Source organism: Rutidosis leptorrhynchoides, chromosome 1 (assembly GCF_046630445.1).
Source record: "Rutidosis leptorrhynchoides isolate AG116_Rl617_1_P2 chromosome 1, CSIRO_AGI_Rlap_v1, whole genome shotgun sequence".
NCBI lineage: Eukaryota > Viridiplantae > Streptophyta > Magnoliopsida > Asterales > Asteraceae > Rutidosis > Rutidosis leptorrhynchoides.
The window spans coordinates 541,147,042-541,219,130 of NC_092333.1; the positions used below are offsets into that span (position 1 = coordinate 541,147,042).

The 72,089-nt window shown below is 35.0% G+C and overlaps 1 protein-coding gene and 1 long non-coding RNA gene across 9 annotated transcripts; both read right to left on the reverse strand.

Annotated features, from left to right (window-relative positions):
* Nucleotides 1–26,237: 26,237 nt before the first annotated feature.
* On the reverse strand, nt 26,238–32,409 carry LOC139878288 (uncharacterized). Of its 4 annotated transcripts, none has more exons than XM_071865363.1 (7): nt 32,320–32,409; nt 31,826–32,030; nt 30,875–30,972; nt 30,594–30,702; nt 30,259–30,505; nt 27,720–29,424; nt 26,238–27,194 (listed from the first exon to the last, which is right to left on the reverse strand). In XM_071865363.1, exons 6-7 carry the CDS (start codon nt 28,344–28,346, stop codon nt 27,153–27,155), a joined length of 669 nt encoding a protein of 222 aa, XP_071721464.1. In that variant the 5' UTR covers nt 28,347–29,424; nt 30,259–30,505; nt 30,594–30,702; nt 30,875–30,972; nt 31,826–32,030; nt 32,320–32,409; the 3' UTR covers nt 26,238–27,152. The 4 variants fall into 4 exon arrangements, with proteins under 4 accessions (XP_071721464.1, XP_071721463.1, XP_071721461.1 ...); XM_071865362.1 differs by having other exon boundaries at nt 26,240–27,194; nt 27,678–29,424; nt 30,594–30,691; XM_071865360.1 differs by having other exon boundaries at nt 26,240–27,194; nt 27,678–29,424.
* Nucleotides 32,410–33,077: 668 nt separating this feature from the next.
* On the reverse strand, nt 33,078–37,124 carry LOC139878335 (uncharacterized). 5 transcript variants are annotated; one of them, XR_011769227.1, is made up of 5 exons: nt 36,780–37,124; nt 36,030–36,678; nt 35,723–35,911; nt 33,569–33,720; nt 33,078–33,451 (listed from the first exon to the last, which is right to left on the reverse strand). It is a non-coding gene; the product is annotated as an uncharacterized lncRNA (long non-coding RNA). The 5 variants fall into 5 exon arrangements; XR_011769233.1 differs by having other exon boundaries at nt 35,723–36,675; XR_011769221.1 differs by having other exon boundaries at nt 33,569–33,648; nt 35,723–36,678.
* Nucleotides 37,125–72,089: the final 34,965 nt, after the last annotated feature.

A 72,089-nucleotide genomic window follows, 5' to 3' on the forward strand; every position in this document is an offset into this window, starting at 1 on the left:
TGATAAACTTTGATTTAAAAGTTGTTATTCTGAGAAAATGATTTTTATTATGAACATGAAACTATATCCAAAAATTATAGTTAAACTCAAAGTGGAAGTATGTTTTCTAAAATGGTCATCTAGACGTCGTTCTTTCGACTGAAATGACTACCTTTACAAAAACGAATTGTAACTTATTTTTCCGACTATAAACCTATACTTTTTCTGTTTAGATTCATAAAATAGAGTTCAATATGAAACCATAGCAATTTGATTCACTCAAAACGGATTTAAAATGAAGAAGTTATGGGTAAAACAAGATTGGATAATTTTTCTCATTTTAGCTACGTGAAAATTGGTAACAAATCTATTCCAACCATAACTTAATCAACTTGTATTGTATATTATGTAATCTTGAGATACCATAGACACGTATACAATGTTTCGACCTATCATGTCGACACATCTATATATATTTCGGAACAACCATAGACACTCTATATGTGAATGTTGGAGTTAGCTATACAGGGTTGAGGTTGATTCCAAAATATATATAGTTTGAGTTGTGATCAATACTGAGATACGTATACACTGGGTCGTGGATTGATTCAAGATAATATTTATCGATTTATTTCTGTACATCTAACTGTGGACAACTAGTTGTAGGTTACTAACGAGGACAGCTGACTTAATAAACTTAAAACATCAAAATATATTAAAAGTGTTGTAAATATATTTTGAACATACTTTGATATATATGTATATATTGTTATAGGTTCGTGAATCAACCAGTGGCCAAGTCTTACTTCCCGACGAAGTAAAAATCTGTGAAAGTGAGTTATAGTCCCACTTTTAAAATCTACTATTTTTGGGATGAGAATACATGCAGGTTTTATAAATGATTTACAAAATAGACACAAGTACGTGAAACTACATTCTATGGTTGAATTATCGAAATCGAATATGCCCCTTTTTATTAAGTCTGGTAATCTAAGAATTAGGGAACAGACACCCTAATTGACGCGAATCCTAAAGATAGATCTATTGGGCCTAACAAACCCCATCTAAAGTACCGGATGCTTTAGTACTTCGAAATTTATATCATATCCGAAGGGTGTCCCGGAATGATAGGGATATTCTTATATATGCATCTTGTTAATGTCGGTTACCAGGTGTTCACCATATGAATGATTTTTATCTCTATGTATGGGATGTGTATTGAAATATGAAATCTTGTGGTCTATTATTATGATTTGATATATATAGGTTAAACCTATAACTCACCAACATTTTTGTTGACGTTTTAAGCATGTTTATTCTCAGGTGATTATTAAGAGCTTCCGCTGTCGCATACTTAAATAAGGACGAGATTTGGAGTCCATGCTTGTATGATATTGTGTAAAAACTGCATTCAAGAAACTTATTTTGTTGTAACATATTTGTATTGTAAACCATTATGTAATGGTCGTGTGTAAACAGGATATTTTAGATTATCATTATTTGATAATCTACGTAAAGCTTTTTAAACCTTTATTGATGAAATAAAGGTTATGGTTTGTTTTAAAATGAATGCAGTCTTTGAAAAACGTCTCATATAGAGGTTAAAACCTCGCAACGAAATCAATTAATATGGAACGTTTTTAATCAATAAGAACGGGACATTTCAGCTGGTATCCGAGCGTTGTTCTTAGAGAACCAGAATTTTGCATTAGTGTGTCTTATCGAGTTTGTTAGGATGCATTAGTGAGTCTGGACTTCGACCGTGTTTACTTGAAAAATGATTGCTTAACAAATTTTGTTGGAAACTATATATTTTTAACATGTGAATATTATGTGATATATTAATCTCTTAACGCGTTTGATATTATGTGATAGATGTCTACCTCTAGAACAAGTCCCATTGACTCACCTAATAATAATGAAGAGTCAAATGTAAATTGGAATGATTCGTGGACTGATTCACAAGTTCCCGAAGAGGAACCAGAAGAAGAGTCGGAACCAGAAGAAGAATCAGAACCGGAAGAAGAATCGGAACCGGATGAAGAAATAGAACCGGTGGGGGAAATAATAAAACGGTTAAGTAAAAGAAAATCCTCAACCAAGCAACCAAGGTTAATTATGGTCAATGGTGTTTCCGCTAAGGAAGCAAAATATTTGGGAGGATTACCAATTCTCCGATGAATCGGATTCTGACGAGAATTCCGATGATGTTATAGAAATTACCCCAACTGAATTTAAAAAGGCAAAAGAAAATAATAAGGGAAAGGGCATAAAAATAGAGAAATCTAATTCCAACCCCGATGAACTTTATATGTATCGTCAACCCCCGAAGTCCTTAAGTTGTAACAATGACCCGGGAACCTCTAAACCACCAGGTTTTTCTAAACCAATGTGGAAAACGACGGCTCGTATTAGGGGAACATCATATATCCCTAGAAACTTGGCAAAACGAACCAAAACCGAAGAAGAAGAAACAAGCGAGTCGGAATAAGATAGTTGTATTCGTGTGGTGTAATATATGTAATATAGTGTGCTTATCCTTTATGATATATGTAAAAATTGCTTGTATTAATAAGTATTTTTTTTTATGAATCTAACTCTTGTCTATTTTACAGTATAAAAACACAAAATGGATAGACAACCCAATATTTTAAGAGACCTACCCGGAGACATGATTGATGAAATCTTGTCTAGAGTCAGTCAGAATTCTTCGGCACAACTATTTAAGGCGAGATCAGTTTGTAAGACATTCGAAGAACGTTCCAAGAATGCCTTGGTTTATAAAAGGCTTTCGTTCGAAAGATGGGGGATATCACATTGGGAAATCCATAAGTTACGATGTGTTTACTTTGACGCATATATTGCGGGGAACCCAAATGCTATTTTACGCAATGGGTTAAGAAATTATTTTGACTCAATATATCCGAATATTGGACTTCGTGATTTAGAAAAAGCGGCTAACATGCAACATAAAGAAGCATGTTATGCTTACGGATTAGTAATGTTCGCTTCTCACCAAAGTGAGAACAAGAACATCGGCCTACAACTATTAAACAAAACGTTCCCACAAGTGACGGAGTCGGTAATTGGGGTAAGAAATGAGGTTTTTAGATTGTTACGGGACTGTTGGACATTACGTAACCCTCGTCCCTTTGACGACGTTACAACACGTTGTCTTATCAACGGCCATAACGGTTATGTTCCACAAGACCAAGGATGGAAAGTAGTCCTAGTAAAACCAGAATGCATGACTTGTTTCTGGACGTATGAATTACGTGTCTTTATTGCCTTTGCTGAACGACTTGTGTACTAGCTAGAATTATCTTCACAACTATCTTGTATCAAAGTTATTGTGTGCTATATTTCATGCTTTATGTAAAATAAGCGGTATTGTAAGTTTGTAAAATATTGTATAAAAGTTTGAACGCGAAATATTATTATAATCAGTTTTTCATATAGAATTGTAGTAGTTGAATTGTATAGTAGCTACTAAGTATGAACTTAACGGGTAGGTACTACCCGAATTTAAACTTATAAAACGCTAATATGAAGAAAAAGCTTTTATAAATGAGTTTATATTATGCTACGAAATACTATTAACTACTCTTAATATTCTGTATGATTAACTTGTTCCATTTGACTATTTTGAAGGAAATGGCACCGACTACTCGACACACCGTGAATATGAATGAAGAGGAATTCCGTACTTTTCTAGCTTCAAACATAGCCGCAGTACAGGCTGCGCTACATACCAACAATAACCTTGGATCTAGCAGTACAGGAAATCATGTAGGATGCACCTACAAAGAATTCACTGCCTCCAAACCTTCGGAATTTGATGGAACCGAAGGACCGATCGAATTGAAACGGTGGACCGAGAAGGTCGAATCGGTGTTTGCCATAAGTAAGTGTACTGAAGAGGACAAAGTAAAGTATGCTATGCATACCTTCACAGGTTCTGCGTTAACATGGTGGAATACCTATCTAGAGCAAGTGGGACAAGACGATGCGTACGCACTACCGTGGTCAGCATTCAAGCACTTGATGAACGAGAAGTACCGTCCCAGAACCGAGGTCAATAAGCTCAAGACAGAACTTAGAGGGTTACAAACCCAAGGATTTGATATTACCACATACGAAAGACGATTCACAGAATTGTGCCTATTGTGTCCGGGAGCATTCGAAGATGAGGAAGAGAAGATCGACGCATTTGTGAAAGGATTATCGGAAAGAATCCAAGAAGATATAAGTTCACACGAGCCCGCCTCCATACAACAGGCATGTAGAATGGCTCACAAACTAGTGAACCAGATTGAAGAAAGAATTAAAGAACAGACTGCTGAAGAGGCCAATGTGAAGCAAGTTAAAAGAAACTGGGAGGAAAATGGTGATAAGAATCACCAATACAACAACAACAGCAATTACAACAATAATCGCAACAATTATCCCAACAATCGTAACTACAACAAACGGCCCAACAACAACAATAACAACAACAACAACAACAACAACAACAACAACAACAGCAACTACAACAATCATCCCAACAACAATAATAACCGCAACAACAACAACAACAACAACAACAACAACAACAACAACAACAATCAGAAGCAGCTCTGCCAAAGGTGTGAAAAGTATCACTCGGGGTTCTGCACCAAATTTTGCAACAAGTGTAAAAGAAATGGTCATAGCGCGGTGAAGTGTGAGGTCTACGGACCAGGGGTTAATAGAACGAAAGGAACAAATGGTGTCGGAACGAGTAATGGCGGAGCAAGTAGTGTCGGAGCAAGTTATGCCAATGTAGTTTGTTATAAATGTGGAAAACCGGGCCACATTATTAGAAATTACCCGAACCAGGAGAACACGAATGGACAAGGCCGCGGAAGAGTTTTCAATATTAATGCGGCAGAGGCACAGGAAGACCCGGAGCTTGTTACGGGTACGTTTCTTATTGACAATAAATCTGCTTACGTTTTATTTGATTCGGGTGCAGATAGAAGCTATATGAGTAGAGATTTTTGTGCTAAATTAAGTTGTCCATTGACGCCTTTGGATAGTAAATTTTTACTCGAGTTAGCAAATGGTAAATTAATTTCAGCAGATAATATATGTCGGAATCGAGAAATTAAACTGGTTAGCGAAACATTTAAGATTGATTTGATACCAGTAGAGTTAGGGAGTTTTGATGTGATAATCGGTATGGACTGGTTGAAAGAAGTGAAAGCAGAGATCGTTTGTTACAAAAATGCAATTCGCATTATACGAGAAAAAGGAAAACCCTTAATGGTGTACGGAGAAAAGGGCAACACAAAGCTACATATTATTAGTAATTTGAAGGCACAAAAACTAATAAGAAAAGGTTGCTATGCTGTTCTAGCACACGTCGAGAAAGTACAAACTGAAGAAAAGAGCATCAATGATGTTCCCATTGCAAAAGAATTTCCCGATGTATTTCTGAAAGAATTACCGGGATTACCCCCACAGCGATCCGTTGAATTTCAAATAGATCTTGTATCAGGAGCTGCACCAATAGCTCGTGCTCCTTACAGACTCGCACCCAGCGAGATGAAAGAACTGCAAAGCCAATTACAAGAACTTTTAGAGCGTGGTTTCATTCGACCAAGCACATCATCGTGGGGAGCTCCTGTTTTGTTTGTCAAGAAGAAAGATGGTACATTCAGGTTGTGTATCGACTACCGAGAGTTGAACAAACTTACCATCAAGAACCGCTACCCACTACCAAGAATCAACGACTTATTTGATCAACTACAAGGCTCGTCTGTTTATTCAAAGATTGACTTACGTTCCGGGTATCATCAAATGCGGGTGAAAGAAGATGATATTCCAAAGACTGCTTTCAGAACACGTTACGGTCATTACGAGTTTATGGTCATGCCGTTTGGTTTAACTAATGCACCAGCTGTGTTCATGGACCTTATGAACCGAGTGTGTGGACCATACCTTGACAAGTTTGTCATTGTTTTCATTGATGACATACTTATTTACTCAAAGAATGACCAAGAACACGGTGAACATTTGAGAAAGGTGTTAGAAGTATTGAGGAAGGAAGAATTGTACGCTAAATTTTCAAAGTGTGCATTTTGGTTGGAAGAAGTTCAATTCCTCGGTCACATAGTGAACAAAAAAGGTATTAAGGTGGATCCGGCAAAGATAGAAACTGTTGAAAAGTGGAAAACCCCGAAAACTCCGAAACACATACGCCAGTTTTTTGGACTAGCTGGTTACTACAGAAGGTTCATCCAAGACTTTTCCAGAATAGCAAAACCCTTGACTGCATTAACGCATAAAGGGAAGAAATTTGAATGGAAGGATGAACAAGAGAAAGCGTTTCAGTTATTGAAGAAAAAGCTAACTACGGCACCTATATTGTCATTGCCTGAAGGGAATGATGATTTTGTGATTTATTGTGACGCATCAAAGCAAGGTCTCGGTTGTGTATTAATGCAACGAACGAAGGTGATTGCTTATGCGTCTAGACAATTGAAGATTCACGAGCAAAATTATACGACGCATGATTTGGAATTAGGCGCGGTTGTTTTTGCATTAAAGACTTGGAGGCACTACTTATATGGGGTCAAAAGTATTATATATACCGACCACAAAAGTCTTCAACACATATTTAATCAGAAATAACTGAATATGAGGCAGCGTAGGTGGATTGAATTATTGAATGATTACGACTTTGAGATTCGTTACCACCCGGGGAAGGCAAATGTGGTAGCCGATGCCTTGAGCAGGAAGGACAGAGAACCCATTCGAGTAAAATCTATGAATATAATGATTCATAATAACCTTATTACTCAAATAAAGGAGGCGCAACAAGGAGTTTTAAAAGAAGGAAATTTAAAGGATGAAATACCCAAAGGATCGGAGCAGCATCTTAATATTCGGGAAGACAGAACCCGGTATAGGGCTGAAAGGATTTGGGTACCAAAATTTGGAGATATGAGAGAAATGGTACTTAGAGAAGCTCATAAAACCAGATACTCAATACATCCTGGAACGGGGAAGATGTACAAGGATCTCAAGAAACATTTTTGGTGGCCGGGTATGAAAGCCGATGTTGCTAAATACGTAGGAGAATGTTTGACGTGTTCTAAGGTCAAAGATGAGCATCAGAAACCATCAGGTCTACTTCAACAACCCGAAATCCCAGAATGGAAATGGAAAAACATTACCATGGATTTCATCTCTACATTGCCAAGGACTGCAAGTGGTTTTGATACTATTTGGGTAATAGTTGATCATCTCACCAAATCAGCACACTTCCTGCCAATAAGAGAAGATGACAAGATGGAGAAGTTAGCACGACTGTATTTGAAGGAAGTCGTCTCCAGACATGGAATACCAATCTCTATTATCTCTGATAGGGATGGCAGATTTATTTCAAGATTCTGGCAGACATTACAGCAAGCATTAGGAACTCGTCTAGACATGAGTACTGCCTATCATCCACAAACTGATGGGCAGAGCGAAAGGACGATACAAATGCTTGAAGACATGCTACGAGCATGTGTTATTGATTTTGGAAACAGTTGGGATCGACATCTACCGTTAGCAGAATTTTCCTACAACAACAGCTACCATTCAAGCATTGAGATGGCACCGTTTGAAGCACTTTATGGTAGAAAGTGCAGGTCTCCGATTTGTTGGAGTGAAGTGGGGGATAGACAGATTACGGGTCCGGATATTATACAAGAAACTACCGAGAAGATCATCCAAATTCAACAACGGTTGAAAACCGCCCAAAGTCGACAAAAGAGCTACGCTGACATTAAAAGAAAAGATATAGAATTTGAAATTGGAGAGATGGTCATGCTTAAAGTTGCACCTTGGAAAGGCGTTGTTCGATTTGGTAAACGAGGGAAATTAAATCCAAGGTATATTGGACCATTCAAGATTATTGATCGTGTCGGACCAGTAGCTTACCGACTTGAGTTACCTCAACAACTCGCGGCTGTACATAACACTTTCCACGTCTCGAATTTGAAGAAATGTTTTGCTAAAGAAGATCTCACTATTCCGTTAGATGAAATCCAAATCAACGAAAAACTCCAATTCATCGAAGAACCCGTCGAAATAATGGATCTTGAGGTTAAAAGACTTAAGCAAAACAAGATACCAATTGTTAAGGTTCGATGGAATGCTCGTAGAGGACCCGAGTTCACCTGGGAGTGTGAAGATCAGATGAAGAAGAAATACCCGCATCTATTTCCAGAAGATTCGTCAACACCTTCAACAGCTTAAAATTTCGGGACGAAATTTATTTAACGGGTAGGTACTGTAGTGACCCGAACTTTTCCATGTTTATATATATTAATTGAAATTGATATTTACATGATTAAATGTTTCCAACATGTTAAGCAATCAAACTTGTTAAGACTTGATTAATTGAAATATGTTTCATATAGACAATTGACCACCCAAGTTGACCGGCGATTCACGAACGTTAAAACTTGTAAAAACGACATGACGATATATATATGGATATAAATATGTTTAACATGAGATTATGATAAGTAAGTATCTCCATAAGTATATTAACAATGAGTTATATACATATAAACAAGACTACTAACTTAAGGATTTCGAAACGAGACATATATGTAACGATTATCGTTGTAACGACATTTAAATGTATATATATCATATTAAGATATATTAATATATCATAATATCATGATAATATAATAATTTAACATCTCATTAGATATAATAAACAATGGGTTAACAACATTAATTGAGATCGTTAACTTAAAGGTTTCAAAACAACACTTACATGTAACGACTAACGATGACTTAACGACTCAGTTAAAATGTATATACATGTAGTGTATTTAGATGTATTAAAATACTTTTGGAAGACTTCAAGATATATATCAAGACACTCATACTTACCAAAAATGGTTACAGTTACTTTCCCATTCTTTTCTTTCATCAAGAATTCTAGTCGTATTCTTACCCGTATTATACACAGCTTCAAAACGTACTTACTATGGGTATATACCAATAGGAACTAGCATGGGATTCCACTCTTGATTATGTCATGTATGACTAATCAATTTTAACTTCTACCATGAGCTAGTCAACTAACTAGAACTCCTTTTAACCCCACTCACCACTCACCAATTACCACTCATCATTCACTCCATTTCACTTCCAATTCTCTTTCTATTTCTCTCTCAACACACACACACACACTATTATGAACGTATTTTTCCAGTAGTTAATCATCATCTTCATCAAAAATTACTTCAAGAATCAAGCTATAATCATCATAGGAAGAACACTTCAAGAACACTTCAAAAATCCCTTCAAGTTTACTAATTTACTTCCAAGCTTTCTAATCCATTCCAAGTAATCATCTAAGATCAAGAAACCTTTGTTATATACAGTAGGTTATCTTTCTTATTCAAGGTAATATTCATATTCAAACTTTGATTCAATTTCTATAACTATAAACTATCTTAATTCGAGTAAAAATCTTACTTGAACTTGTTTTTGTGTCATGATCCTACTTCAAGAACTTTCAAGCCATCCAAGATCCTTTGAAGCTAGATCATTTCTTGTCACTTCCAGTAGGTTTACCTACTAAACTTGAGGTAGTAATGATGTTCGTAACATCATTCGATTCATATATATAAAACTATCTTATTCGAAGGTTTAAACTCGTAATCACTAGAACATAGTTTAGTTAATTCTAAACTTGTTCGCAAACAAAAGTTAATCCTTCTAACTTGACTTTTAAAATCAACTAAACACATGTTCTATATCTATATGATATGCTAACTTAATGATTTAAAACCTGGAAACACGAAAAACACCGTAAAACCGGATTTACGCCGTCGTAGTAACACCGCGGGCTGTTTTGGGTTAGTTAATTAAAAACTATGATAAAATTTGATTTAAAAGTTGTTATTCTGAGAAAATAATTTTTATTATAAACATGAAACTATATCCAAAAATTATGGTTAAACTCAAAGTGGAAGTATGTTTTCTAAAATGGTCATCTATACGTCGTTCTTTTGACTGAAATGACTACCTTTACAAAAATGACTTGTAACTTATTTTTCCGACTATAAACCTATACTTTTTCTGTTTAGATTCATAAAATAGAGTTCAATATGAAACCATAGCAATTTGATTCACTCAAAACGGATTTAAAATGAAGAAGTTATGGGTAAAACAAGATTGGATAATTTTTCTCATTTTAGCTACGTGAAAATTGGTAACAAATCTATTCCAACCATAACTTAATCAACTTGTATTGTATATTATGTAATCTTGAGATACCATAGACACGTATACAATATTTCGACCTATCATGTCGACACATCTATATATATTTCGGAACAACCATAGACACTCTATATGTGAATGTTGGAGTTAGCTATACAGGGTTGAGGTTGATTCCAAAATATATATAGTTTGAGTTGTGATCAATACTGAGATACATATACACTGGGTCGTGGATTGATTCAAGATAATATTTATCAATTTATTTCTGTACATCTAACTGTGGACAACTAGTTGTAGGTTACTAACGAGGACAGCTGACTTAATAAACTTAAAACATCAAAATATATTAAAAGTGTTGTAAATATATTTTGAACATACTTTGATATATATGTATATATTGTTATAGGTTCGTGAATCAACCAGTGGCCAAGTCTTACTTCCCGACGAAGTAAAAATCTGTGAAAGTGAGTTATAGTCCCACTTTTAAAATCTACTATTTTTGAGATGAGAATACATGCAGGTTTTATAAATGATTTACAAAATAGACACAAGTACGTGAAACTACATTCTATGGTTGAATTATTGAAATCGAATATGCCCCTTTTTATTAAGTCTGGTAATCTAAGAATTAGGGAACAGACACCCTAATTGACGCGAATCCTAAAGATAGATCTATTGGGCCTAACAAACCCCATCCAAAGTACCGGATGCTTTAGTACTTCGAAATTTATATCATATCCGAAGGGTGTCCCGGAATGATGGGGATATTCTTATATATGCATCTTGTTAATGTCGGTTACCAGGTGTTCACCATATGAATGATTTTTATCTCTATGTATGGGATGTGTATTGAAATATGAAATCTTGTGGTCTATTATTATGATTTGATATATATAGGTTAAACCTATAACTCACCAACATTTTTGTTGACGTTTTAAGCATGTTTATTCTCAGGTGATTATTAAGAGCTTCCGCTGTCGCATACTTAAATAAGGACGAGATTTGGAGTCCATGCTTGTATGATATTGTGTAAAAACTGCATTCAAGAAACTTATTTTGTTGTAACATATTTGTATTGTAAACCATTATGTAATGGTCGTGTGTAAACAGGATATTTTAGATTATCATTATTTGATAATCTACGTAAAGCTTTTTAAACCTTTATTGATGAAATAAAGGTTATGGTTTGTTTTAAAATGAATGCAGTCTTTGAAAAACGTCTCATATAGAGGTCAAAACCTCGCAACGAAATCAATTAATATGGAACGTTTTTAATCAATAAGAACGGGACATTTCAAGCAGGACCCCGATTGATACTAGCACCAAACTCACAGCCTCTGGTCCCCCAGTTAAGGATCCCACTTTGTACCGTAGTCTAGCTGGTGCGCTCCAGTACCTTACTTTTACACGTCCAGATATCTCATACGCTGTACAGCAGATATGTTTATTTATGCATGATCCTCAGGAACCTCACATGGCAGCTCTTAGAAAGATAATTTGTTATGTTCAGGGCACTCTTGATCTTGGCCTATAGCTGTTCGCCTCCTCCACCACCTCATTGGTTGCATACTCTGATGCAGACTGGGCAGGTTGTCCATCGACTCGATGATCAACTTCTGGGTACTGTGTGTTTTTGGGCAATAATCTTTTATCGTGGTCATCTAAGAGACAACACACTCCTTCTCGCTCTAGTGCTAAAGCGGAGTACCGCGGTGTTGCAAATGCCGTTGCAGAGACATGTTGGATTCGTAATCTCCTTCGTGAACTTCACTGTCCGCTTTCATCAGCTACTCTTGTTTTTTGCGACAATGTCAGTGCAGTTTACATGTCGGGCAACCCGGTTCAACATCAGCGCACCAAACACATTGAGATAGACATCCATAATGTTTGGAAAGTGGTATATGAATTGTTGTATAAAATAATATGGAAAAATACCGATTAGAGATTGCTACACACTAACGGGCAGTGTACCCGATCGTGTAGTAGTATAGTAACTGGTTTAGTTCCGTGTATCGTTTCAAGGACAGTTGTATTAGTCAAACTAGAATTATAAACTATATTATGATTAACTAAGTAAATGAAGCTTAAAGGTACAAGTTTTATGTGTTGGTGGCTATTTAACGATTTAGCCAAATCAGATAAGGTTAAATGTAAAAACAATATTTTTGGTCTTTTAAGTTTATAAGATGAAAATAAGTGCAAAGAAAGCAAGTAAGATAGTTTTGATATCAATTTAAGGAAAAATGCTCATCTAGACTTTTTACCCTCGATGTTGAATGTTATTTAGGATTAAGACTGGATTGATTGGTTATGCACGAGAACTAATTGATCTGTTTACCAAGAGTAGTCTTGAGTAAACACTCAAACGGGATTACAAGACGCAAGTGATGTTCTTGTCATCTAAGACCTCCTATTTGTATTCAACTAATTCAACTAGTCTAAAGACTTGAAGAATGATCAAGTCAATGGTGTGTTGATCATAATCCACTCCTATGTCAACTTATGATTTAGCCTAGTTCATTCCCTTGATCCGGTTAAATGCTCAATTCACCCAACCCAAGTAATCAATTTAGGGTGGTAATAAGATCCCTATAAATGTCACTAGATAAGGCAAATTACTAACACCTATTAGTTATATGGAATCGAGTAATGAAAATATGTATAACATAATCTAGGGAATTGATCGTTCACCTATATAACTACACATATCAATTAGGCTATCCGAAAGTGTCTACAAGAGTCGTTCTTACATTCCTATGTAAGCTGACCATTTGAACTCAACTTATCCCTTTTGGTAAAAGATGGATAAACACATGTCACTAGGTGTAAATCAATACATTAATTTAACAAGATGATGTTTCTTAATCAAATGAACATATCAATTAGTTGAATCAAAAGGATTAAACTTTAACAAGAATGGTTCTTGTATTCAAACATTTAACTATCGTGCATAATAACAATCAATCAAAAGTAAACATTCAACATCTCGGTTATTTATCTAGACAAACATTATAGAGTTTAGCCAACAATCATAATTACAAACAAAATAACAATCAACTGATAAGTAGAATTCATTGTTGGAGAACAAGAAAACAACCTACTAGAGAATGAATCTTGGATGGAGAAGGTTTTGATCTTTGAAGACTTGATGTTGAGCCTCTTCCAAGAGCTTGGATTTCACCAAATTTGCTCCCAAAATCGTCTCTGTAACCTCTGGTTTCGTATGTGATAAAACAATTCCTCAATCAGTAGCTTTTAAAGTGGAGAAAGTAGGTCAGAAAGTCAAAAGTGGCTGAAACCTACTTCTGGACGGCGTCCTAAAGGCTGGACGACGTCCCGTTGTAAAGAGCTAGACGGCGTCCTAAAGTCTGGACAGCGTCCCGTTGTGAAGAGCTAGACGGCGTCCCAATTCCCCTGACGGCGTCCAAGAATAAAGCGCTGGACGGCGTCCCAAAGCCCCGGACGGCGTCCAAGTGTAAAGAAAGGTACTGTTTCGTTTTGTTTTCAGTCTTCTTTCATTTGGACGAAGCCTAACACATTTGAAGCTTTGTTTAACCATTTTAGAGCACTAAATAGACCTTAAGTCATATCGGGATCAACCAAGGTCATAAATCATCAAAACTCTTTATAAATCACTCTCCGATATAAATTTGCATATCTTGGCCTATCACTTGTAGAAAACGCCTTCATTATCCTTGATTCTAGAGCATTTTTACACGATATTGCGATAGATATATATGATGTTATTGAGCAATATCAAAACACCCCACACTTAAACCTTGCTTGTCCTCAAGTAATTCTTTCTTTACAAAGTAGAACAATATCAAACACAATCACACAATATAGATTACAAACATTACATAAATCACTCGAAGCACACGATACACACACGTTGATATGAAACGCAACTCATGCTATATGAAACACACACTTTAAGTATAACACACCTTTATTGTAATCACACTCACGCTATGTACACAATGGAAACACACACACACATTTTTGGGAGATTAGAGCCAAGTATCCGAAAAATTTGATCCTACGGAAATCAGGACCTTATGAAAATGTTTTATGTTTTTGAAAATATTATGCTAGTTTTAATACTAGGCACGTTTTCCAATTTTTTCGGATTTTCTGAATTTTGAAAAAATGAGTGCGGGTTTCCCACTATTGGTCAAGCCAATCCCTCTCACGGTACCTAACATCACAAGATGTTGGTAAGAAAATAATGTGTTTAGGAGGATACACATTACGTCCGGATATCATTGACAATTATGAGGTAATCATCTAATCCGTTAAATCAATCATGAAGATTGAGGTTCATCAGTCTTAAAAGCTGATATCTTATCTTTCTGGAGGTTATCCTTCCGGGAATCTGATAAATCACTAACATTTTGTGTATGCATGGTTCCTCCCGTTTTACTAGTAAATCTCCCTCATTGAGACAAACTTTGACTACCAGTTTTCCTGTTTGACGTTGAGGCCTGGTGGATTTCCAGTCGATGTTAGTAATGACTTTTCAAGATTTTTCGTCACCCTACAATTGGTCTGGACTACATCTTCTGAATTGAATCAGTAAGTGTGTCATTCGGAAGACTTTACTTCCTTGAGGATGGAATAGATATATCCTATTGGTCATATCAAGTGGTCGGACGCAACATTGTCCTTGTTAGGAGAAACAATGAGGATCGCCCTTAGGGTTTTCGATCTGGCGCGAGATCCGGTTTTCGACCACGCTATACAATCACCGCTCTCTCACGGTTTACACTCGTTTTAGTACAAGTGACCTACAAGTTAGCTTTACTAAACTAGTAGGATTTTCATCCAAATAATTGAATGATAGTGCAACTTCAAAAACTATTAATAATTTAAAACATAAATCAACATTTATTTTCAAGATTTTAAGACCACAATGTGTGTAACATGGTTTTTGGACATTTAAGGCTACTTGAAAATTTTAAAATTTTTAAATAAATGCCTTAATTTTAGTAAAACGAGTTCCCGATAAATTTCTATTCCCCACCCCACACTTGAGATCATGCAAGGCCCTCATTGCATGAAATCAGAAAAAGGATTAATTTTAGAGGGCAAAGTGATATGGTGATTATAGAAATTTTCAAAATTTTTTTTTTTAACCTACAAGTCGTGGAACATGTAGACGGATGCCGCTGAACTTACTGCCAGCATAAGAGCATCGTCCATTCCGCGATTATCATCATACACACATCACAATATCAAATGTTGCTGAACTTAATGCCAGTCTTTGAAGTTAAATCACGCTGCACAAAAAAAACAAACCACACAAATAATTCTAAAAATAATGGTGTTTTGTCAACCACACCCATTATCAATCCACATAATTAGTCAATTATTACAAACCAAATATTGTCTAAAAACACACCACACAAATTAAATAGTCTGAAAACAGTGTACAAAATGATCAAAGGCACGCAGGCCTTAACTGGATTAGTTACCATATGGCCAAAAGTAGTTTCCCGAACCATCTATGTACGGGCGTCCTTGCGGGAATTCCTGATCAAATCGGTTCCTAGCATCCTGCATCGCAGCGTTATTATCATAAATCGGGTGAGGAGGAGGTGGGTGTTGAGGATCCGTGTAATATTGGAATAAAACAACTCTGAGTTATGGTTATTCTAATCAATACCATAACTCATCCATCCCTGATCGTGCACTTGAGCAATCTGTCGTTGCTCTATTCGCTGCTGACTATCCCACATTCGGTCGTTGTGTGTCCTTTGCTCACTCGGACTCAACCTCATATTATTAACACTACTAATCAAATTATCCCAACTAGATTGGGACGGATGCCAAGGACCCTGATCACCAACGCTCGTTTGCGCCTCCATTTCTGCTTCCTCCTCTACCTGCTGTTCTTGCTGCACGCCACTACCACTCGCGCCACCTGCGCCACCTGCCACAAAAGGTACCAAATGCTCATTTGCATCCTTCATGAGAATATCAGCGTTGATATAAGAAATTTTCTTTAATGGTTTCATGATGTTAGTACACTCCATCAATCGGCTGAAATCTATGTCAAAGCGACGAGCAATCCTCGTGATATAGTGGCCTCCAAGAAGTGGCTTTTCTCTCCGTGTCTCGGTAGGGATGGCCAGAAAATAGTTTCCTATCAACCCAGGAATATCAGTATAGCAACCTCGTTTTATTTGATCCATTATCCATAGATCCAATGTTTTAACCTTTTCGTTGCCTTCAACTCTCGCATTGAAAGTGCATGCGATGAGTCGATGAAGAAGTCTATCATCCCGGGATGCAATCTCATTATACCTGTGTCTGCTTGATCTGAACGGTGTAGATGCATTCGGCCCACAAATTCTTCGCCAATAAGCAATCTCATTAAAGGGCTCTCGACCAACGTAATCCGAACCCCACAAGTAATCACCCAATTGGTTATCGGTAAGTTCCTCAAAAATCCCCAACACTCTGCACAACTCAAATTTGCTTAACCCTCTATTTTCGCCCCCTAATCGAAACCGAAGAAAATCATTCGACAAATAATCCCGAACATTATCAAACCGTACAGTTGAGTAAAATTCTTTTAACAACACCGGAAAAATTGGTTCGCGGATGCTAAAAACGTGCTCCCATGCGTAGGTAACGATCCTATCGTAGGGAATGGCTAGCAAACGGGAAACATGTTGGTGCATATTTGCCTCATCCAATGGGCCCCAAATAAAGTACCACGTTGCATTTATGGGCCTACTGTTTATCCTCTCAAATGTTTCTGCGTAATAGTTGTCGTTTTGAACCTGTGTCAACCAAACTCGAGGATCATTTAGATCCTCCTCTTCTTCGTCACCAGATGATGAAGATGAATGTTGTTGCGGTGGTGGTGGTGGAACCAAACCTGAAGTCCTCCCTCTTTTTGGTTGTCCTCTTCTGCTAGATTGTCCCTGCAAAACATAATAACACCAAACCAAAAGAACATAGAAACCGTTGTGTTAATGTTAGCTAAAAACATAGCCGAGTAGCAAGAGAACCTAATCATTCCATACAAAGTTCATAAGTATTATGATTCATTTAAACAAAAGCGTATGTTCACCATTTTTAACCAAAGTCAACCAAAGTTAACATAAACCCGCTAATACACTTTCAAAAATGAAAATCACAACTTCACAATTTAGCATCAACTTAGGATTCAAGCATGTTGCGTTCATAGGTCATAACATTTAAACTTGCATTCTAATGATATTCATTACAAATCATAACACAAATTTTCACAATTTTAGCTCAAAAGGACCATTATACGTCATACATTATAGCAACCCATACCATCAATCTACTTCAACAGGCTCACACAAATGAAAATCAAGCATACATCGGGAGATAATCCCACTCGCCGAATACCAACAACTAGCTCAGATAATCTATCACTGAGTTTCTTCCTTATCCTTATCACTTGAACATAAGGCAAATCAAGTTAGTTTATGTTCGTTAGCACAATACAACAAATTAGTAACAAAAGTGTCACTAAAAGTCCACCTAACACTTATGAATTTTCAGAATTTACATCTTGATTATCATAAGTCACGCGGGCAGCATAACGTCTAGAAAACAGCCAAATTACATAACAATGCAACACTGATCTGCATCCGTATGATTGCACATGCATCCGTACGGTTGCAAGTCCATCTGTACGGTTGCATCGTGCACCCGTACGGTTGCACACCCACTGCCCGGTTACACCAACACCCCTGCATCTGTACGGTTGCACATGCACCCGTACGGTTGCACAGTATACCCGTGCGGTTGCAAGCTGCAACCGTACAGTTATATTCATCGAACAATAGAAGCAGAAACTGACGGATTTCGAGCCAAAGTCACCCAAATCTCGATTTCTAAACGTTTTAACACCAAAATCCATTTAGAAAGCACTTATAACACTTATAGAAGCTTAAACCCTAACCAATTTCATCAAAACAATACCCAAATCAATTGATTTTGACCAAAAAGCCTTTTGTACCAAAAACTCATTTAATCTCATATTACATCATGAAAACGAATGATTCTTACCTTGTTATGACCACGAAATCAGTAGCAACTGATTACAAAATACAATTTAGACTCTAAATCAAGATTCAAGAGATTAGGGTTTCAAGGGAGTGAGAGTTTAGGTACGGGGTGTTTTTTCAATTTGGGGAAAACAATGGAATGAACTAGATTCCAGCTATTTATATTGGGTTATAAAACCATACCCTATAACACACGGGTATTTACCAGTTATTCGATAACTTTCATACTTAATTTGACAACCCTAACAGAGTCCAAATTTAATAAACGAACCTGTTCTGTGACCCTTGTCACAAACTGGTCTTAACTAAACAACCAAATAATTATAAACATATAATTATTATAATAACATACAAACACACCCAAGGTCAAAAGAGTCATTTCAACTAGGCCCGGTAACAGGATGTTACAAGGGTTTACTTAAAACCATATCCTTTTATGATCTAAAATTAGATAGTAATACTTTTAAAAGAATCTCGTAACGAAGCGTGGTTCGAATTTCAGATCTTCTTTCAACTCCTTCATCGCCAATTTCTTGTTTCAGATCTTGGTTATTTTATCGCCGGTGGTGTCGAATCAAGTATTCGAGGGCTCCGGCGGTGGCGCTGGTATGGTTAAAGATGGCGGAGACGGTGGTGGTTGAAGACGACGGCATCGATAGTGGTGGTTGAAGACTGATTTGATAATACATCTCACCGACGTCAAATGTGGCGGTTTTCTTTTGTTATGTAGGGTACAATGTTGTTGTATATTTAATCGAAGAGATAAAAGCAAATTGAGTTTTGTTGAAATTAGTTCGAATCGTAATAAAAAGTGTGGTCATCTTCATCGTGACAATGGTTGATACGGAGTATTTATTAAGGTTTGATTTATTAAGGTTTGGTTTGTTGAAGATAAAGGAAATAATGAAGGGGAAAAATGGTTAAATCGATAAATTTCCTTATTATCCATCATATGTAATGCACGTTTATTTGTTTAACGACATCATTTAACTGACGTTATATATTGGACTAGCGCCATGCGTTCTAAAAATCATAGGGATTACGGGTATAATATGAAAAAGGAAGGGACTATCGTATAATTTTGATCAAACCACAGGGACTAACGTTATAATTAACTCTTATATTTATTACAGAAGTTTCATAAGACTAATATTACTCTCTAATGGGTAAAGCCCGTGCGTTGCACGTTTTAATCCGCGTTTCAATATTTTAGCATTCATACATTAAATAGTTGCATAATCAAGTTTGTTAAGATCCTCAATAAGGTCGAGGATGTTGTTAAAAATATAAACTAGATAATTCTAATTATATCTACAATTACAAATGAATTACATATGCATTGTGGTTGTAATAGGGAGAAAAGATGGCTAAATATAACTTAATACAAAGCAAATAAATACTTATTTATATAATTATATGTTAGGATGATGAGTAACTAAATATAAACAATCTCTACAATCACAAAGAAATTATGAAGTAAACACTTAAATTGGGAATTTGAGTTTATTAAGTTTGCTTACATTTAAGGTTAATGTATTTACCTGGTTTGTCCTACAAAGATGCTTTAAATTTTGCATTAGCTACATGCCTTACAAAGATACTTTTAATTTTGCATTAGGTATACGGTATACTTAAACATACATTTAAAGAGCCTACAATCTTTAAGCAAGTATATCAATATTCATATATGTCCAATATATCTTCTATGCAACACTATTCTATAATTTTTTCACTAAGCAACACTATACAATCTCAAGTTCATGTATCATTTAATTTGACAATCTCTGTCATGTTCAAATTAAAAGAAGGCAACTGAAAAAAAGTTAAGTAACTTGAATCTATAATAGTGTAGATTTATTATTTCTATGAAATACATGTGCATAAATTTTTACAACAATACAAATTTCTAAAGTAAATTAAAAGTAATTAAATTAATACTGAAAGGATACTAAGCTTATTAAATGTACTCTTTCTAAAACAATTCTTCTAGCATATCTATTCCAAAACAACCATTTCCCTTATATAATGAAGGTTACTTAGAAAACTCATAAAAAAAAAAAACTAAACAGAGTTAGTTACCATTCTATGTATTATCATTTAGCATTTGGCGTGCATCGTTCTTGAGTGCTGCAAGTATATAATTTAAAATTTGCTATATTTACCATTTGTTATTTGTTATTTGTTATATAGATTAAAATTAATAAACACTTCGTTCTTAATTTAGTATATATAATAAAATATTTCTAGAATAAAGGTCATGAATATGTTTATATTCAGTGAATCTGTTTAACTTTTTTAAGAGTACGTCCGTCATTGTTCGTCAAAGATAGCAATCATTAATGAATGGATTAGAATTTGGGACATGTTCTTAGCCAAGTAGAAGTTTGACTTCAAATTTCTAGTGCGTTCAAATTTTGGGAACCATCATTTGGCAACTAGCATGAAATATCTCATAAAATTTCTATTGGTATATACACTCCAATGATCAGCTCTTAGCAGCCCATGTGAGTCACCTAACACATGTGGGAACCATCATTTGGCAACTAGCATGAAATATCTCATAAAATTACAAAAATATGAGTAATCATTCATGACTTATTTACATAAAAACAAAATTACATATCCTTTATATCTAATCCATACACCAACGACCAAAAACACCTACAAACACTTTCATTCTTCAATTTTATTCATCTAATTGATCTCTCTCAAGTTCTATCTTCAAGTTCTAAGTGTTCTTCATAAATTCCAAAAGCTCTAGTTTCATAAAATCAAGAATACTTTCAAGTTTGCTAGCTCACTTCCAATCTTGTAAGGTGATCATCCAACCTCAAGAAATCTTTGTTTCTTACAGTAGATTATCATTCTAATACAAGGTAATAATCATATTCAAACTTTGGTTCAATTTCTATAACTATAACAATCTTATTTCAAGTGATGATCTTACTTGAACTTGTTTTCGTGTCATGATTCTGCTTCAAGAACTTCGAGCCATCCAAGGATCCATTGAAGCTAGATCCATTTTTCTCTCTTCCAGTAGGTTTATCCAAGGAAATTAAGGTAGTAATGATGTTCATAACATCATTCGATTCATACATATAAAGCTATCTTATTCGAAGGTTTAAACTTGTAATCACTAGAACATAGTTTAGTTAATTCTAAACTTGTTCGCAAACAAAAGTTAATCCTTCTAACTTGACTTTTAAAATCAACTAAACACATGTTCTATATCTATATGATATGCTAACTTAATGATTTAAAACCTGGAAACACGAAAAACACCGTAAAACCGGATTTACGCCGTCGTAGTAACACCGCGGGCTGTTTTGGGTTAGTTAATTAAAAACTATGATAAAATTTGATTTAAAAGTTGTTATTCTGAGAAAATAATTTTTATTATAAACATGAAACTATATCCAAAAATTATGGTTAAACTCAAAGTGGAAGTATGTTTTCTAAAATGGTCATCTATACGTCGTTCTTTTGACTGAAATGACTACCTTTACAAAAATGACTTGTAACTTATTTTTCTGACTATAAACCTATACTTTTTCTGTTTAGATTCATAAAATAGAGTTCAATATGAAACCATAGCAATTTGATTCACTCAAAACGGATTTAAAATGAAGAAGTTATGGGTAAAACAAGATTGGATAATTTTTCTCATTTTAGCTACGTGAAAATTGGTAACAAATCTATTCCAACCATAACTTAATCAACTTGTATTGTATATTATGTAATCTTGAGATACCATAGACACGTATACAATGTTTCGACCTATCATGTCGACACATCTATATATATTTCGGAACAACCATAGACACTCTATATGTGAATGTTGGAGTTAGCTATACAGGGTTGAGGTTGATTCCAAAATATATATAGTTTGAGTTGTGATCAATACTGAGATACGTATACACTGGGTCGTGGATTGATTCAAGATAATATTTATCGATTTATTTCTGTACATCTAACTGTGGACAACTAGTTGTAGGTTACTAACGAGGACAGCTGACTTAATAAACTTAAAACATCAAAATATATTAAAAGTGTTGTAAATATATTTTGAACATACTTTGATATATATGTATATATTGTTATAGGTTCGTGAATCAACCAGTAGCCAAGTCTTACTTCCCGACGAAGTAAAAATCTGTGAAAGTGAGTTATAGTCCCACTTTTAAAATCTAATATTTTTGGGATGAGAATACATGCAGGTTTTATAAATGATTGACAAAATAGACACAAGTACGTGAAACTACATTCTACGGTTGAATTATCGAAATCGAATATGCCCCTTTTTATTAAGTCTGGTAATCTAAAAATTAGGGAACAGACACCCTAATTGACGCGAATCCTAAAGATAGATCTATTGGGCCTAACAAACCCCATCCAAAGTACCGGATGCTTTAGTACTTCGAAATTTATATCATATCCGAAGGGTGTCCCGGAATGATGGGGATATTCTTATTTATGCATCTTGTTAATGTCGGTTACCAGGTGTTCACCATATGAATGATTTTTATCTCTATGTATGGGATGTGTATTGAAATAAGAAATCTTGTGGTCTATTATTATGATTTGATATATATAGGTTAAACCTATAACTCACCAACATTTTTGTTGACGTTTTAAGCATGTTTATTCTCAGGTGATTATTAAGAGCTTCCGCTGTCGCATACTTAAATAAAGACGAGATTTGGAGTCCATGCTTGTATGATATTGTGTAAAAACTGCATTCAAGAAACTTATTTTGTTGTAACATATTTGTATTGTAAACCATTATGTAATGGTCGTGTGTAAACAGGATATTTTAGATTATCATTATTTGATAATCTACGTAAAGCTTTTTAAAACCTTTATCTATGAAATAAAGGTTATGGTTTGTTTTAAAAATGAATGCAGTCTTTGAAAAACGTCTCATATAGAGGTCAAAACCTCGCAACGAAATCAATTAATATGGAACGTTTTTAATCAATAAGAACGGGACATAGCAAATAAGTTAGTTATTTACTAATTAATATTAATATTATTAATAAAAATGAACTTTTAAAATTTCTTTATGTTACGAGTTATTAAATGTAAAAGAATAATTGTTTGAAAATATCAAGTAATTTTGCACCATTATTTAATCCACCGTGCAACGCACGGACTCTAAAACCGTTTACAACAAAATTGCAAAGTGTTATTTTTAAACTATCTAAATTTCTCAATATCACAGGTTCTTAAACTCAAAGGAATAATTATTTAAAAAAATCAATTAATTTTGTATCATTATTTTATCCACCGTGCAACGCACAGGCTCTAAAACCTATTACAGTAAAATTGCAAAGTGTTATTTTTTTTTAACTATCGTGTAATGCACGAGCTCCATGCACTAACTATTTTATAAAGTGTTAGAAAATTAGTAATTTTATCAATTATTATCAATCTAATGAAAATATTTGCTCTAAAAAAATACTCCGTAATAAAGTGAAAACTCAATTGATTTTGCACGGTTATTTACCCACCCGTACAACGCACGGGCTCTAAAACCTAGTATATATATATATATATATATATATATATATATATATATATATATATATATATATATATATATATATATAGTGGTAGGATCAAGAGGGAAGTAACCATTCGGGGGGAAGCGGGGGGAACCAAAAACTTTTTTTTTTCGTTTTTTGAAAAAATTTTGTTCACGAACATTATAGATGAGATGAAAATATGAACATTTAGTAGAGACACTTTGTGATAAATGTTTTTATTTTGGCGGAAAAACGCTCGAAGAAGTAACATATAACAATTATCGTGTTTTTCGAGCGTATTTTGAGGTTTTAGCTATTGGGGTTTAGATATTAGGGTTTAGATATTAGGGTTTATAGGGTTTAGATATTAGGGTTTAGAAATTTAGGGTTTAGGGTTTAGATTTAGGATTTAGATTGAGTTTTTAACACGAACGGTTTAGAGTTTAGGGTTTAGGGTTTAGGGTTTGGTGTTTTGGGTTTATGGAATAAACCCAAAACACCAAACCCTAAACCCTAAACCCTAAATCGGGCTAAATTTTACTTCACAAAATATGAAGAAGAAAAAACGTTCATATTCTTCACGAACAATATTATCTTGAATGTTATTTTTGTCGATCGTTTTCCCGCCTAAATAATAACATTCATCACGAAGTGTCTCTTCTAAATGTTCATATTTTCGTGTGATCTTGATGCCGGAAAAAAAAATCAAAAAAAAACGAAAAAAAAAATTTGCTTCCCCCCGCTTCTCCCCGATTGGTTACTTCCCCATTGATCCTGCCCATATATATATATATATATATATATATATATATATATATATATATATATATATATATATATATATATATATATATATATATATATATATATATATATATATATATATATATATATATAAATTATATATTACACCATACTTAATAATTACATTTATTTTTTTACCATTATTAAATATATTTTTGTAGTAAGTTTTTTTTTTTTTTTTTTTTTTTTACTTTTTTAACTATTAATAAATTAATGAGAGGTGAAAATCTATTTATTACATCATACTTAATTTTCTAGGACTCAATTCTTATAGATATATAGAAGATAGAAGATAGATATAGATTTTTAGCTATTATTCTTAAACAGTAAGTAAACAAATAACAAAAATATGCTTACCCATATATACATTTATATATCTATGATCTACTCTTATCATTTATCATCAATTATATCACCATCATATAAGATATATAAGACTCAAATTATTAGTCCCGGTCACAAATTTGCCACTCTAACAAACACCTAATTATGCATACAAAATCAATTAAATATAGTTTTATGCTATTTAGTGAATACAAAAAATTAGTCAAAATCAACAATGCTAAGTAGGTAGAGTAGGTGATGACTGGTGGCACTGATTGCAAGGATATGGATAATAAGATAATTGTATTTTTAATTACTTTTTTAGTACGAGTATTATTACTTTATAAGACAAAATTATGCGAGGAGTTCTTATGGCATGTTTAAGAACACAAAAAGAGTTCACATAATTTTTTTGCCATGACAATCCCTATAGTTTATACTCGTTGTACTGGAAGTTCAATTCAGTAATAAACGTTGATTATTCTGTTAAATCCCCTCACCTGCCACATGTGATGGTAATTTGTCATTTCCTTTTTTTTTTCTTACTTTCACTATAACTAGTTTAAGACCCGCAAATTTATGAGCTTCGGCAATAAAATTTTAAAATAAATTATGTGTCATTTTATGTTAACATTAACTCCAATCATGTATAGTAATGAAATGAAGGCTAAAAATGTAGTTAAACAAAAAATATATGAAAAATAAGTAGAATGCAAACATTCAATCCAATATAAATAACGTTCTAATGTGTAATAAAATATAATTGGTTAGACAAGTTGGATATCTTGTCCAATTATTTGATGGTAGTAGACTATTTATTTGGAGCTAAGTTTATCTCTGACGATTTTCTCATACATTAATTAATGCCAAAAAGCGTTTGAAGTAGTCATTAATGATGGTCAACATTGAAATAACTTGTTGATTTTCTTTCATTATTCTTCGCATTTCCGTTAAACTTCTTTGACGCATTTTATTTGCCTACATAAACAAAATAAGAAAATTTAGTATTGTACTAATTAATTGAAATCCCTTGTATCATTGATATAAAGTTTATATAATTGTCTACCTGTTTCACTAAGTCAATTAAAATTGTAAATTGTATAGAGGGCGGAAAGTATTTTTATGAAAACATCAAATGATGCCATTATGGAGTCATGAACCATTAATCTTCTGGATATAATAATCTCTTCATCAATTCATGTTTAACAAGTAAATATAATGAAAATTCTAATATTAATATAAGTTCATACAATTTGTACACACAATCTACATTTCACTTGTTTACATATCATCCCACCAAAAGGAGCCCATTTGGGTATTTTTTTTTTTTTTTTTTTTTTTTTGGCAAAAAACATGATAATATATAAAAATTTTCACATAGAGTGAAAATAGGGAGTACAAGAGATGGGGCTTACTAGCCCATAACCCAACAAAAAGGTCATATGAACAATTCCATATTCACCTGATAAACAAACTATCCATTACACTGTCCATTCCAAGAATTACCAAAACAAAAACTACAAATAAGCAAGTAGCCAAAGTCAGTAAGCATCATCCATCTTGAACCATAGCAAGTCAACAGAAGCTCACAACAGAATCTAAGGCTTCATTTTCCAAACATATAGTTGATGACTTTCTATTTTACCCGCATTAACCAACCATTGGAACACTATAATCTTAATATGCTCCACGACGCTCATCCAACTTTGATAAGAACCATTAAAAAAAAATCGTTTCTAGCAAGCCAATTAACCAAAAAGAAACCGGACCAATCAACCTCCATGCTTTTTTGGCTTTAACACCTAACCCAATCAACCTCCATCCTTCCCGTTTAATTCAAAACTCTTCTACCATTACACTTATTGCTCAACCCCCTTGTGTTTCATGTTGCAACTTTCATTGTTTTTTCTTGTTGGGACGTTCACAACTATCGAACATCCCCTCAATAAAATTCCCAAATACCCTATTTTCTTCTTTATAACTTACTGAAGCATTTGAATTTAAAAGCTTACCATACACCTTAGCCGGTTTAGGCGTGAACTCGTCATCAGATTTAGCAAGCTGCTCAATAACCTCATCGTCTGAAAACACATGCTCACCAGCTTCTACATCATCAGAAAATTCCCTTGCCTTATCTTTTTTCTTCTTATTGTCTTTGGCCGGACTTCGATTTGGTTTTAAAACAGAAACTTTTCTTGCTTGAACTTTAGATTTTTGTGCTTTCTTCTTTGAATAAGCACAAGAGGATCTACAATCAACTGTGGGGCATCAATTTGTGTCTAATTTGTCGTGTGAAAATCGAGCGGGGTGAAAGAAAACTGAATCGACTGGTCATTTAACATCAAAAGTCGTAACATTTTGCTTTTGTAACTTAAAATTGGTCTTTTCAATATCAGGCCCACTACCCCCTTAGTGAGCTCTGCAGCGTACACAGGGGCGGTACTTAGTGGAACCCAAAGAAGGTATCCGCCCCACTTGGATTTTACGGAACAAAAAATTTTACACTAAAAAAAAAAAAATTTACAAAAAAATAAGGTTTTTTTAGTGTTTACCCCTGCTGACAATGAAAAATTTATTAAATTTTTACACCTGTATCCGAGTTCAAGTTCCGCCACTGAGCGTACATGTTTTCATTAGGGAAACCAGCCGAATTGCTTTTGTCCTGTTTCTCTGCAGGTTTACAAACATCTGAACTAGAAACGGCTACTCTAAAAGTACTATCAAGGTTGACCTTGTCAATTTTTAAAGTTTTCTCCTTGAAAGTACTCTGCACCTTCTCTTTTTCCGGAACAGTAGCTGCTTTTCTCTTCAACACACTACCTTTGTATTTTTCATAAACTTCCAAATTCAAATTTGAATTTGAATTGGGTGTTTTACTAAGAACCATTGGACTAAGGATGTTAGCAGCCCATGTAAGGTGGTACCCACTTTCTTTCACCGAAGTACTGAAACCTCTCACCGGTGATAATGGAATTTCAGGTGCATCTTTACCCGGAGAAGATGGATTTTCGGGTGCAACAGGACCATTAACATCTTCTGCAGTACCTTGATCTTCCTTAGTCTCCTCCATTGACCTTATCCTTTGATTAACCCCATTAATGAAACTACCATTACCATCATCATCAATATGTTCTTGAGGATCAAACTCGTTATCGACTTCATGGACCCATAACTTGACCCTTTCTTTGTTTTTTAGTTCAGCCGAAATAGTAAAATCAATCTGCTTAGCGTCATTAACTTCCAGAAAAACGAACAAGGACTGTGCTTGTATAAGATTATAAGAAGATTTCGAATAATATAATACTTCGCCCATCTCTCTAACCGTGGCAAAAACACTCTCCATACATCCATAATCTACAGGTATACCTGTTATTTCTACCCAAGTAGCTCTAGAAAACATACCTTTTCATTCATAAATCGGATAAATTTTCAAGAACTCACCACAAGTATCGTTCTGTTTAACTCCATGACATGCATTATGGAAGCTACCTTCATCAACACAAGTGACCAAACACCCATATTTGCCCCAAAGAGAACATCTTTCAACCTTCACCTTTCTTGATATTAACCAATCAGCTAGTTTCTTGGTGGAAAATTTGACCTTGTCTACAATCACCACTGTACGATCCATAGCTTCTTTTATGTCTTCATTAACTTCTAAAGAAACCAAGTTGCCATCTTGTTCCTTTTTTGAGTAAATTTTTTTTTTTTTTTTTTTTTTTTTGAAAGCGAAGTTCTCCTTCTGGTAATCCTTTTTATACTCCTTGTTCCAAGTACCCTCTTTGTGAAACTTTGCAAAACCTACCCTTATCTTATTGCTCAAAAGAGATCCCATTCATGTATTTCACAGCCTTAGCTGCTTGTTACCTTGTCTCATACTTGATGAAAGCATAATTACGTCCTTCTCTCCATGCTATGTTTAGAATCCAACCAAACCTCCTAAACGTATTGCTTATCACCATAGGATTTGACTTTCTGTTTAGATTACCTACGTAAACAGTAGATATAAACTTCTCTGGACCATGACCATGATGGGTCCCATTCTCTCCAGTTTGTCGTTGACCATGTCCAGTATGGGTTGGATTAACTCCGGCATCCTCGCTGCATTGTTTCAAAGAGCTTTTACCCACTAAAGCTTCAGCATATGTGTGTAAGGGGTTGTTTGAAGGGGTTAAATTGAAGGTATTTGATTGTGCATTGGGTGTGGGAGAGTAAACGGAAACTGGATCGGGGTTGACTGTAGGGGTGGAGGTTTGAAACGGTGTGACCAGTGGTACGGAGAGAGAATTTGAAGGGTGCATTGTATGTGCTACAACTTTTTGTGCATTGGTGCCCATTTGGGTACTTCTCACATCAATCACTATCAAATTCAATATTATTCATTGACGGTTGACAAATATGTCTTGAATCCGTTATTGTTGCACAATATTTTTATTCTATTTCAGCCATGAACACAATAGTTAGGAGAACAACAAAGTCTGCATAGTCAACCCGTACAATTTGTAAGTTTCAAGAAAGATAGTGTTCATTGCTCAACGGGCCGTTCAATAAAATTAGCATTTAAATAATTTTATTAATGGTTAACATATGTTACATATCAATCCAATGCATGCAATCCAATGCATGCATTAGGAAGCATTTTCACTGGCTGCATATTCATATTCATTTTATCTGTTATAAGTTTAGATGATTTTTGGCCTATTAGACCATTTAATATAAATAATAGACTAATAGCCATATTGACCCATTATATAAACAAAGGAGGAATATCCACCAAGTCTTGTTAACATTACAGAGGCTAAAAAATTTGTCATCTAGAAATGAAAAATAAAATTAAAGTGCTATTATACATAGCTTAACCTAACCATCACTAGATACACGATGGTTAAGGCCCTGAGCTCCTTGCAAGAGGTCTCAGATTCGAATCTCGTATGGGACGAATATGTAGTGGTGGCCAGGGAAGGGTTGAAAACAGCCACAGAGTAATCCTGCTATGGGGTCGAATTACTCGTCCTCCCGGGTAGTCCGAAAAGAAAAAACCTTCTACCTTTTTTATACGTAGCTTAACCTATATCTTATAACTCATGATAACTAAAGTGCTATAAATCTCGATATTTTTCACCAATGCAAAGAGAATCGAACCTTTTAACTCATATATTATCATTGTTTTAATATATATAATAAAAATAAATAGTTTTAATATATATAATAAAAATAAATAATAATATAAATGTAGAATGTAGAATACAAACAGTACTATACTAAAGTGGGTAACAGAAAATGGCAATTACCAAAGATGTTAACTGAATTACCAAAATATTATATTAAGGTGTCCGCCATCATTCGAACTTCAATGTCAGACCAGCAGCAAGACTTTGGCTCACTCAACCCAAACCTTATATGTATATGAATCAACTCGGTGTTAATCCCATAGAACATAAAATGACAAATGATGATGAGTTAGTTCATTAACAACTACACAGTGGTGAAACAAAGATGTAAAAGTGTTTATACCTCAACTAAAGATGATTGAAATGAATCTTGTGCTAATGACATGCCCTAATATATGATAAGGTCAGATTAGTTTTTCCATTTATGGTTGCAAGAATGTAATTTTTATAATAGATTTAGGAAAGGACTAACTAACCAATGCAGAGAAACTTGAGCAAAAACAGCTTTCAATGAACATAATTTCGACTACTACAGATATTTAACCTTCTTGACATATTATCCAAGTCTTCAAGCCTGCACATAACCTATAGCACTTATCATTTAATATGAAGATTATCAACAGTTATAGTGCTGAATATATAAGCATATGATTATCAAAATAAATATTAGATAAACAACGGTAAGTAGGAAGACACGCATTTGAGGTTCCATGTGTATCATACATGAGCGTATTATCAAACTGGACGCAGATTATACCTTAATATCAGAACAGAGTTTGTGGAGAATGAGGGTGGCTAAAGTTTCTTCAGCAACAATGAACGATGACGTTTGTCTCTCATAATGCCTTTCAAAAACTGAACATCACAAAGTTATATGAATAAATATAAAGCTATACGATTAGTTATTCTATTAAATACTTACTTTCAAGAAAATATTCATCTATTGAATGTCAAGTATCAACAGTTGATTTTAAGCACATATAGACATAGAAAACATTTACATACATAAACTTACATTTTAAGCAGTAAAAAGTGAGATTTGCACAAACTATAAGTAATATGCAGCAATGATATCCAGAAAAAATGAAAAAAACTAATAAGAGTATATGACTTTTAAGCATAAGTGAACCAAAAGTGACTCGTTCATATTGAGAAATAAGAGCTAACTCTAAACAATAAAATGTTTAGACCATCTCATATCTAGAACACCTAAATATTAAGTTCAAAGAATTGAAGTCGCACACATTGTATTCAAAAAGCTATGTTGAAAGCATAAACAAAAATGTAAATAGTTGTCGTAAACCATCACTGCATCAACAACACTATACCTACATCATAATGAATAACTAAACTGGACACATTGTTCTAATTAGTATCTAAACTTAGTTGTACCAATCTCTATGTACATTTATGTAAAGATGTAGGGTGGACACGCAGTTTCTTATATATCACAAGGATTCTTTGAAGATCTTATTTATCACATCATAACCTGTTGCTCAATATGTTTAAAAGATATACATCTAAAGATGCACTTTATAGGTCGATCAGTTACCTTAAAAAATTTTAACAGGTCAAATTTGGCATTATGTTTCATCTTTAACAGGTCAAGTTCATGAAACTAAAAAGAGTGAACTAAGAGGAATTGGCGAGTTAACAATCTCCTATACCGTTTTCAATCAGTATAACCTATATAAATATTTTGGATCACCTATGCAAACACATATTATGCAGATGGGAACTTGGTTGTTATTCAAGAAGAGCTTGGTCCTTCAAATACTCCTTTGATGATGGTAACAGGGTTGAAAGACTTATGCCTTGTCTCAGTGCATGATTCCATTCACAACGACATCTCAAACCCAACACATATTCCAAATCTCAAACCTCCGAAGTTCGATTAACATGTTCCATGGCACCTAATTTAGATGTTGATGTTTGCTAAATCAATTTATGTGTATACATCACTAAACACAAAATCAAAAATCCATCATTCATGTGTGCATTAGATCAATTTATAACAGTCAATATAACAGTTTAGCGCAAATAATAATTGAAGGACTGATTTAGAAAGTAAACGAATCATTTTAAATCAGTCGTTCAATACTTCCTTTTTTTTTTTTTTTTTTTTTTTCGTAAATGTCAGTCAATACTATCGTACAACCTGCCTGATTTTATCTGTAGTGAAACTAATAGAAGAACAATAACCTGCTTAATTTTAAAGCCATAATCTTGCAACTAATGTATCCTTCATGATCTTCACTTCCATACTGTAATGATAAATGTTTGTTCTAGCAGCTGCGAGTCCTGCGACTATACATGACAGTACAAATTTTCAGCATCTCAGATAGACTTTAAGAACATAAAATCCTAAAGCAAATGCCCAATAGTTCATTAAGATTTTCAATGATGTGAAATGCTAACATCCATAACAACAATGATAAACACCCAGTTTCTCAACCAGTTTGCCTGTTTGTCCCGTATATATGTCCACCTTTAAAGGGACAAAAAAAAAAATAGAAACCAGAAGTATAAGATGCAGAATCCTATTCAACACGAAACATATAATCCACAACATTTGGATAACACAACCATTTCTTCACAAATCAAACCAGACAAGAGAATAGTGTACCTAATGTAGCATACCTTCAATTCAAGACTGTTGAATTCATTCCCCCCAATTACCCTCAAAGATTTATAAAGAGATTCCAATCAGCCATTACTAATTTATCGTAAACAATAAACAATTAATATGAACAAACAACCATGAGGGTGGTGGTGGCATGGTAAGACCCTGACCTTCCAATGTGGAGGTCAAGGGCTCGATTCCTGCCATTCACAAAGTTATTCTCCCTCATGGCCACGGAGGTTCGCCTGCAATGACTCCGGGCTGCTCGCAAAGCGGGTAGTCGCCCTGGGATTAGTCGGTTCAAAAAAATGGTTGGATAACCAAGGTTAAAAAAAAATTAATATGAACAAACATCTCATAAGGGATTAATGCGACTGTCAATCAACGTTGTAAAAACTAAGCGTAAAAAACAAAAAGCATAAACATTTTGCATAGAGAATACTTGCAATAGAAGCAAAAGTTTTTTTGCACTCCCTCAACTTTTGTGTTGAATTCCACTGTTACTTAAAATGCCTCCAGAACTTCATCGATTATTTCGGGTACTGGCTCTTCTTCATCCACGAAGTCGACTTTTACCTTTTCTAGAGAACTGAAGAATATCTCCACATTGGTCTCCTTTTTCGAGACAACGGCTTGCGCAGGCGCAGCATATCATTCTCCTCTACAGGTGCAGTTTTGGGCAATGTAGAAGGTAAACGTTAAACAAAGATCCTGATCCAAAAGATATTAATCAACATGTACTCTCTACTACTATATAAATAGAGTGTTGAACTGTATATGGATAAATAATATGCCTAACAGAGAGAGTTAAATATGCTATGAAATTACCTGCTACGATTCATGTTCTTATTCCCCAATACTTTTGGATGCAGAAAATAAGACAGATGTAGAATTAGCGATACCAAAACCTGAGTTGCGAGTTGCAGTAAATGTTAGCGCAGTTACGTCGCCATCGTCGTTGATAAACCATTATTAAAACCCTAGTTTACAAACCGTAAAGAAGATACTTTTAATAAATTAATTTTTTGATTTAACTTCGCAATCAATTGGGCGTGAAGATAAATGTAAGAACCCTAATTCTGTTGTTGCTATGAATTGAAATTTAGCAGGAACGATTGTGTTGATTGTGTTTATGAAGAGGGTGTTTTGTTTAAGGGGTAAAAATCAGTGTATTTATTGATCAATACGACCAATTCCAATGGAAGTCATGGAATCAAATATGTCATTGGAGGGAGCCGTTGGCATTCCCTTGCCCTCAGCTAGCCCTCAACCGCCCTCATACATCTCACCCTCACACATTTCTTAACCAAGCATATTTAAGGACGGATTCTTATATATTAATGCAATATTGAAGAGTACTCAAAGTATTTCACTTTTACTTTTATTTATTTAATTAATTTTGTGAGATATGCAATGAGTAGAGAGTATCTCATAGTTGGTAGTAGTGTGTTATGAGAGTGTTATGAGACCACCCTTAACCATGACGGTCCGTCATGGGATCACTGACTGCCACATTAGCACTTATTTCTCATCACTAACTAAACACTAACTGCTAACATCCATGACGTACCCATCACTTGATCCCACCTCTATTTTTTATATTAAACTTTTATATTATTAACTTATATATACAATTAAAATTCTAAAAATAAAAGTTTTATTAATAAATAAAAACATTACAAATACTTAAAAAAAAATTTTAAAAAAAAAAAAACCCATAACAAGTTTCTAAAAATAAAAAAACATTACAAATTCCAAAAAAAATTTAAAAAAAAAAAAGAATTACAAAGTCCTAAAATAAAATAAAAAATACTACAAAGTCCTAAAAAATAAAACAAAACATTACAAAATCAAACTAGTCTTCGTCTTCGTCCTCCTCTTCGTCTTAGTTATTAGTTCTCGAAGGTCCTGCTCATCATTGTCATTGACATGGTCGGGAATTGCCGAAGGTCCTGCTTGTGGGTTAGGTCTAATACGTGCATTTGGTGGTAAACTCCAAATGTGTTCGATAAGGTTGTCTCGGAGGAAACGATGAATGGTAGAATCTCGTAGTTCTTTGTCCATTCGCAAATCGAACCTGTCTCTTATTGATAATGAACGACGAACGATTGATAATCCTCCTCTAACCCACAAAAAGCTCGACCATTATCTTCAGTTATCATGTTGTGTAAAATCACGCACGTATACATAATGCACTGGATTTTCTCTATATAGAATTGTCTTGCAGGACTTTTAATGATTGCAAAACGACCTTGAAGAACACCGAAAGCTCGTTCGATATCTTTTCTTGTTGACTCTTGGTACCTTTTAAATTTTGATGTTTTTAGTTCAACCGTACTTTTGAACGATTTCACAAGAGTCGCCCAATCAGGATAAATTTCGTCCGCTAAATAATACCCTTTTGTAAAATGATTCCCATTCACCGTATAGTTACACGGTGGAGCTCTATCTTCAAGTAACTCTTTAAATAAATCGGATTGGTTTAACACATTGATATCATTATTTGAACCAGCTGGTCCAAAGTAAGCAAGCCAAATCCACAAATCATACGAGGCGACCGCTTCCAACATTATTGTTGGGTGACCATGATCTCCTCGTGTGTATTGACCTTTCCAAGAGACTGGACAATTTTTTCAAGCCCAACGCATACGATCTAGACTACCGAGCATGCCCGGAAAACCGTGTATTTGCTCATGTTTTGTAATTAAACGTTGAACATCATGAGTATTAGGTTTTCTTAAATATTCGGTTGAAAATAAATATATAACACTTTTGCAATAATTTTCTAAACAACGATATGATGTTGTTTCACCAATATGCAAATAATCATCAAAAATATCGGAGCAACATCATATGCTAATTGTCGTATAGCGGATGTGATTTTTTGATAAATAGTAAACCCGAGTAAACCGGTTGCATCCCGTCTTTGATGAAAATATTTAAAGTATGAAGGAATAGGTTCATGAGAATAACTTAGTATACCTGCGGATATACAGTTAAACAATCGCCTGCTCATTCGAAACTTTCTTCGAAATTTATCTTCGGGAAAGGTTGGTGTGTCGGAAAAGTAATCATTCCACAAGAGTGTAACCCTTCCAGCCTGATCTCTATGAAAATATCTTCTTGGATTTTTTGGAATAGGTTCTTGATTTTCTTCCTTTTCTTCGGCATCTAAAAAATCAAGAATTTCGAGTTGTTGTTGCGGATGGTATGCACTTGTTACTTGTCGAGGTCTTCTAAATTGAAAAAATATAATAAATGTTTAAGCGAAAATGAAGAGAAACTTTACTTGCGAAGATACGGGATGATCCCAAGTATATTCCTGCAACTTTAGGATAAAGCACAGTATGTAATAATCTTTCTCGAGAGGAAGACGATACTCGTTACTCAATCTATTTACCCTTTTCATACCTCTCATACGAACTTTGTTAATAGCAATTTGCAAAAATAAAAAAATTCCACTTTTTAACATTAATCAAAACCCTCTGTCGAGCATCACAAATTTCCAATAACAAAATATAATAGCAAATCAAATCATAAAACAAAAGCAAATACCCACACACAAAAAAAAAAATATACAAATAACTAAAATGATAACTCACTAATAGAATGGACAACAATCGGATTTGTTCATCACATAACATAGCACCTGCAATTCAATTCATTATAATACCTACAAAATCATTAAAAATCAAAACCTAAAGAAAAACAAAAACATAATAACAAAAAATTGAAAATAAATATTTTATGTTTAATTGCAACTGCAATTCAAATCAACATACTACCTGCAACAAAACTATTACAAATCAAAACCTAAAGAAAAACAAAAACATAATAAAAAAATTTGAAAACTAACTATTTTATGTTTAATTGACTAAAGAATAGGTTTATTTGATTGTACCATATCCGCATCAGCTTTCTCATCTCGTAATCTTCTTCTAAAAACAAATAATTGAGCTAACGATAATGAAATCAAAGAACAAATCATTTGCACATACGAGTATGTAGGGTATAAAGAAAATTTAAGCGTAAAGATTACCGTAACCGACGATTTTGGGGGTCGTACATCTCTGTACGGTGAAGGTTAACTATGTGGCTTCGGATCTGAAGGGTAACGATTGTCCCGACACTGAATGGCGAGTGTGGAGATGGAGAGTTGAGATGGTCATTATGAGAGAAATCAGATTAGATTCAGATCTGATATGATGAATGGGGTATGAGATAAATGAGTAGGTTGGGTTCGATAGACTTTTGCAAGGTAAGGTTGAACAAAAGATATGGAGGAGGTGTTCAGGAGGTGTCCGCTAACCGTTTGCTTATTCTTTTACGTTACCTAAATAAAAGGAGGAGAAAACGTGAATAGGAACCAACTTGGAGAGGAGGATGAAACGTGGACTAATGGGAGGCAAGAAGTTTGTTGTGTTAATAGAAGATGTGTAATAATAATTTGTATATATGCAGCGTCTAAGTTAGGGTATTGTGGGAATAGAATTGTTTAGTAAAGATTATAATTAAAAATAATGGTGTAATCAGTGTTGTAAATCTTCAGATATCTCGTTTTTAGAAGGCAGCCGAGATGAGATGTTCATCTCCAGAGATTTCTCGGTCAATGGGGTCAAACTTAGTCAAAATCACGATTTCTCGGATTTTCTTGCTAATTTGTAAGATTTTCTTGTAAAATTCGTAATTTCTAAGATTTTCTCGCTCATTTCTAAGATTTTTTTTGTAAAATCTCGTAAATACGTATATAAATGTACATATATTTATATTTTTATGTATATTTTTATTAAAAAAAACTATAAAGTCAACATAAGTCAACGTCCGAGATTTCCCCGAGATTATTCCGAGATTATTCCGAGATGCCGAGGTCTCCATAAAAAAGTCCAAACGAGATCTCCTCGAGATCCGAATTCTCCGACCTTGGGTGTAATTAAGGGGTTATTGACTTATTGTTTGATCTAATGGTGGAGATTAGAAGTTAGATTTAATGATATTTCGGTTAGCAATTTCTTTTAATGTATAGATAGATAGATAGAAGGAGGATTTTTTGCAAATAAAATAAAAAAAATATAATTTTGTTCATAAAATAAATACGAGTATAAAAAAAGCTTACATTGTAGAAATCCCATAAATTACGTATAAATTTTGAATGAATTCGTAGACGATTTCAATTACTCCGTAACTAACTAACCGAAAAACAAGGAGAGGATCTTTTTCCCATATATATAAACCTAATCGGATATTCATTGTAACTATTAGAATTGTAAAAATATGTCATACCTTTCAATGATATAATTATAATTATATATAGGTTAACAGATAGTATATGTGATAAAGATTCCTATCATCTGAGTAATAAGATTAACCAGTGTTGTAAAAAACCCGATTACTCGTCGATTAATTTCCGATTAATCATTTTTAAGAGCAACCCGTTTCGATTTTTAAAAATCCGTTTAATTAAATGGTCAACGTAAATTGATGGGTCAAAATCGAATTTGATAATCAAAGTCGGTCAAAGTAAAAAATGGTTAACATTTTAAAATGAATTTAAACTAGAACTTTATAGTAATGAAGCAAAATGAACAATTTTAGACAATTATGTTAAAGTTTATTTTTATATTTATGATTTTTTCTAAATTTACACATATAAATTTTAAAATTTAATATTTACATGTATACAGTACAATCCGATTAATCTCCGAATTACCGATTAATCGTTTCAAAATCCCGACCGATTAATTTCCGAATAGAGAATTTTGCAACCTTGGTATTAACTAGTAAAACGGGTCCGCGCGATGCCGCGGGGCCTTTGGGTTTACAGAAATAAAAACCTTTTGGTACGGGTGTTTTTAGATACAAGTAGTTAGTACCTAGTGTACGTAATGGCCTATGCGTTTTTAACAGCAGAAAGATTGCGTAAAAAAAGGGAAACTGAAATATCGATATGATGTAGTTAGTTTGGCTAGTTTATCAGAGGTGTGTGCATGTATTGAATATAGTCCGAGGTATTTAGCTTTTTTTTAGAAGTGTCCGTTTCGCGTCTAGTTAGTCCCGTTGTGTTCGTTAGATTTTTTTGAGTTGAACGGTGGGATCGAAAAAATTTAACACGAGCCGAGCGAAAAGATATGGCCCGTTGAAAAAATGGGTGAAGTAAGTTTAAGATTTTTAATTAAAATATTTATTTTACACTTTACACCGCTTTTTTGAGGGTTTGGGTGTAAGTTGGCACTTTTTTTGTGGGGGGAGGGGTGGTGGGGGTTTTTTTTTTTTTTTTCTCCCTTTTTTCACTTGTTGTCGTTTTGACCAAGATTTTGGTGGGTGACGGGGTCAAACGCTCAAATTCTTTGTGTTGATTAGTATATAGTGGTAATGGTAATTAGGTAATACCAACAAATCAATATTGAAATGTGAATATTTATTTAATGAAGGTTTAATTTGTGCAGGTTCAACTGGTGGAACACAATCCAAATAAGCTTGATGAGTCTGTTCTTTGGACCCAGAGAAAGGATTTAGGCGACGGTCTTCAAAAATACTTCTAAAATCCATTTTCATCTCTTCTCGATCTTTCACAACAAATTAACTTCTTGATCATGCATATATTTTTCATAGGGTCAATATGCCTGTTCAATACGTAAAAAGGGGGGGTTTAAGGATCTTAGAACAAGGTTCTCCGGTCCGGCTACCGTGAATAACCATGGCCGACATGATGATGTCGGCGGGGTGGCCACGTGATTAAGTCCACCTTCGATAACGGTCGTTGATCAGAAGGCCCCTAGCAAGGTTGTAGGTGCTAGCTAATAAGAAACTAACCTGTACACCTTGAGAAGGTGAACGATGATAGCTTGTTACGTAGGATGTGTAGTAGGTAGTGGTTACGTAATGTTGGTTGTTCCTAGAATGATAATTAGGGTTTGTATATATAGGCAAACCCTAATTCTAGAACCATCCAAGATAATGATAATCTCGTCCATAACTAACTCCCCCGAATCACGGATATAATTATGGAAAAGATATCGACTTGATGACCAAGTAACTGCCGTACCAGGAACAAAGGCATTCGATACATCACCGCATGCCGCATACCGCATAACGCATGCTAGCGAGTGCCCGCATACGTATGGAATGCGCATGCTGGTTGCGGTATCATTATGTACCCCCAGTTTGATGTTATATGACGCAAGACATATGATATCAAACTATTAAGCGGAAAAAAAAAACAAGAAAACGGCTAGCATTAAATTTTCCGCGTGCGTCTCTAGGTCATTAAATGCCTGTCACTGTCGCAGAAGCCCATTCGGCTGACAAGACGTAAAGTGGCAGTTGGCAGGCGCGTGTTAGCCACACGCTCAACATTGGGCACATCAAACTGACATCCACGCGCGTGCGAAAAATTTCGATCGTTGATTGCGTTACACGTGTACAGCCACGATGAAACCGTTTCACCCCATGACTCCCAATCTCCACTATAAATAGACCCAATTCATCCTCGTTTCTACTTTTCTGCCTCAAGGTCATCTGTTACGCTGCAATATCAATTCCGATCAAATCCCATATATTCCGGCCAACTACAAAAGGTTAGTAATTCTCCGATCACTCTTAGAAAATGACTAAGGCAAATGAGACTTATGTAAATAGCGTAGTATCGGTAATAGAGCAAAAACATATAGATTCTTTAGTTAAACAATACCCGCCGTTAGCACAGTATAATCCGGTGCCACCCCTTCCTAACCAACGTGTTCATACACCACCGGAGAAGAAGGTAGCGATATACGAGCATGCGTTTAAACATGAGAATTTAGGGTTCCACCCTCAGACTTCTTTCTAGGCGTACTAGATCATTTTCATGTAGGGTTAGGGCAATTGCACCCATACGCCATAGGGAAAATAGTATTGTTTAAGATGTGGTGCGTTGCACTCAACAAGGTACCACTAGTTAAGGTGTTCTGCCATCTATACCGCCTAGCTAATCATCACAAGTCGTGGTTCATTTTCTTCGTCCGTCAAAACTTTACCAAAACCCCCAAATCGAACGCGGGTCAATGGAAAGAAACATTCTTTTTTATTGACCAATCTGTTATTGGAGCCAACTTTCCGCAAACACTTATCTGGTGCGAAAGCGTGGCTAAAGATGTGAACAAAACCCCCGTCCTTGATGATGAGGAAACGAAGTTGTTAGCGGAGTGCGCTAACGCACAGCTTGTGCACCGATCATATGGGAATGTTATGCTGCGGTTAGGAAAGATATCCGCGCACTGGCCATGGGAGAACATGCGTCAAGCCATAATCGCGTCGAATGGCAAGGGTAGGAATAGTACAAATGCATATGAATATATAACCACTAGCGTATACATACATGTTCTAACATTGCGCATATGTTTGCAGAGATGAAGATGAAGAAAGTGCTCACCGCGGAGGAGATTGCGACTATCTCTTTCCGCAAGCAGAATGTTAACGAACCTCTTGAGCAGGAGAGGACTGGTGAGAACGAGGTGTCCGCACCCGCTACCTCGGCCAATAAGCGTAAGGCAACCGAAGCCACCCAATCTAAGCAAAATAAGAAGAAGCTTACTCCTAAATAAAAGGAGGACATACGGAATGACAACTTTGTTCCCGTGGAGCCAGCGTCTGCAGATCTACCTCCCCCCACTACTGGTAAGCGTCTCTTTTATTATGTAAATACTGCACAATTAACTTCACGTGCTAACGAATTGCTAATATCCAGAGCATATCGAGGAGACGCATCAGATGCCACCACGAGGCAATCCGGACCTTGAAGCCACCGCCACATCAAGAGACAAGGCGATACATCTTGACTCTGATTCTACACCAACCCCACCACACGGTAGCTTCCGATTGGCGAATCTGGCGCAGCTCACCCAGTCCTCTGCTGAAAATGCCACAGAGCAGTCCGCCTTTCTGCAACAAATTTTCCCTGCTGATTCTGCGAGCAACTAGCCGCACTGCCCTTCAACCAAGCGTACAACGCCTTTGTTCAAAACGGCCTTGTGTTCTTTGGCATGTTTGCGGATCAAGCCCGTCGTTCCACTAACCTATACCAAGTGTCCGTGTGGAAAGAAACAGAGCTTGGATTGCTGCAGGCGGGGGTTGATCAGGTTAAAAAAGACAGGGATGCCGTGGAAGAGGCGCGCAAGGCGGTGGAGGTGACTGCGGCAGAAACAAAGACCGCACTGATTGAGGAAAGGAAGAAAAACCGCGAGTTGGTTGGTGCGATTGACCAGGCTAAGAGGGAGACGGAGCACCTGCGGTTGGAACTAGAAAGGGTGCGCAGGGAAATGGATGACGCGGTGACTGGCTGCGAGCTGGCAGAGGCAGACTTGTTAAAGCTTCGCACCGCCCTCTCTACCATTGCGCAAAAGGTGATGGACTCGGACCCAGTATCCGAAAAGTTCAATGCCTATGTTGACGTGGTGAAGGACCATGACCGCAATAAGGTGATGCTCGAGGTGATCCAGGGCTGCGACCTTACGCTACCATACCCCCAGGTTGTTCAGAAATACTTGAAGGAGGGTACAGCTGAGGCGCTCCTTGAAGCTGAGCAGGCCATCCAGTCCATCCCGATCCTCTTAATAAACGCTTTCGCTGCGGATCCAAATATGTCAGTTGATGGGTTCCTCAAGGAGGATTTTTAATTGTAACGCTTTAAACGCTTGCGCCATAAGTCCTGTGCTTAGACAGGCAATTTGTAATTATAATGTTTGAGCCCTAAGTCCCGTGTTGGGCAGGCATTGGAAACAATTATTATTTGTAATAACTTAGTTGTATTATATATTTTTGTGTCATGCATGCGTCATGTATTAATTGTTTATATATCGCTAATCAAAACAAAGGACGAACCGCATGCCCATGCGCATAATTAACCAAAACTCATGCGCACACGCAGGTACTGCATAAAATAAACCAATACTTTAGCAATTTTACCTTTAACAGTTTAGACTCAAAAGCTACTGCGTTATCGCTTTGTCATGTGCTAGAGGTGCACTTTAGCTTTATGGTAAGCAACGCAACTAAAAACAAACCAATGCTTTTATACTTAAATGTTCCTCATGCAAACCAATGCGAGAGTAATTATGCACAAGCAACCCAATGCTTGTATTTTTAAGTCGACTTGGCAGCCATCTAGTATGCGTGGCGCTTGGTTAGGGGAAAACCAATTCCCTTCACCTGCCGTTAATGTCTAGCCTTGTAACCAAACAGGCTTCTGCCGCACGGGGGCTATAGGACACCCCTTAAGTAGGCAGGAACCGCATACAAAAAAGAAAGATATATACAACAAAAGTATGCGCGAGTAAATATTTCAATTGCCATTAATCATGATTACAACCGCGACACATCCAAACGGACGAAAATTACATAAAAATAATGTGCTAAAATATTTGGAGTGATCAGGTCCAACCAGCTACATGTAACATTTTTTCAACAACGTCGCATGCCAAGTGCGTTTCACAGGTTTTCCATCTAATGTCGCGAGATGGTATGCCCCGGTGTTGCTTGCTCCTACTACCTTGTATGGGCCTTCCCAAAGGGGCCCCAATTTTCCAGTATATTTCGCATGGATTGCGTCATTCTGACGCCAAAATAGGTCCCCGCATTTATAAGAGCGTGAGCGCACACGCTGATTGTAGTACTTTGCAATTTTCTGCTTATTGTTGGCTTCATTTATCGCCGCAGAGAGTCTGCGTTCTTCCAACAAATTAAGATTATCTCGTAAAACTTCTGAGTTATTTTGCTCGTCGAAATTCTGTATGCGGAACGTTGGTACCCCAATCTCTGCGGGTACAACAGCTTCTGACCCGTAGACCAAACTGAAAGGAGTCTCACCAGTGCTTGCTTTGGGTGTTGTTCTATGCGCCCATAAAACCTTTGGTAGTTCGTCTACCCAACCAATACGACCATGACCCAACCTAGCTTTGATTCTAGCCACTATATCCATGTTGGTGACTTCACACTGGCCATTCGCCTGCAGATGCGCCACGAATGTAAAAGTTTGCTTAATATTAAGCTCCGCGCACCAACTGCGAAAAGGATCCCCCGCAAACTGCGTACCGTTATCACTAACAATTTCGTTTGGCATGCCGAATCGACAAACAATGTCTTCCCATACAAAATTTTGCACCCACTTTCCTGAAATTGTTGCCAGCGGTCGTGCTTCAACCCACTTCGTGAAATAGTCGATTGCAACAATCAAGAATTTGATGTTTCCTCGACCGTTTGGAAATGGTCCGACTATGTCAATTACCCATTTGCAGAATGGCCATGGTGATGAGACTGGGATCATTAGATGCGCAGGTGCTCTGCTGATAGGTGCATGTATTTGGAAAGATTCGCATTGCTTAACTATGCGCGCGGTATCTGCGTACATAGTGGGCCAATAATACCCTAGCCGCATAATTTTTGACACAATAGACTTGTGCCCTGAATGAAGAGCGCATGCACCCTCATGCACCTCACGTATAACTTCCTCTGCCTCTTTTGGACCAATGCATCTTAAATGCGGCCCTAAATAATTTTTTCGATACAGGACGTCACCTTCAAGGGCATACAGTGGTGCCTTAGTGCGGACTTTCTTTGCATCAACGGAATCCGCAGGTGAAGTGCCATCCCGCAAAAAAGCAATGATAGGTGTCATCCACGTTGAGCTGGATTCCTCAACAGGTTCCACTAAAGGCATCATAACAATGGATTTCGCATGCAATTCTTCTATAAAAACTTTCTTCCCCAGATGATCAAAGGCCAAAGCAGCCAATTTGCTAAGCGCATCCGCCTTCTTATTCTGCCCCCGCATTACGTGGGAGATTTGAAAAGCCTCAAACTGATCAGTGAGGTTATGAACAAGCAATAAATATTGCTGCATGGCTATGTCGTGCGCTTCAAAGTCTCCGCTAACTTGACTGCATACCAACTTTGAATCCACATAAGCGTGTAGAATTTTAACATTTAATTTATGCGCAATACGCATACCTGCTAACAAAGCCTCATATTCTGCTTCGTTGTTTGTAACAACAAAATTGAACCGTAACGCATATGTATGCTCTTCTCCATCTGGTCCAGATAAAATTACGCCTGCACCCATGCCAGCTGCGCTGCAGGTACCATCGGTATATAACTCCCATGATGACAAGGGTGGTGCAGGCGTATCCTACTGCTCCGCCGATGCCTCAACATCCGCAGGCAATTCTGCTAGGTAATCCGCAAGTATTCGACCCTTAACCGCGCTTCGCGAAGAAAAAACTATTTCATGTTCTCCTAACTCAACTGCCCATTTAGCCATTCGGCCAGAAATCTCAGGCTTGTATAACACCTGCTTGATCGGTTGATCAGTTAGAACCACAATTAGATGTGCTTGAAAGTACCGGCACAAACGCCGCGCCGTGTGGACTAGCGCATATACTAGCTTTTCTATTGGTGAATAGTTTACTTCGCTTACTGTCAGCGTCTTGCTTACGAAGTAGACCGACATTTGCATCTTTCCGCGATATGCGATAAGAACCGAGCTGATAGCCTTTTTCGATGCCGCATGGTAAAGCGTAAGTGTTTCTCCTGATACTGGCACGATGAGTGTTGGTAATTCAGCGAGCACCTTCTTCATCTCCTGAAAGGCTGATTCTGCTTCCTGAGTCCATACAAAGTCTTTTTTCTTTAAACAATTCTTCAAAGTATTGAAGAATGGCAGCTGTCGCTCTGCGGCCTTCGACAAAAACCGCGTGATCGCCGCAAGCTTCCCGGTTAGACTCTGTACGTCTTTCTTTGTCTTTGGAGATGGCAAACTATCAATGGCTTCAATCTTTTTGGGATTCGTCTTGATTCCCCGCGCTGTCACCACGTGACCTAGAAACTTGCCTTCCTCTTCCCCGAAACTACATTTGAGCGGGTTAAGCTTCATGTTGATCCTGCACAAAGACGCAAACGTTTCTAGGATGTCCGCGAGCATTTCTTCTTCGGTGTTACTTTTAATTACCAAGTTATCGACATATGCTTCAAGATTTCTGCCGATTTGGTGCTTGAAGGCTGCGTCGATTACACACTGATAAGTAGCGCCTGCATTTTTTAATCCAAAAGGCATCTTCGTATAACAATAAATACCCTGCGGCGTGTGAAAAGCAGTTTTGTCCTCATCTTTCGCAGGCATTAAGATTTGGTGATAACCCTTGTATGCGTCCAAAAAACACTTGTACTGAAAACCTGATAATGATTCTACCTTCCAGTCTATCTCCGGGAAAGGGTAGTTGTCCTTAGGACATGTGATGAACCGTCCAAATCCATCTGGATGAACACGTCATTCATTGATTTCATTGCGAGGTATTTGACCTCAATATGATACGTTTTGTAAACATTGCATTCTTTTCAAAAGGTACACAATAAATGAATATCAATTTCTATGGTTTTCAACATTTGATGATTTCTACATATAGACAATCACCATAAATAATAGTTTACCATAATACATCCGTTGACAATGAAGTCAAAATAAGATACACGGTGATAATTTTGTGAATGCAAAGTTTTCTTGAATAAAGAATGTATGACTCCATGCACATAGCTTGTATCACATATAAGCAAACAGCGGAAGACTTCTAGAAACCTGAGAATAAACATGCTTAAAAGTGTCAACACAAAGGTTGGTGAGTTCATAGTTTTAATGTTGCACATAATCTGTATATAAAGGTGAATCACAAGTTTTCAGTTGTTTTATCCAGAAATGTTTATCAAAATATTCTACGAAATTGAGCACCCTGGTAACTAAACTTAATGTATATATAATTTATACCCTTTGTATAATCATCTTAATAATATACGTAAACCAACGTGTACGCTTCTCAAATAGCATACGTCCGTTAAAAGGCTAGTGCTCTAGCTCGGACGGGGTTGTCAAGCCCTATGGATCCATATATAACTACTCGCGCCCACCAGTTCTTATAATCGGCAGTTACTAGTTACCAAAGCTAAGGGATTTTCGGTTCAAACTCGGTGTAGAATTTAGTATGTACTTGTATCCATTGCGTTTAAAATAAAGTGCATGTATTCTCAGCCCAAAAATATAGATTGCAAAAGCAATTAAAAAGTGAGCAAATGAAACTCACCTTAGCAGCACATAAGGTCGTTCACCAAAAATGACCGAAACTTGGAATGCAAAATTAACCGTAGATCTCAATCTAGAGAACATATGTTGGTCAATACATGTCTAATAAGCTAGGTCAGGTCATAGTGTATCACAATCCAAATGCTCGAGATTGACAAACAAAAGTTATCCAAAGTCGTTTCAAAAAGTCAATTTTCACAATAGTTCAACAAAACGAGACATACCTTATATAAGGAGTCATTTACTCGGTTGGTAATATTCAAAAATTCATTTTATCAATCTCGTAAACAATTTGTTTAAATCTTAATTGCAAATTCAAAAGCAATTTCAATTAACATCAATCATAATTCAGTTGACCATATCTTTTGATTCGTTCATCGAAATTACGTGATTTCTAAATGAAAAGTTATTGATTTTTCGTCAGCTTTCCAAAAACATGCATATCATATACCTTTTACTAGTAATATATGTATTTAATTCGTGATTCATCATAAATTGTTTAACGACGAAATTTAGCATACAAGCATGCATAAACATATATACTCGAGCACTAGACATGGATACACAATTAATATATAAAAGATAAGATATGAATGCTCACGTATCAATATTGTAATTCAATATTGCAAGGAAGTACGTAGATGCAACAGAGATGATAAACACTAGGTTTGATTTGCCAATAATACCCACGTATCTTACCCATAACCTCCATAGCTATAACCCATAATTTCCTTAGCTCTATCCCACTCGAAAACCCATTTTGAAAGTGACACGCTCATAACCTCGTCGTAGTATTTTATGTAATATTACTAATAATAATAATAATAATAAGATTAATAATATTAATCTTAATAATATATATATATATATATATATATATATATATATATATATTAAAGAGACAGAGAGATTGAGAGATAGATTTATGATTGAATTCGTCCGAAAAACTGATCGAGATTTATAGGCATTCCTGTCCAGCCATCCCATGCGATCGCATGGGTCTGAAGAGGAATGGCCATGCGATCGCATGGCCTGAAGATCCAGCTCACAAACCTTTTAACTTCTAGTTTGTCGACATATTATAATATAATATATATAATATATAATTTAAATTAATTAATTATATATTATATTATATTCTCGTGCATAGTTAATTTGTAATTTTTGTTCCGATAAGTCGTACGTCATTACGCGACTTATGTCCTGGTTCCGGTTTTTCGAGTGTCCCTTCGTACGCTGAGAAAACTTGTAATTTACATTTTGGGACACGTACCTTTGTCAAAATATAGCCTTAAATTATCCCTAATTTATATCACTCGAAATATAACTTATACATTTGAGTGTTTTGGTCATTTACTTCTATAAATCATCGTCTCGCTATTTGTTAAAATACATTTTAAAATAGTGTTTTACTGTAGAAAAGTTGCTGTAGCAAAGTTTTTTACTGTAGCAAATAGTGATTTTCGAAAACACTGTAGCTTTTCGGGTACTGTAGCAACTCAAAAATACTGTAGCAAATTAGTGTTTTACTGGTTCATCTTAAACGTTTTAGTTAACTTATCTAAATATCAAACAGATAATCAAACCAATAAGGTTAATGCACAGTATCATTTTCATAACACTTTGTTACGTTTTCAAGTTATAGCATATGTATCTATTTACATATAATTGTTCGCGAATCGTTGAGAACAATCGAAGGGTAATTGAATAGTTCAAAATTTTGAGATTCAACTTCATAGACTTTGCTTATCGTGTTGGAAATGTTAAATATTAAGTTTAAATTTGGTCAGAAATTTCCGGGTCATCACAGGACACGCTTTATTAATGTCTTTAAAATCAACGCACATTCGTCAATTACCGTCAGCCTTTTTTACCAATACAGGATTAGTAACCCATGTCTGGTACCGCACTTCTCGCAGAATATTCACTTTGACAAGGTTATCTACCTCTGCGCACAACCAATCACTGCGCTCAAGATCCATATACCGCTTCTTTTGTCTAACGGGTGTGAGTGATGGATTAACATTCAACTTATGTTCCGCAATATCACGCGGAACCCCAGTCATGTCTGATTCATGCCATGCGAAAACATCTGCGTTAGCGGATAATATTCCATGCAATTTGGCCTTAGTTTCGGCTGACAAGCCTGCGCCGATTTAGATTCGCTTATCCGGGTGCAAGCGGTTAGCTATGACCGTACTACTTGCAAGTTGATCTCCCATGCTGGGAATGCTTACAGGCACTACTGAGCCACATAACTCGGTTGTTTGATGTGACGCAATCGTGGCAATTCCTCATATTGTAGGAAACTTAATCAAGCCATGCACCACCGATGGTATAATGTTAAAACGTTGTATGAAATTTCTCCCTAGTAGCGCATTGTAACGCGAAGTCGAACGAACCACTGATGTGCGTAGAGGTGTATACAAAATAGTTATATTTTTACTACAAAATACTATTAAATACGATACAATTTTACACAAGTTATTTATTTATTTATAGAGTGGATATACCTAAACCTTGCTACAACACTTATAGGCAGTGTATCTAATCGTACAGTAGTGTAGTTTTTAGTAAGTCCGGTTCGTCCACAGGGAACTCGCCAAGTTTAACGCTATATTTTTAAAACTATATTTGTATAAATATAAATATATATATATATATAAGTAATATTATTATTATAAAAAGGGGGTTTTTACCGTTTAATGACCGATTTGTTGATTTTAAAACTTTAGTCTCAGTTAAAACCTAATGTAAAATATTAAAAATAAATATAACTTAAATTAAAGCGTAAAGTAAATAACGATAATGAAATTGCGATAAATAAAAGTGCGATAAATAAAATGACGATAAATAAAATTGCGATAATTAAAAAGTACGATAATTAAAAGTGCTTTTAAATAAAATGACAGTAAATAAAAGTGCGATAATTAAAAGTGCAATTAAATATGAAATAAAGGAATTATGCTTATTTAAACTTCCGTAATCATGATGTTTGACGTGTTGATTTTAGTTTATTACCATGGGTTAATTGTCCTTTATCCTGGATTATTCAATATGTCCGTCTGGTTTTTGTCCATAACAGTCCATCAGTCATAAATATAAAGCGCGAGTGTCCTCGTCAAATTATCCTTATATCCGAAGTCAAATATTCCAACTAATTGGGGACTTAAACTATAATTACACCAAGTGTCCTTGTATATAATTCACCCCTGTTTTAATAAGTCCATTAACTATTAATCCATTCCCGTGTCCGGTTAAATGAAGGATTATTAGTATTTATAAATATCCCGCCCATCGTGTCCGATCGAGTGTATATGGTTTTATAGGTACGTACAATTGTAAATCTTTATATTAAATTAACAAAATATCATTTAATTAAACAAATATAAAGCCCATTAATAGCCCATAGTCTAATTTCCACAAGTGTCGTTCTTTTGTCCAAAACCCAATTATGGTACAAAGCCCAATTACCCAATTTTAATATTTAGCCCAACATCACGATTAGTTCGGCTTAAATAAGCATAATAATAACTTAGCTACGAGACATTAATTTAAAAAGGTTGAACATAACTTACAATGATTAAAAATAGCGTAGCGTTACACGGACAGAATTTCGACTTACACCCTTACAACATTCGCTAACATACCCTTATTATTAAAATTAAAATTAAAATTAAAATTAAAATTATAATATATATATATATATATATATATATATATATATATATATATATATATATATATATATATATATTACGTTGATAGATGAAGAAGAGAAAAAGATGTGTGATATTCGGCCGAAAACTGCGAAATTTATAGGATGTCACCAACTTTTTTGCTCCATGCGATCGCATGGAAATTGGTCTTGCTGGCCATGCGATCGCATGGCTTAGGATTCCAGCTCACATTCGATTGTCACATAGTTTGCCGACGGTTTTATATATAATATAATATATATATAATTTTAAGAATTAATTATATATTATATTATATTCATGTGCATAGTTGACTTGTAATTTTTAGTCCATTGCGTCAAGCGTTGAGAGTTGACTCTGGTCCCAGTTCCGGATTTTCGATCGTCCTTGCGTACAATTTAATATCTTGTACTTTGCGTTTTGCGACTCGTACTCTTGTAATTTTGAGACGTTTCTCATCAATAATTTGAACCACTTTGATTGTACTTTGTACTTTTGAGCTTTTTGTTCATTTGCGTCTTCAATTCGTAGAATCTGTCTTTTGTCTTCACCTTTTATTATTTAAACGAATATCACTTGTAAATAGAACAATTGCAACTAAAAGCTTGTCTTTCTTGAGGGATAATGCTATGAAATATATGTTCGTTTTTTAGCATTATCAAATATTCTCACACTTGAGCGTTGCTTGTCCTCAAGCAATATAGTCTTGAAATAAAAATACTAGAATCACTTCTTTATTCTTCACACTTTGTACATCAGTGATTTCTATACGGCGGTATGAACAATGGTAGTAACGATGTGGTTTACAGTCCCACATGACTATGAAAATTTAGATCCTTAAGGAAATTGGATCTTTATGAAAATATTTGATCTTTTGAAAATTAAATCTAGCTTTTACCCTAGATAAGTTTTCCGGAATAACCCTTCACCGGTGTTTGCAAATTGTTTTTGTGGGTTTTGTGGGTTTCAGATTTGAAAATTTTAGCTCAAAACTTGAGGTTTTGTGTCACCCACTTGCTAACCTTGTATTGGGAAAGCAACACGTCCAGTATACTTGTTCCGTATATTACCTTTCGGTAAACTACCGTCCGGTTGTAAAGGAAAGCGTTGAACAAGCAATTGTTAAGGCAATGTCCCCTGACATGCTTTTGATTATGGTCTATAACGTGTCGGATGCAATTACTATCCTTTGTAGGAGCAATAGTAAAGATCACCCTATAGTTTTTAGGTCTGGCACAAGGCCCTGTCTTCGACCATGCTATGCAACCACCGTTCTTACGGTTGACACCCGATTTGGTTCATGTGACCTGATGAATTCCAGGTGAATTCCTAGGTTTTTACGTTCAATGGTAATGAACGCATTGAAAATAGGGTTTTCAAAAAACAAATCGGTTTGTAATTTTGATCAAAATATTTTCTCGTTCACGCTCGAGTTTAGATATCATCGAATTCCATGAGTTTGAATTCTCAATCTTTAAAAGCTAATTTTTGATCTTTAAGGAGATTATCCTTTCTGGGGATCTGATTCATTAGTCTTATAAGCTAATTTGCAAGGTGCCCTCCCATTATACGAGACAGATCCTCTCATGGTTAGGATAAGTCTGACCATTTGGCGACCCTGTTTGATGCTGAGGTCCGTGGATTTTCAGCTGATTTTTGAGAAAACTTTTCAAGGTTTTTCGTAGCCTCTACAACTGGTCTGGACGACAACTTCCTGACCTAAATCAAGAAGCGCGTGTCTTTTTCGGAAGACTTTACTTCCTTTTAATGATGGAATTGATTCATCGTGTAGATCCATCTTTCTTTCAAATATATTATAAGAAATTGGGTAAAACTGATAAAATTGTCTAAAACAAAAGTATCTTCGATTATTTGTACAAAAATATGTGATATATGTTCTAAATAACTTGGTAAATTTTTCCCACACTTGGCTTTTATTTTCCTTTCTTTGCCTTTTTATTGTCCTCTATTCCATTTTAAATGAATTCTAATATTTTGGGTTGTTTCTCAATTTATGTCCTTTCCGAGGTAACAATAATTTCGGTGTTAACACCTAGTTTTATCGTTCATAAATTTGTATAAACATGATTTTGAGTTCATTTAATTGAAAATTTTGAAAACTTTTACTAGAATTGGGTAGTCAGTATATAAGACTAGGGCTGTTCTTTATTATCAGAGAGCACTAGATTCTAATACAACTACTGCGTTACTAGTATTCTTAATGTTAACCAAGTGTTTAAGTTTAAAATTTTAAAAATCCGAAAGAATTTAACCCCTTTCCACACTTAAGATCTTGCAATGCCCTCATTTGCAAGAAATCAGTAACAATTTAAATTATTGAGGGTGATTAGCGTAGAAAAATGATTAAATTTTACCAAAGTTTTCAAACATATTGGCGTTTTTTTTTGTTTTTTTTATTTATGTTTTTGGTATACTTTAGATCAATAAGATTAAAAATAATGATAATAAAATTTCTCGTCCCGCCCTCGGGTAAAGCAATTTCGGTTCAATGACCTAGTCTTCAACTCACGACGAATTTTTAGAAATCACATTTTTAACTTAATGAAATAAAGTAAATTTTTGTTTTTAAATTCACACCAAACTTAAATTTAAAATGCATAAAATTAAAAATTCATATTATTAAAATTAAAAATTCACACCAAACTTATATTATATTTTTGTTTTTATACATACAAACTTATATTAAAAATATTAATTTTTTTTCAAATATTTACAAACTTAAATATATTGATTTTAAAAAGTTTATAATATTAATTTCATATTTATATATTAATTTTAAAAACATGGTAAAAATTAAAATTAAAAATCTTTTTTGGTCTTTTATCCCACTTTAATCAATCAAATATTATCAAAAATATACGCCCCTCTTTTCGGTAAAGTAATTTCGGTTCCATAACCTAGTTTTACTCCTGACGAATTTTTAAAATATTTTGGGTTGATTGATTAAAGATATTTATACCTTAAGAATAAACGGTAAATTTCGCGGTGATGTAATAAATTTTTGTATGATATCAATAATTTCGGTTACGCATACCTAATTTTATTGAAAACCAATTTAATACTTTATAGAGAACGATTCAGCGTTTATTATCAAAAGGTTAAAAGCAATAAAAATAAAAATAAAAACTGTACATACTTACCTATGAGAAAGAATTCTCAGAGACCTGCTTTAGCCGACTCATAGGAGAGTTGTGTGATTTGGTTCTCCATAGCTACGTAGGCGTAACCTCGATTCTTCAATATCTTTTCTTCTAAACATATGAACGGTCCTTCTCTGCATAGAGTAACAAATTCGGTATTTGAATATGTTTGATTATTTGAACATTTACCTTCGTGTGACCATTTTCCACAATTATAACATCTTTCAAGGTGTCATGCTCTTCTTTTTATTGTGGATTTTGATTTTCCTTTACCAAAATGTATCTTATGATGATCTTTTCTGAGTTCTTTTCTTACTCCGTCAATTTTGGCTCTTATTACTGACACCAGGTCACTCAGAAGGGTGTCATTATTACGTTTAGTAATCATAGCGTGTAGCATTAGACCATGGTTCAGATCAAAGGAATTCTTCATCTCGTAAAACCTAAAAAAAAAAAAAATTCAGAATGGGGGGGGAAGACTAGTTCTTTAGGGTCTGCTAGGGAAAGACCATTCAGATTCTATTCTCAAGAACTAAACGAAAACAGAATATCTAACTCTAACAGAAACATATATTACCCTAAAAAGATTCGAACCTTCCCACACTTAGTTAGCTGTGGTGTCGAAATTGTGATTAACTTCATCTTCAACTTCCATCGGATTATCTATGTAATGTTTAACTCTGTGACCATTAACTTTAAATTCAATCCATTTGAATTTATTAACTCTATTGTTCCATATGGGAAAACTCTTTTGACTATGAATGGTCCAGACCATCTTGATTTCAATTTTCCAGGAAATAGCTTGAATCGTGAATTGAAAAGAAGAACTCCGTCTCCTTTCTTAAATTCTTTTGAACTTCTGATTCTTTTATCATGCCATTTCTTCGTTCTTTCTTTATAGATTAACAAATTTTCGTATGCTTCATGTCTTAATTCTTCTAATTCGATTAGTTGACTTAACCGTAGACGTCCAGCTTCATGTAAATCAAGATTACATGTCTTCAAAGCCCAAAATGCTTTGTGTTCAATTTCTACTGGAAGGTGACATGCTTTTTCGTAAACAAGTCTGAAAGGTGTGGTTCCAATTGGAGTTTTTTAGGCTGTTCTAAAAGCCCAGAGTGCATCCTCCAATTTCGTGGACCATTCCTTCGGATTTGATCCTACGGTTTTCTCTAGAATACGTTTTAATGCTCTGTTGGTATTTTCAACTTGTCCACTTTTTTGTGGATGATAAGCGGTTGAGATTTTATGAGTTACTCCATATATTTTGAGAACTTTCTCAAGTTGATTATTACAAAAATGAGTACCCCGATCACTTATTAAAGCTTTCGGTGTTCCAAACCTTGCAAAAAGACATTTTAAGAAGTTGACTACAACTCGTGCATCGTTAATTGGGAGAGCTTGTGCTTCCGCCCATTTAGATACATAATCAATGGCAACTAGAATGTAGAGATTATTATGAGATTTTGGAAATGGACCCATAAAGTCAATACCCCAAATGTCAAATACTTCACATACTTGAATGACATTTTGTGGCATTTCATCACGTTGACTTATTTTTCCGGCCCATTGACAAGCATCACAGGATTTGCAAAGAAGGTGTGCGTCTTTGAAAATTGTAGGTGAAAGGACCCGTCCTAATCCACCTGGACGAAGTCATCAACATTTGGTCCCATTGCGATGATCGGCTCCAAGTAATGTCCTTATATTGAGCAAATGCACAGCGGAAGACTTAATTCGTACCTGAGAATAAACATGCTTTAAAGTGTCAACCAAAAGGTTGGTGAGTTCATAGGTTTATCATAACAATCATTTCAATATGTTAATAGACCACAAGATTTCATAATCATAAACATAATGCACTCGCAAGTGTATGTAAAGCATTCTAAGTGGTTGAGCACTTGGTAACCATACTTAACATTTAATCAACGTCGCATATTCCCTTTATTATGAAATCTCACTACACCGTACCAAGTGTAGTCACCAAAACGAAGTACTGTGCAACCGTTGAATACTGGTCGTCCAGTCCAGTTGGGGTTGTCAGGCCCGATAGATCTATCAACAGGATTCGCGTTTACAATACCCATGTAATTAGTAGTTACCAAGCTACAGGAAAATATGCCAGTGGTACAACTCAACGTAGAATATATTTTTAAGTACTTGTGTCTATTTTGTAAACATTTATAAAAGCAGCGCATGTATTCTCAGCCCAAAAATATATATTGCAAAAGCAATTAAAAAGGGAGCAAATGAAACTCACTTTTGCCTTGAAGGTATTTAATTCGACTTGGTCTCCGATAGATATCACGAACCTAACCATATATATAATATATCAACATATTTTCTTTTTAAGTAATCGTTACATATATATATACTTTCAATACTTTTAGTATTTTCTTAGTCCGTAGTTAGCAGTCCGATGTTAGTGGTCCACAATTAGTTGCTTAAATAAAATAAATAAAGACCCCATCGTATTCGTATTGATCAGAATTAATCTCGACCCATGGTACCATGTTGTCAAATGACGTGTTGCGTACATAAAGTACCGTGTTGTCAAATGACGTGTTGCGTAGAATCATGAGGTCTTATGATTAATCTTCTCGTGTTGTTTACGGGTGGTCCTGAAATATATAAAATCAAATCATAAGTAATTAAGTAATTATATATAAAATATCATATTAATTAGAAAAGATTTGATTAATTTACTTTTTCTCCAAATATTTTCGTAGCTAAACTAGATTCGGATACCCAATCTTGTTTTAGTCGTAGTTTCTTCATTACAACTCCGTTTTTGTTGGTTCAACTTGCCACTTCCTTGGATCGAGTCAAATTTTAAGAATATGAACTGAAAATACCTTAGTTTGTATTCGAAATCATAGGTTATAAGTCAAACTTTGGTGAAACTTATGAAAGTGATCATTTTCCATCATAAAAACAACATTTAATGATCATTTTTCTAAAAATACTTACACTTTGAGTTAAACCATGAAATTTTTATGTGTTAACATATTCATAAGAAATATCATTTTTCCAGAACATGAACTTCCAATTCAAAGTTCAAGATGGTTTTTAATTATCCAACCCAAAACAGCCCCCGGTTGCACTCCGACGACGTAGATTCAGTTTGTAAGATGTCCTTTGTAAAACCAAGTTATATCTTGTTAGGTTAGCATATCATTATGATATATTACAGGTCTTGAAGTGTTTTAAAAGTCAAGTTAGAAGGATCTATTTAGTTTGCGAACAAGTTTGAAATCATTCAAACTATGTTCTTGTTGTTAAAATTTTATACCACAAAATAAGATAGCTATATGAATATGAATTGAATAAGATTATGAACAAGGTTACTACCTCAAGTTACTTGGACAAAGTTACTGCAAAAGATAAGAAATAATCTTGGAATCAAAGAGTGGTGGAGTTAGATCAAAAGGTTAGAAGTAAACTTCTTCAAATGGGTGGTTATTTTGATATGTTCTTGAAAGAGTTTTATTATGTTGTTTAAGGCTTGTAATTGAAGCTAAATGATGGGGAAAATGATTGGAGATGATCAAGTATGAAGTTAGGAGTATTTTGAGAGAGAAATGAGGGTGTAGGTATGAGAAAATGGAGTGAAGAAATGGTGTTCATTTATAAAAACGTTTTTAGTTTATAAAGAAAGAAAAGGATTCCTAATTTTGTTTTCTTACTAATAATTCATACTACTTGACAAATCCTAGTTACCTCATATCTAGGGCATTAATAATGTTGATTAGGATGTTGATTTGATGTGTATATACCAATAGTAAATATGTATAGAAGCTGGGTATGATACGGGTACATATACCCTAGATATACGTATAGAAATCTTGAGGAAACGGAACGAGAATTCAAATATAGCTATCTTTTGTGAATATACTTATATTGTTTTATGTATTTAAGTCCTTAAAAAGTGATTAAATACATTATATATACGATACATGTATAAGCATTATAGATTATAAGTATATATATCAAAGAATGTTACGTATAGTTATCGTTTTGAAAACTTAAGTTAGTAGTTTCAAAATATACTTATAACTCATTGTCATTAGTACACAATGAGATGTTAAACTATCCTTAGATCATGTTAAATATATATATAAATACATATATATACATAAACGTATAATTATCGTATGTTATATAGTTCGTGATATCATCGGTCATATTGGACGGTCAAACGTTGTGTAAAACTCTTTTTAAAAACACAAGTCTCAACAATTTGGATTGCTTATCATGTTGGTATCGTTTAATTTATGTAAATATTAATCTCATAAGTATAATTTGGTCGGAAAATTCTGGGTCATTACAGTACCTACCCGTTAAAGAAATTTCGTCCCCGAAATTTGATAGAGGTTGTTATGGATAACAATAAGAAGGTTTTCATGACAAATATAAGGTGATAATGGAGTTTTATCATCATTGAGTAATGTAGATAAAACGATTCGATTATGCGAAGAATATAAATGAGACTATCGTAAAGGAGTGAGATGAGAAAAATATATTCGTCTTAACCGATGACGTAGTTATGATTGATTTCCGGGATTTAAGGGATTTAAAGAGAATCTTACGTAATAAGATTTGGTTCTTTGGTGATTAAGGAAATCAGGATCTTCTTTGATTATATGCAATAATCTGTTTCGATTTCTCTGTCGGATATTTCACTATAAATTCACCCCTTCGTTTCCTTATTTTCCACGACTCACACATTCTATTCTTTCTCCCTTGATTCTTACTTTAAAGCATTCATCAATATGCTCCATCCAGTCCTGATTCTTGATATACTCCTAACTTTTATATCTGTCATTCTTCTTTTTCATCTACCACCAGAAGAATCTATTTACTTCTACTATACTCTTGTGTTTATAGTGTTTCTAATTCTCCCGTGTCTCTATATTGCTATCTGCATCGATATACACGGTTTGTAATTTCGGGGTTATTATCGGAGTTTATATTCTTCATTATTTTTCGGAGCTTCATGCTTTCGTTTTCTCTTCCCAACTTCGAGTCAAGCGAGTAATGGTCCGGAATTCGTAGATATGAAATTCAGAATGAACATAGCTAATGCTCTAAGAAGAAAATGGTAATAGAACGATTTTGATTTGTTAAATTACCAGAATACCCTGGAGAAGACCGAGTCATCCAGAAAAATATTCTCTTGATATGTTTAGAGATTAGATAGAATGTAAGAGTCGTGTAAATGGCACATGATGGCGGTACTGTGAATCATCATGCTTCATTAGAAACTCAGCATGACTTACTGTAATATAATGACGTTGATCAAGTGTCATTATATTATACTAATCCATGCTTCAGTTCCCAACACTACTTCAAAACATTCATATTTTAAACTCGAAGGTTTCAGAATTTAGAAACTAACATAGTTTCTTTTATGTTGCAGATATTACGGAGAAGATAAATGATCTCAGATAAGAATAGTTGTGAAAATATCGCCAGAAATATGGAGGATATTTATAATAGAACATACGAGAATATCTTAGAATTTCTAATATCAATGGATGATGAAGAAGATTTGTCTGTGAAGGTTTAGAATGAGAAATAAGATGTTTGTTAACGATTTCAGCAGGCACAGAATCATTTGGATTCTTTGAAGGCAAACTTATTCTTTGTGATTTGTGAAATGTCCCGTTCTTATTGATTAAAAACGTTCCATATTAATTGATTTCGTTGCGAGGTTTTGACCTCTATATGAGACGTTTTTCAAAGACTGCATTCATTTTTAAAACAAACCATAACCTTTATTTCATAAATAAAGGTTTAAAAAGCTTTACGTAGATTATCAAATAATGATAATCTAAAATATCCTGTTTACACACGACCATTACATAATGGTTTACAATACAAATATGTTACATCGAAATCAGTTTCTTGAATGCAGTTTTTACACAATATCATACAAACATGGACTCCAAATCTTGTCCTTATTTTAGTATGCAACAGCGGAAGCTCTTAATATTCACCTGAGAATAAACATGCTTTAAACGTCAACAAAAATGTTGGTGAGTTATAGGTTTAACCTATATATATCAAATCGTAACAATAGACCACAAGATTTCATATTTCAATACACATCCCATACATAGAGATAAAAATCATTCATATGGTGAACACCTGGTAACCGACAATAACAAGATGCATATATAAGAATATCCCCATCATTCCGGGACACCCTTCGGATATGATATAAATTTCGAAGTACTAAAGCATTCGGTACTTTGGATGGGGTTTGTTAGGCCCAATAGATCTATCTTTAGGATTCGCGTCAATTAGGGTGTCTGTTCCCTAATTCTTAGATTACCAGACTTAATAAAAAGGGGCATATTCGATTTTGATAATTCAACCATAGAATGTAATTTCACGTACTTGTGTCTATTTTGTAAATCATTTATAAAACCTGCATGTATTCTCATCCCAAAAATATTAGATTTTAAAAGTGGGACTATAACTCACTTTCACAGATTTTTACTTCGTCGGGAAGTAAGACTTGGCCACTGTTGATTCACGAACCTATAACAATATATACATATATATTAAAGTATGTTCAAAATATATTTACAACACTTTTAATATATTTTGATGTTTTAAGTTTATTAAGTCAGCTGTCCTCGTTAGTAACCTATAACTAGTTGTCCACAGTTAGATGTACAGAAATAAATCGATAAATATTATCTTGAATCAATCCACGACCCAGTGTATACGTATCTCAGTATTGATCACAACTCAAACTATATATATTTTGGAATCAACCTCAACCCTGTATAGCTAACTCCAACATTCACATATAGAGTGTCTATGGTTGTTCCGAAATATATATAGATGTGTCGACATGATAGGTCGAAACATTGTATACGTGTCTATGGTATCTCAAGATTACATAATATACAATACAAGTTGATTAAGTTATGGTTGGAATAGATTTGTTACCAATTTTCACGTAGCTAAAATGAGAAAAATTATCCAATCTTGTTTTACCCATAACTTCTTCATTTTAAATCCGTTTTGAGTGAATCAAATTGCTATGGTTTCATATTGAACTCTATTTTATGAATCTAAACAGAAAAAGTATAGGTTTATAGTCGGAAAAATAAGTTACAAGTCGTTTTTGTAAAGGTAGTCATTTCAGTCGAAAGAACGACGTCTAGATGACCATTTTAGAAAACATACTTCCACTTTGAGTTTAACCAGAATTTTTGGATATAGTTTCATGTTCATAATAAAAATCATTTTCTCAGAATAACAACTTTTAAATCAAAGTTTATCATAGTTTTTAATTAACTAACCCAAAACAGCCCGCGGTGTTACTACGACGGCGTAAATCCGGTTTTACGGTGTTTTTCGTGTTTCCAGGTTTTAAATCATTAAGTTAGCATATCATATAGATATAGAACATGTGTTTAGTTGATTTTAAAAGTCAAGTTAGAAGGATTAACTTTTGTTTGCGAACAAGTTTAGAATTAACTAAACTATGTTCTAGTGATTACAAGTTTAAACCTTCGAATAAGATAGCTTTATATGTATGAATCGAATGATGTTATGAACATCATTACTACCTTAATTTCCTTGGATAAACCTACTGGAAAAGAGAAAAATGTATCTAGCTTCAATGGATCCTTGGATGGCTCGAAGTTCTTGAAGCAGAATCATGACACGAAAACAAGTTCAAGTAAGATCATCACTTGAAATAAGATTTTTATAGTTATAGAAATTGAACCAAAGTTTGAATATGATTATTACCTTGTATTAGAATGATAACCTACTGTAAGAAACAAAGATTTCTTGAGGTTGGATGATCACCTTACAAGATTGGAAGTGAGCTAGCAAACTTGAAAGTATTCTTGATTTTATGAAACTAGAACTTTTGGAATTTATGAAGAACACTTAGAACTTGAAGATAGAACTTGAGAGAGATCAATTAGATGAAGAAAATTGAAGAATGAAAGTGTTTGTAGGTGTTTTTGGTCGTTGGTGTATGGATTAGATATAAAGGATATGTAATTTTGTTTTCATGTAAATAAGTCATGAATGATTACTCATATTTTTGTAATTTTATGAGATATTTCATGCTAGTTGCCAAATGATGGTTCCCACATGTGTTAGGTGACTCACATGGGCTGCTAAGAGCTGATCATTGGAGTGTATATACCAATAGTACATACATCTAAAAGCTGTGTATTGTACGAGTACGAATACGGGTGCATACGAGTAGAATTGTTGATGAAACTGAACGAGGATGTAATTGTAAGCATTTTTGTTAAGTAGAAGTATTTTGATAAGTGTATTGAAGTCTTTCAAAAGTGTATAAATACATATTAAAACACTACATGTATATACATTTTAACTGAGTCGTTAAGTCATCGTTAGTCGTTACATGTAAGTGTTGTTTTGAAACCTTTAGGTTAACGATCTTGTTAAATGTTGTTAACTCAATGTTTATAATATCAAATGAGATTTTAAATTATTATATTATCATGATATTATCATGTATGAATATCTCTTAATATGATATATATACATTAAATGTCTTTACAACGATAATCGTTACATATATGTCTCGTTTAAAAATCATTAAGTTAGTAGTCTTGTTTTTACATATGTAGTTCATTGTTAATATACTTTATGATATGTTTTCTTATCATAGTATCATGTTAACTATATATATATATCCATATATATGTCATCATATAGTTTTTACAAGTTTTAACGTTCGTGAATCACCGATCAACTTGGGTGGTCAATTGTCTATATGAAACATATTTCAATTAATCAAGTCTTAACAAGTTTGATTGCTTAACATGTTGAAAACATTTAATCATGTAAATATCAATCTCAATTAATATATATAAACATGGAAAAGTTCGGGTCACTACAGTACCTACCCGTTAAATAAATTTCGTCCCGAAATTTTAAGCTGTTGAAGGTGTTGACGAATCTTCTGGAAATAGATGCGGGTATTTCTTCTTCATCTGATCTTCACGCTCCCAGGTAAACTCGGGTCCTCTACGAGCATTCCATCGAACCTTAACAATTGGTATCTTGTTTTGCTTAAGTCTTTTAACCTCACGATCCATTATTTCGACGGGTTCTTCGATGAATTGAAGTTTTTCGTTGATTTGGATTTCATCTAACGGAATAGTGAGATCTACTTTAGCAAAACATTTCTTTAAATTCGAGACGTGGAAAGTGTTATGTACAGCCGCGAGTTGTTGAGGTAACTCTAGTCGGTAAGCTACTGGTCCGACACGATCAATAATCTTGAATGGTCCAATATACCTTGGATTTAATTTCCCTCGTTTACCAAATCGAACAACGCCTTTCCAAGGTGCAACTTTAAGCATGACCATCTCTCCAATTTCAAATTCTATATCTTTTCTTTTAATGTCAGCGTAGCTCTTTTGTCGACTTTGGGCGGTTTTCAACCGTTGTTGAATTTGGATGATCTTCTCGGTAGTTTCTTGTATAATCTCCGGACCCGTAATCTGTCTATCCCCCACTTCACTCCAACAAATCGGAGACCTGAACTTTCTACCATAAAGTGCTTCAAACGGCGCCATCTCAATGCTTGAATGGTAGCTGTTGTTGTAGGAAAATTCTGCTAACGGTAGATGTCGATCCCAACTGTTTCCGAAATTAATAACACATGCTCGTAGCATGTCTTCAAGCGTTTGTATCGTCCTTTCGCTCTGCCCATCAGTTTGTGGATGATAGGCAGTACTCATGTCTAGACGAGTTCCTAATGCTTGCTGTAATGTCTGCCAGAATCTTGAAATAAATCTGCCATCCCTATCAGAGATAATAGAGATTGGTATTCCATGTCTGGAGACGACTTCCTTCAAATACAGTCGTGCTAACTTCTCCATCTTGTCATCTTCTCTTATTGGTAGGAAGTGTGCTGATTTGGTGAGACGATCAACTATTACCCAAATAGTATCAAAACCACTTGCAGTCCTTGGCAATTTAGTGATGAAATCCATGGTAATGTTTTCCCATTTCCATTCCGGGATTTCGGGTTGTTGAAGTAGACCTGATGGTTTCTGATGCTCAGCTTTGACCTTAGAACACGTCAAACATTCTCCTACGTATTTAGCAACATCGGCTTTCATACCCGGCCACCAAAAATGTTTCTTGAGATCCTTGTACATCTTCCCCGTTCCAGGATGTATTGAGTATCTGGTTTTATGAGCTTCTCTAAGTACCATTTCTCTCATATCTCCAAATTTTGGTACCCAAATCCTTTCAGCCCTATACCGGGTTCCGTCTTCCCGAATATTAAGATGCTTCTCCGATCCTTTGGGTATTTCATCCTTTAAATTTCCCTCTTTTAAAACTCCTTGTTGCGCCTCCTTTATTTGAGTAGTAATGTTATTATGAATCATTATATTCATAGATTTTACTCGAATGGGTTCTCTGTCCTTCCTGCTCAAGGCATCGGCTACCACATTTGCCTTCCCCGGGTGGTAACGAATCTCAAAGTCGTAATCATTCAATAATTCAATCCACCTACGCTGCCTCATATTCAGTTGTTTCTGATTAAATATGTGTTGAAGACTTTTGTGGTCGGTATATATAATACTTTTGACCCCATATAAGTAGTGCCTCCAAGTCTTTAATGCAAAAACAACCGCGCCTAATTCCAAATCATGCGTCGTATAATTTTGTTCGTGAATCTTCAATTGTCTAGACGCATAAGCAATCACCTTCGTTCGTTGCATTAATACACAACCGAGACCTTGCTTTGATGCATCACAATAAATCACAAAATCATCATTCCCTTCAGGCAATGACAATATAGGTGCCGTAGTTATCTTTTTCTTCAATAACTGAAATGCTTTCTCTTGTTCATCATTCCATTCAAATTTCTTCCCTTTATGCGTTAATGCAGTCAAGGGTTTTGCTATTCTGGAAAAGTCTTGGATGAACCTTCTGTAGTAACCAGCTAGTCCTAAAAACTGGCGTATGTGTTTCGGAGTTTTCGGGGTTTCCCACTTTTCAACAGTTTCTATCTTTGCCGGATCCACCTTAATACCTTCTTTGTTCACTATGTGACCGAGGAATTGAACTTCTTCCAACCAAAATGCACACTTTGAAAACTTAGCGTACAATTCTTCCTTCCTCAATACTTCTAACACCTTTCTCAAATGTTCACCGTGTTCTTGGTCATTCTTTGAGTAAATAAGTATGTCATCAATGAAAACAATGACAAACTTGTCAAGGTATGGTCCACACACTCGGTTCATAAGGTCCATGAACACAGCTGGTGCATTAGTTAAACCAAACGGCATGACCATAAACTCATAATGACCGTAACGTGTTCTGAAAGCAGTCTTTGGAATATCATCTTCTTTCACCCGCATTTGATGATACCCGGAACGTAAGTCAATCTTTGAATAAACAGACGAGCCTTGTAGTTGATCAAATAAGTCGTCGATTCTCGGTAGTGGGTAGCGGTTCTTGATGGTAAGTTTGTTCAACTCTCGGTAGTCGATACACAACCTGAATGTACCATCTTTCTTCTTGACAAACAAAACAGGAGCTCTCCAAGGTGATGTGCTTGGTCGAATGAAACCACGCTCTAAAAGTTCTTGTAATTGGCTTTGCAGTTCTTTCATCTCGCTGGGTGCGAGTCTGTAAGGAGCACGAGCTATTGGTGCAGCTCCTGGTACAAGATCTATTTGAAATTCAACGGATCGATGTGGGGGTAATCCCGGTAATTCTTTCGGAAATACATCGGGAAATTCTTTTGCAATGGGAACATCATTGATGCTCTTTTCTTCAGTTTGTACTTTCTCGACGTGTGCTAGAACAGCATAGCAACCTTTTCTTATTAGTTTTTGTGCCTTCAAATTACTAATAAGATGTAGCTTCGTGTTGCCCTTTTCTCCGTACACCATTAAGGGTTTTCCTTTTTCTCGTATAATGCGAATTGCATTTTTGTAACAAACGATCTCCGCTTTCACTTCTTTCAACCAGTCCATACCGATTATCACATCAAAACTCCCTAACTCTACTGGTATCAAATCAATCTTAAATGTTTCGCTAACCAGTTTAATTTCTCGATTCCGACATATATTATCTGCTGAAATTAATTTACCATTTGCTAATTCGAGTAAAAATTTACTATCCAAAGGCGTCAATGGACAACTTAATTTAGCACAAAAATCTCTACTCATATAGCTTCTATCCGCACCCGAATCAAATAAAACGTAAGCAGATTTATTGTCAATAAGAAACGTACCCGTAACAAGCTCCGGGTCTTCCTGTGCCTCTATCGCATTAATATTGAAAACTCTTCCACGGCCTTGTCCATTCGTGTTCTCTTGGTTCGGGCAATTTCTAATAATGTGGCCTGGTTTTCCACATTTATAACAAACTACATTGGCATAACTTGCTCCGACACTACTTGCTCCGCCATTACTCGTTCCGAAACCATTTGTTCCTTTCGTTCTATTAGCCCCTGGTCCGTAGACCTCACACTTCGCCGCGCTATGACCATTTCTTTTACACTTGTTGCAAAATTTGGTGCAGAACCCCGAGTGATTCTTTTCACACCTTTGGCATAGCTGCTTCTGATTGTTGTTGTTGTTGTTGCGGTTATTATTGTTGTTGGGATGATTGTTGTAGTTGCTGTTGTTGTTGTTGTTGTTGTTGTTGTTGTTGGGCCGTTTGTTGTAGTTGCGATTGATGTTGCGATTGTTGGGATAATTGTTGCGATTATTGTTGTAATTACTGTTGTTGTTGTATTGGTGATTCTTATCACTGTTTTCCTCCCACTTTCTTTTGACTTGCTTCACATTGGCCTCTTCAGCAGTCTGTTCTTTAATTCTTTCTTCAATCTGGTTCACTAGTTTGTGAGCCATTCTACATGCCTGTTGTATGGAGGCGGGCTCGTGTGAACTTATATCTTCTTGGATTCTTTCCGGTAATCCTTTCACAAACGCGTCGATCTTCTCTTCCTCATCTTCGAATGCTCCCGGACACAATAGGCACAATTCTGTGAATCGTCTTTCGTACGTGGTAATATCAAATCCTTGGGTTCGTAACCCTCTAAGTTCTGTCTTGAGCTTATTGACCTCGGTTCTGGGACGGTACTTCTCGTTCATCAAGTGCTTGAATGCTGACCACGGTAGTGCGTACGCATCATCTTGTCCCACTTGCTCTAGATAGGTATTCCACCATGTTAACGCAGAACCTGTGAAGGTATGCGTAGCGTACTTCACTTTGTCCTCTTCAGTACACTTACTTATGGCAAACACCGATTCAACCTTCTCGGTCCACCGTTTCAATCCGATCGGTCCTTCGGTTCCATCAAATTCCAAAGGTTTGCAGGCAGTGAATTCTTTGTAGGTGCATCCTACACGATTTCCTGTACTGCTAGATCCAAGGTTATTGTTGGTATGTAGCGCAGCCTGTACTGCGGCTATGTTTGAAGCTAGAAAAGTACGGAATTCCTCTTCATTCATATTCACGGTGTGTCGAGTAGTCGGTGCCATTTCCTTCAAAATAGTTAAATGGAACAAGTTAATCATACAGAATATTAAGAGTAGTTAATAGTATTTCGTAGCATAATATGAACTCATTTATAAAAGCTTTTTCTTCATATTAGCGTTTTATAAGTTTAAATTCGGGTAGTACCTACCCGTTAAGTTCATACTTAGTAGCTAATATACAATTCAACTACTACAATTCTATATGAAAAACTGATTGTAATAATATTTCGCGTTCAAACTTTTATACAATATTTTACAAACTTACAATACCGCTTATTTTACATAAAGCATGAAATATAGCACACAATAACTTTGATACAAGATAGTTGTGAAGACAATTCTAGCTAGTACACAAGTCGTTCGGCAAAGGCAATAAAGACACGTAATTCATACGTCCAGAAACAAGTCATGCATTCTGGTTTTACTAGGACTACTTCCCATCCTTGGTCTTGTGCAACATAACCGTTATGGCCGTTGATAAGACAGCGTGTTGTAACGTCATCAAAGGGACGAGGGTTACGTAATGTCCAACAGTCCCGTAATAATCTAAAAACCTCATTTCTTACCCCAATTACCGACTCCGTCACTTGTGGAAACGTTTTGTTTAATAGTTGTAGCCCGATGTTCTTGTTCTCACTTTGGTGAGAAGCGAACATTACTAATCCGTAAGCATAACATGCTTCTTTATGTTGCATGTTAGCCGCTTTTTATAAATCACGAAGTCCAATATTCGGATATATTGAGTCAAAATAATTTCTTAACCCGTTGCGTAAAATAGCATTTGGGTTCCCCGCAATATATGCGTCAAAGTAAACACATCGTAACTTATGGGTTTCCCAATGTGATATCCCCCATCTTTCAAACGAAAGTCTCTTATAAACCAAGACATTCTTGGAACGTTCTTCGAATGTCTTACAAACTGATCTCGCCTTAAATAGTTGTGCCGAAGAATTCTGGCCGACTCTAGACAAGATTTCATCAATCATGTCTCCGGGTAGGTCTCTTAAAATATTGGGTTGTCTATCCATTTTGTGTTTTTAAACTGTAAAATAGACAAGAGTTAGTTTCATAAAAAAATACTTATTAATACAAGCAATTTTTACATATATCATAAAGCATAAGAACACTATATTACATATATTACACCACACGAATACAACTATCTTATTCCGACTCGCTCGTTTCTTCTTCTTCGGTTTTGGTTCGTTTTGCCAAGTTTCTAGGGATATATGATGTTCCCCTAATACGAGCCGTCGTTGTCCACATTGGTTTAGAAAAACCTGGTGGTTTAGAGGTTCCCGGGTCATTGTTACAACTTAAGGACTTCGGGGGTTGACGATACATATAAAGTTCATCGGGGTTGGAATTAGATTTCTCTATTTTTATGCCCTTTCCCTTATTATTTTCTTTTGCCTTTTTAAATTCAGTTGGGGTAATTTCTATAACATCATCGGAATTCTCGTCGGAATCCGATTCATCGGAGAATTGGTAATCCTCCCAATATTTTGCTTCCTTGGCGGAAACACCATTGACCATAATTAACTTTGGTCGGTTGGTTGAGGATTTTCTTTTACTTAACCGTTTTATTATTTCCTCCACCGGTTCTATTTCTTCATCCGGTTCCGATTCTTCTTCCGGTTCCGATTCTTCTTCCGGTTCCGACTCTTCTTCCGGTTCCTCTTCGGGAACTTGTGAATCAGTCCACAAATCATTCCAATTTACATTTGACTCTTCATTATTATTAGGTGAGTCAATGGGACTTGTTCTAGAGGTAGACATCTATCACATAATATCAAACACGTTAAGAGATTAATATATCACATAATATTCATATGTTAAAAATATATAGTTTCCAACAAAAATGTTAAGCAATCATTTTTTAAAGAAAACACGGTCGAAGTCCAGACTCACTAATGCATCCTAACAAACTCGATAAGACACACTAATGCAAATTTTCTGGTTCTCTAAGACCAACGCTCGGATACCAACTGAAATGTCCCGTTCTTATTGATTAAAAACGTTCCATATTAATTGATTTCGTTGCGAGGTTTTGACCTCTATATGAGACGTTTTTCAAAGACTGCATTCATTTTTAAAACAAACCATAACCTTTATTTCATAAATAAAGGTTTAAAAAGCTTTACGTAGATTATCAAATAATGATAATCTAAAATATCCTGTTTACACACGACCATTACATAATGGTTTACAATACAAATATGTTACATCGAAATCAGTTTCTTGAATGCAGTTTTTACACAATATCATACAAACATGGACTCCAAATCTTGTCCTTATTTTAGTATGCAACAGCGAAAGCTCTTAATATTCACCTGAGAATAAACATGCTTTAAACGTCAACAAAAATGTTGGTGAGTTATAGGTTTAACCTATATATATCAAATCGTAACAATAGACCACAAGATTTCATATTTCAATACACATCCCATACATAGAGATAAAAATCATTCATATGGTGAACACCTGGTAACCGACAATAACAAGATGCATATATAAGAATATCCCCATCATTCCGGGACACCCTTCGGATATGATATAAATTTCGAAGTACTAAAGCATCCGGTACTTTGGATGGGGTTTGTTAGGCCCAATAGATCTATCTTTAGGATTCGCGTCAATTAGGGTGTCTGTTCCCTAATTCTTAGATTACCAGACTTAATAAAAAGGGGCATATTCGATTTTGATAATTCAACCATAGAATGTAGTTTCACGTACTTGTGTCTATTTTGTAAATCATTTATAAAACCTGCATGTATTCTCATCCCAAAAATATTAGATTTTAAAAGTGGGACTATAACTCACTTTCACAGATTTTTACTTCGTCGGGAAGTAAGACTTGGCCACTGTTGATTCACGAACCTATAACAATATATACATATATATTAAAGTATGTTCAAAATATATTTACAACACTTTTAATATATTTTGATGTTTTAAGTTTATTAAGTCAGCTGTCCTCGTTAGTAACCTATAACTAGTTGTCCACAGTTAGATGTACAGAAATAAATCGATAAATATTATCTTGAATCAATCCACGACCCAGTGTATACGTATCTCAGTATTGATCACAACTCAAACTATATATATTTTGGAATCAACCTCAACCCTGTATAGCTAACTCCAACATTCACATATAGAGTGTCTATGGTTGTTCCGAAATATATATAGATGTGTCGACATGATAGGTCGAAACATTGTATACGTGTCTATGGTATCTCAAGATTACATAATATACAATACAAGTTGATTAAGTTATGGTTGGAATAGATTTGTTACCAATTTTCACGTAGCTAAAATGAGAAAAATTATCCAATCTTGTTTTACCCATAACTTTTTCATTTTAAATCCGTTTTTAGTGAATCAAATTGCTATGGTTTCATATTGAACTCTATTTTATGAATCTAAACAGAAAAAGTATAGGTTTATAGTCGGAAAAATAAGTTACAAGTCGTTTTTGTAAAGGTAGTCATTTCAGTCGAAAGAACGACGTCTAGATGACCATTTTAGAAAACATACTTCCACTTTGAGTTTAACCAGAATTTTTGGATATAGTTTCATGTTCATAATAAAAATCATTTTCTCAGAATAACAACTTTTAAATCAAAGTTTATCATAGTTTTTAATTAACTAACCCAAAACAGCCCGCGGTGTTACTACGACGGCGTAAATCCGGTTTTACGGTGTTTTTCGTGTTTCCAGGTTTTAAATCATTAAGTTAGCATATCATATAGATATAGAACATGTGTTTAGTTGATTTTAAAAGTCAAGTTAGAAGGATTAACTTTTGTTTGCGAACAAGTTTAGAATTAACTAAACTATGTTCTAGTGATTACAAGTTTAAACCTTCGAATAAGATAGCTTTATATGTATGAATCGAATGATGTTATGAACATCATTACTACCTTAATTTCCTTGGATAAACCTACTGGAAAAGAGAAAAATGGATCTAGCTTCAATGGATCCTTGGATGGCTCGAAGTTCTTGAAGCAGAATCATGACACGAAAACAAGTTCAAGTAAGATCATCACTTGAAATAAGATTTTTATAGTTATAGAAATTGAACCAAAGTTTGAATATGATTATTACCTTGTATTAGAATGATAACCTACTGTAAGAAACAAAGATTTCTTGAGGTTGGATGATCACCTTACAAGATTGGAAGTGAGCTAGCAAACTTGAAAGTATTCTTGATTTTATGAAACTAGAACTTTTGGAATTTATGAAGAACACTTAGAACTTGAAGATAGAACTTGAGAGAGATCAATTAGATGAAGAAAATTGAAGAATGAAAGTGTTTGCAGGTATTTTTGGTCGTTGGTGTATGGATTAGATATAAAGGATATGTAATTTTGTTTTCATGTAAATAAGTCATGAATGATTACTCATATTTTTGTAATTTTATGAGATATTTCATGCTAGTTGCCAAATGATGGTTCCCACATGTGTTAGGTGACTCACATGGGCTGCTAAGAGCTGATCATTGGAGTGTATATACCAATAGTACATACATCTAAAAGCTGTGTATTGTACGAGTACGAATACGGGTGCATACGAGTAGAATTGTTGATGAAACTGAACGAGGATGTAATTGTAAGCATTTTTGTTAAGTAGAAGTATTTTGATAAGTGTATTGAAGTCTTTCAAAAGTGTATAAATACATATTAAAACACTACATGTATATACATTTTAACTGAGTCGTTAAGTCATCGTTAGTCGTTACATGTAAGTGTTGTTTTGAAACCTTTAGGTTAACGATCTTGTTAAATGTTGTTAACTCAATGTTTATAATATCAAATGAGATTTTAAATTATTATATTATCATGATATTATCATGTATGAATATCTCTT

What these genes read in the sequence shown, in the direction of transcription:
- LOC139878288 (XM_071865362.1), bottom strand. Translation starts at nt 28,346, where the DNA reads ATGTTTTCTAGAGCTACTTGGGTAGAAATAACAGGTATACCTGTAGAT. An exon ending in AAACTTTAAAAATTGACAAG is followed by an intron (nt 27,195 to 27,677) that starts GTCAACCTTGAT and finishes AGTTGATTGTAG; the next exon opens with ATCCTCTTGTGCTTATTCAA.